This window comes from Electrophorus electricus, unplaced genomic scaffold (assembly GCF_041902795.1).
Source record: "Electrophorus electricus isolate QZ-2024a unplaced genomic scaffold, ASM4190279v1 Scaffold32, whole genome shotgun sequence".
Taxonomy (NCBI): domain Eukaryota; kingdom Metazoa; phylum Chordata; class Actinopteri; order Gymnotiformes; family Gymnotidae; genus Electrophorus; species Electrophorus electricus.
The window spans coordinates 2,550,833-2,622,921 of record NW_027658605.1 but is presented as its reverse complement, the minus strand read 5'-3'; the positions used below and the strand labels follow the sequence as shown (position 1 = coordinate 2,622,921).

Genomic DNA, 72,089 nt, shown 5'->3' with positions numbered 1-72,089 from the left:
TAGGTGACAATGGCAGCCACAAAAATAATACAGCAGATAATGTCTGCACATCTCCTGAACAAAAACAAGAAATATTATTACACATTGCATGATTTAAATTATGTATTAAAGTTATTTAGCTAAGTGAAATAACTTTATAGTCTTAGTCTAGATCTATGGCCTTAGTATAGTTCTTGTATAGCGTTAATAACAGACATTCTGTGATCCATGATGTGTAGAGCTTTAAATGGTTTTTTAAAGTCAGCTGATGTGGAGGAGTAAATCGGAGAAGCACTGAGAGATTGCCGGACTCGCCTCTTGTTAACTGGTCGCCTGAAAATGGGCTCATACGGAGGAGGTTCCCCTGAGAAGATAGAATTGAAGAATATATATATTCTATAAATTCTAAGTATATACCATTACATTAGAATGAATTTAAACCTTTGAAAAACATATATTCAGTCACGCGTGTCTGAACCTTTGACCGGTACGCTATATTTTGTCTAACACATTTTATATACAGTTGTCATGGAACGCTCCCCTTCACACTAGCCATGTGGTACGGCCCGCCGCGTGCAGTGGGAGTTCATAGTCTTGTTTGTAACCACGCCTGTGTAATTAACGCGCAACTGCACATGGTTTAGTCTTGTAACGTCTGTGTGTTTAAACCGCTGTGGGAGTGTGCATCTTAGTCGGTCAATGCCCATGTTCGTGTTCACATAGTTCGTTATCTGTATTCGTGTTTTATGTTCACTGTTTATGTTGCATATGAGCGCCGGTGTCTTTATCGTGTGTTAATACACGTCTGTCCGTCCTGCTCCTTGTCCAGCGACACTAGGGCCGTTACAACACTTTTCTTTTTTTTTTATGACACCTTCTGCACACATACGCTTTCGATCTGATACACAGTTACAGATCGTACACTATATAAATGTTTTTAATATAAGGTAGACCTACCAAGTACGTAAGAACATTTATTATTTTAACATGAAATGTACAAGCTAGTTTTGTACATTTTTTTTCTTTTTTAACCATTGTATTTGACGTATGGGTTCTCATAAAATCTTTGGCATATGGCTATATCTGGAAAAAACAACAACAACAAAACTCACCGCAATAATCTGGCATGCTGACTACAGTACACTCCCTTGCACTTTCGATAAGCGCCATCACACAGAGTCCGCAATGTGTAATGTTTCAGTAAAAAATAATCTTGCATTCGATAATCTATTCTTATGACGCATCATTCCAGGTTATTGACACATTGTGACGTTGGAAGTCACAGCACGTTCTCGTTCTTAGCTCATCAACAAAGGCAGCTTGGTCACGAGCACCTGCTTTCCATGCTGTGGGATGCTCGCGCTCAATTTTCCATGTCCTGTATCGAATATTTAGGCCTATACGATTAAACTGTCCGTGGTTACTGTGCTTTTAACGTACAAAAAAAGCTACACAAATAATAAAATAATCTTTACATAATAATGTAACCTTAGGCTTATCGCCAAGATGTAACCTGTGAGGCTAAGTGACAACGTCTCCCGTCCCCTACCTAAACTACGTCTACACTGACTATGAGAATAGTAGTATAGTATAGTAGTTCAGGAGTATAGTAGTGATATGTGATAACAATTTGATTTGTTTATTTTAAAGACTTTCTAAAGTTGCATGTATATAACCAAACAGGCAATTTACATGAGTTTGCCATCCCAATACTTTAAATTTTTACAGTAAATATATTCAACATTATATTATGGGTACAAGGAAAAGTGATATGTAGTGAACCAAATAGATATTTAACAGGCTTTTGCCATCCTATTACTCCAAATTCCTACAGTAAAAATGACTGAAAGTCATTCATGAGTACAAGAGAAACTGTATTTCAAGAATTTAATGAAGTGATTTGATAACAATTTGATTTGTGCATTTCACTCAGCTTCATGTAGTGATATATAGTGAACTGAATAGACATTTCACAGGATATTGCCATCCTATTACTCTAAATTCCTACTGTAAAAATGACTGAAAGTCATACCACAGGTACATAAGATAGTGTATATCAAGAATTTAGTGGAGTGATCTGATAACAATTTGATTTGATTTATTTATAGAGCTTCAATTATTACATATATGGAACTGAATAGACATTCGACAGAATTTTGCTACTCCATTATTCCAAATTCCTGCAGTAAAAATGACTGAAAGTCATATCATGGGTACAGGAGGAAGTTTATTTCAAGTACGTAGTGGAGTGATTTTATAACAATTTGAATTGTGTATTTTATAGATCTTCGAGTAGTGATATATGTTGAACTGAACAGATGTTTAAGAGGATTTTGCCATCCTATTACTCAAGCTTCCTACAGTAAAACACTTGAAAGTCATACCATGGGTACATGAGAAAGTGGATTTCATGAATATTGTGGAGGGATCTGATAACAATTTGACTAGTTTGTTTTCTAGAGTTTCAAAAACTGATTATATAGTGGAACGAATACATGTTTATGAGGATTTTGCCATCCTTTTACTCCAAATTAAAGTAAAAACATTGGAACGTAATAGTATGGATACACAAGAAAGTGTATTTCAAGAATATATTGGAAGGATTTGATAACAATATGAATTGTGTATTTTATAGTGCTTCAACTATTGCATATATGGAACAGAATAGGCATGAACAGGATTTTGCCATCCTATTATTCCAAATTCCTACAGTAAAAATGAGTTATACCATGAGTACATGAGAAAGTGTTTTTCATGAATATAGTGGAGTGTTCTGATAACAATTTGGTTTGTTTATTTCATAGAGCTTCAAATATTGCATTGATGGAACCATATAGACATTTAGGAGGAATTTGCCATACTTGCCATACGTCCTTCGCCATATGCATTCTTGCATTTTTCTCTTTGCTGTATTCTGTTATAGTCATAAATTCTACATATATTTATTGAGAAAATCCTTTAAAGAGGCGCATGTCCATCATCACGTTTTATTTGTTTGGCTTTTTTTTTTGGTTTTACTATTGGAAACAAAATTACTTTTTTTGCATTTGATGTTGATATCATTATGGCAGGCTTTAGTGGAGGTACTGGTGTCTATATTAGATGATTAAATACACAGCACCAGCAGTTCTGAATCTTTGTGTTAAATAATCTATGCTGATTGTCACGATCAGTCCCTTCCATGTTCCGTGTTTTCCATGTCTTGTGTTTTGTTCCGTTCCACGGTTTCATTTTGTCCTCACACTGATTGCGTACACCTGTCCCTCGTTTCTAGTTCATGTATTTAAACCCTGCTGTGTGCCTTGGTCGTGGCTGCCTGTACACGGGCATCTCGTCGTTCCCGGAAGAAGCAGGCTCACGTTTATTTTGATAACGACGAGATCCCAGGTAAGCGTCTACCCGTCTTGACCAACGCTGCAGGGGGGAGCGGCCTGCAGCGCAAGACGTGAAACCACGGAAAGAGGGAGTCCAGGAGGGTGGCCAATCTTGACATTATTACACTCAGGAATTAAAAACTATATATTTTGTAGCATCCCATGAAATGTGATCTTTCACACATAATGAGAGAGGTTGGCAAAGAACTAAAACTCAATTAAATATATCAACTTCCCCTTAAGCCTCTCATATACTCCACATTTAGGAGCAAGCCTACTCCTACACAATAAGCAGTGCGGTATATGAAAAGAGTAGGCGTATCAAATAAACAGAGCAACATGGTTAAGGTCCAGCCAGATATGTAAATGTTTGCCAGAACATCCAGTGTGTGTCTGCCGTTCGGTCAAAACTGGATCAGTCCAGAGGCCGCCCCGTCAGATCTCTTTTGAACAAAACAGTGGTCGAAATGCTGTTGAGAACAGTTTTACAGTTACAACAACAGAAAAAAGACTCAAATATATGCTGGATGGTTTATTCATTAAGGGAGAAAGCTGTCTCTCTTGTGGAGGATTTGCCACAGAGACCTGGGCATGTGGTATGGTCTCTGCACGGTGCCGTCATTACGCTCCAGACCCTCCACTAGAGGAGACAGAAACATCACAGTGGAAATAAAAACAATATAGTCCTGATGATTGGCATATGTGTAGTAGCTTGAGAGTGAAATGTGTGTGTGAGTGTGTGTGAAGGATTACTCCATATATCCCTTTATGTGCTCGACTGTTTCATTAACGGAAGCGAATCCAGGGAGAGAGAAGTCTGGAGGAACGTCCTGCCAGTCAAAGCTAGGCAGACATCTCCCTAGTTCTGGGTGGAGGGAGAGACAGAAAATAATATGACTAACAATTAAACCTGCTGACTTATCACTGCAGGTATAAGTACTTTCCTGGTGGTTTGGTTATGTTTTGGTACATAGCATAGTCAAACTGTTACAAAACAGAATGGACAAATTAACAGGTAGTTGTGTAATCCTGCTGTCTTTACCTGGTTTACTTGGCGTGTAGAAATATGGACAAAGCTCTTGATTGAGGATGTCTTGGACACTCTGTAGTGGAAATGCATGTGAAAATCTCATTAACATGCAGAATGCTATGTATGCACAAATGCTATGTATGCGTGAGTGGCTAAGCCAATGCATGAATTACATGTACAAAGAGTTGCATATTGCAAAGACTTTTGATACGACAAATTCTGTTCTGTCAAGAGTGAGGTGAGGGTTTATTTCTCAGAGATGAAGCTGGTTACATTGCTTATTTGCAGTGTGAGGTTTTACCAATGTGGTTTGGGCGAGGTCAAGTCTAGGGTCACAATACTGCTGCTGAAAGAAGTCTTTAGGCAGGGCATTTGGGGCATACGCCTCTGGGGGCAACTTCCAGAACTCTGAAGGGCATTTTTTAACACAGACCTGCAAACCAACGCACAAACACACAGAGTGAAGGAGATCTTATTTGAGTAGCTAAACACAGTGTTGCTTTTTATATTTCTATCTACACTATTTACACATTGTTCATTGCATGATAGAGCAAAAGGCTCCCAAACCAAGCAGCAAAAGGAGACCCAAGCCCCCAGACTTACAAACTGGCATTCACATACTACATGCTAAACTGTTTTGTAATAAATGAGTCTCATGTGCATATTTCTAAAAGGCTACTGACATACGTGTTTGGTTTCTGTACAATGTCAACAGGACATTTGTGTGGAAATCTCACTTGAGTGGTTGGACACTGGAGACCCTCTAGAATGGCGTCCATTTCTGTCGTTGCTCTGGCACACTTCAGAAGGTCAAAGTAGAGGACGTTTGGTTTGTCACTGAAACACGAGAGGATGCAGGAAACAAATGCAGCTTGACACATGAATATTAGCCAATTAAATAAACAATTTTTATTCAATTTTTTGAGTATGTGTATCAGGATTCAGTGCTGGAGAGTCACACCACTACCCAGCTAAGTGTTCTTTCTTCGAGGGTGAATTGGACTGGGGTAACCAATAAACTCTGCAGTGTTGTGACACTCCTAGACCTGAGTTTGGACCCCTTGGTTTAGAGACAATCATTAAACACAAGTGATTTGATTGGTTCCACTTGTTGCTGTGCAGTGCCAATCATGAAAATCTTAAAGCTAAAGTCTAACCCATCTTGTCTTGTTGATGTTTCATGTTTCCACATGATTTGCACCTGCACAGCTCCATTGTAACCCTAGTCCGACTCACTAAAGTCCATTCGAAAGAATACTGACGGTGTTCCTTACATACTGGGTGTGCTGTTTTGGTATTCCTGTGAAGATATAAATACTTATCCAGTATGTGAGGGACTTACACATTGACTCCAGCTCCACAAAACATCCCAGTGGAGTTCTGGGGCAACACGACATGACGAGAGTCTCCAAGCAGCCACGCTGTGTTAGAACCTCCGTTAGAAGGATATCTCACAAGCCATACATGGGTAAAAGACCTTCCGCTTGAGCCCACAATAATAATGATTTTTTTTCCCCCATGAAAGTGTAGTTGGAAATGTTTCTTACCCAGGGAGCGAATAAGAATATAGGTGACAATGGCAGCCACAAAAATAATACAGCAGATAATGTCTGCACATCTCCTGAACAAAAACAAGAAATATTATTACACATTGCATGATTTAAATTATGTATTAAAGTTATTTAGCTAAGTGAAATAACTTTATAGTCTTAGTCTAGATCTATGGCCTTAGTATAGTTCTTGTATAGCGTTAATAACAGACATTCTGTGATCCATGATGTGTAGAGCTTTAAATGTTTTTTTAAAGTCAGCTGATGTGGAGGAGTAAATCGGAGAAGCACTGAGAGATTGCCGGACTCGCCTCTTGTTAACTGGTCGCCTGAAAATGGGCTCATACGGAGGAGGTTCCCCTGAGAAGATAGAATTGAAGAATATATATATTCTATAAATTCTAAGTATATACCATTACATTAGAATGAATTTAAACCTTTGAAAAACATATATTCAGTCACGCGTGTCTGAACCTTTGACCGGTACGCTATATTTTGTCTAACACATTTTATATACAGTTGTCATGGAACGCTCCCCTTCACACTAGCCATGTGGTACGGCCCGCCGCGTGCAGTGGGAGTTCATAGTCTTGTTTGTAACCACGCCTGTGTAATTAACGCGCAACTGCACATGGTTTAGTCTTGTAACGTCTGTGTGTTTAAACCGCTGTGGGAGTGTGCATCTTAGTCGGTCAATGCCCATGTTCGTGTTCACATAGTTCGTTATCTGTATTCGTGTTTTATGTTCACTGTTTATGTTGCATATGAGCGCCGGTGTCTTTATCGTGTGTTAATACACGTCTGTCCGTCCTGCTCCTTGTCCAGCGACACTAGGGCCGTTACAACACTTTTCTTTTTTTTTATGACACCTTCTGCACACATATGCTTTCGATCTGATACACAGTTACAGATCGTACACTATATAAATGTTTTTAATATAAGGTAGACCTACCAAGTACGTAAGAACATTTATTATTTTAACATGAAATGTACAAGCTAGTTTTGTACATTTTTTTTCTTTTTTAACCATTGTATTTGACGTATGGGTTCTCATAAAATCTTTGGCATATGGCTATATCTGGAAAAAACAACAACAACAAAACTCACCGCAATAATCTGGCATGCTGACTACAGTACACTCCCTTGCACTTTCGATAAGCGCCATCACACAGAGTCCGCAATGTGTAATGTTTCAGTAAAAAATAATCTTGCATTCGATAATCTATTCTTATGACGCATCATTCCAGGTTATTGACACATTGTGACGTTGGAAGTCACAGCACGTTCTGGTTCTTAGCTCATCAACAAAGGCAGCTTGGTCACGAGCACCTGCTTTCCATGCTATGGGATGCTCGCGCTCAATTTTCCATGTCCTGTATCGAATATTTAGGCCTATACGATTAAACTGTCCGTGGTTACTGTGCTTTTAACGTACAAAAAAAGCTACACAAATAATAAAATAATCTTTACATAATAATGTAACCTTAGGCTTATCGCCAAGATGTAACCTGTGAGGCTAAGTGACAACGTCTCCCGTCCCCTACCTAAACTACGTCTACACTGACTATGAGAATAGTAGTATAGTATAGTAGTTCAAGAGTATAGTAGTGATATGTGATAACAATTTGATTTGTTTATTTTAAAGACTTTCTAAAGTTGCATGTATATAACCAAACAGGCAATTTACATGAGTTTGCCATCCCAATACTTTAAATTTTTACAGTAAATATATTCAACATTATATTATGGGTACAAGGAAAAGTGATATGTAGTGAACCAAATAGATATTTAACAGGCTTTTGCCATCCTATTACTCCAAATTCCTACAGTAAAAATGACTGAAAGTCATTCATGAGTACAAGAGAAACTGTATTTCAAGAATTTAATGAAGTGATTTGATAACAATTTGATTTGTGCATTTCACTCAGCTTCATGTAGTGATATATAGTGAACTGAATAGACATTTCACAGGATATTGCCATCCTATTACTCTAAATTCCTACTGTAAAAATGACTGAAAGTCATACCACAGGTACATAAGATAGTGTATATCAAGAATTTAGTGGAGTGATCTGATAACAATTTGATTTGATTTATTTATAGAGCTTCAATTATTACATATATGGAACTGAATAGACATTCGACAGAATTTTGCTACTCCATTATTCCAAATTCCTGCAGTAAAAATGACTGAAAGTCATATCATGGGTACAGGAGGAAGTTTATTTCAAGTACGTAGTGGAGTGATTTTATAACAATTTGAATTGTGTATTTTATAGATCTTCGAGTAGTGATATATGTTGAACTGAACAGATGTTTAAGAGGATTTTGCCATCCTATTACTCAAGCTTCCTACAGTAAAACACTTGAAAGTCATACCATGGGTACATGAGAAAGTGGATTTCATGAATATTGTGGAGGGATCTGATAACAATTTGACTAGTTTGTTTTCTAGAGTTTCAAAAACTGATTATATAGTGGAACGAATACATGTTTATGAGGATTTTGCCATCCTTTTACTCCAAATTAAAGTAAAAACATTGGAACGTAATAGTATGGATACACAAGAAAGTGTATTTCAAGAATATATTGGAAGGATTTGATAACAATATGAATTGTGTATTTTATAGTGCTTCAACTATTGCATATATGGAACAGAATAGGCATGAACAGGATTTTGCCATCCTATTATTCCAAATTCCTACAGTAAAAATGAGTTATACCATGAGTACATGAGAAAGTGTTTTTCATGAATATAGTGGAGTGTTCTGATAACAATTTGGTTTGTTTATTTCATAGAGCTTCAAATATTGCATTGATGGAACCATATAGACATTTAGGAGGAATTTGCCATACTTGCCATACGTCCTTCGCCATATGCATTCTTGCATTTTTCTCTTTGCTGTTTTCTGTTATAGTCATAAATTCTACATATATTTATTGAGAAAATCCTTTAAAGAGGCGCATGTCCATCATCACGTTTTATTTGTTTGGCTTTTTTTTTTGGTTTTACTATTGGAAACAAAATTACTTTTTTTGCATTTGATGTTGATATCATTATGGCAGGCTTTAGTGGAGGTACTGGTGTCTATATTAGATGATTAAATACACAGCACCAGCAGTTCTGAATCTTTGTGTTAAATAATCTATGCTGATTGTCACGATCAGTCCCTTCCATGTTCCGTGTTTTCCATGTCTTGTGTTTTGTTCCGTTCCACGGTTTCATTTTGTCCTCACACTGATTGCGTACACCTGTCCCTCGTTTCTAGTTCATGTATTTAAACCCTGCTGTGTGCCTTGGTCGTGGCTGCCTGTACACGGGCATCTCGTCGTTCCCGGAAGAAGCAGGCTCACGTTTATTTTGATAACGACGAGATCCCAGGTAAGCGTCTACCCGTCTTGACCAACGCTGCAGGGGGGAGCGGCCTGCAGCGCAAGACGTGAAACCACGGAAAGAGGGAGTCCAGGAGGGTGGCCAATCTTGACATTATTACACTCAGGAATTAAAAACTATATATTTTGTAGCATCCCATGAAATGTGATCTTTCACACATAATGAGAGAGGTTGGCAAAGAACTAAAACTCAATTAAATATATCAACTTCCCCTTAAGCCTCTCATATACTCCACATTTAGGAGCAAGCCTACTCCTACACAATAAGCAGTGCGGTATATGAAAAGAGTAGGCGTATCAAATAAACAGAGCAACATGGTTAAGGTCCAGCCAGATATGTAAATGTTTGCCAGAACATCCAGTGTGTGTCTGCCGTTCGGTCAAAACTGGATCAGTCCAGAGGCCGCCCCGTCAGATCTCTTTTGAACAAAACAGTGGTCGAAATGCTGTTGAGAACAGTTTTACAGTTACAACAACAGAAAAAAGACTCAAATATATGCTGGATGGTTTATTCATTAAGGGAGAAAGCTGTCTCTCTTGTGGAGGATTTGCCACAGAGACCTGGGCATGTGGTATGGTCTCTGCACGGTGCCGTCATTACGCTCCAGACCCTCCACTAGAGGAGACAGAAACATCACAGTGGAAATAAAAACAATATAGTCCTGATGATTGGCATATGTGTAGTAGCTTGAGAGTGAAATGTGTGTGTGAGTGTGTGTGAAGGATTACTCCATATATCCCTTTATGTGCTCGACTGTTTCATTAACGGAAGCGAATCCAGGGAGAGAGAAGTCTGGAGGAACGTCCTGCCAGTCAAAGCTAGGCAGACATCTCCCTAGTTCTGGGTGGAGGGAGAGACAGAAAATAATATGACTAACAATTAAACCTGCTGACTTATCACTGCAGGTATAAGTACTTTCCTGGTGGTTTGGTTATGTTTTGGTACATAGCATAGTCAAACTGTTACAAAACAGAATGGACAAATTAACAGGTAGTTGTGTAATCCTGCTGTCTTTACCTGGTTTACTTGGCGTGTAGAAATATGGACAAAGCTCTTGATTGAGGATGTCTTGGACACTCTGTAGTGGAAATGCATGTGAAAATCTCATTAACATGCAGAATGCTATGTATGCACAAATGCTATGTATGCGTGAGTGGCTAAGCCAATGCATGAATTACATGTACAAAGAGTTGCATATTGCAAAGACTTTTGATACGACAAATTCTGTTCTGTCAAGAGTGAGGTGAGGGTTTATTTCTCAGAGATGAAGCTGGTTACATTGCTTATTTGCAGTGTGAGGTTTTACCAATGTGGTTTGGGCGAGGTCAAGTCTAGGGTCACAATACTGCTGCTGAAAGAAGTCTTTAGGCAGGGCATTTGGGGCATACGCCTCTGGGGGCAACTTCCAGAACTCTGAAGGGCATTTTTTAACACAGACCTGCAAACCAACGCACAAACACACAGAGTGAAGGAGATCTTATTTGAGTAGCTAAACACAGTGTTGCTTTTTATATTTCTATCTACACTATTTACACATTGTTCATTGCATGATAGAGCAAAAGGCTCCCAAACCAAGCAGCAAAAGGAGACCCAAGCCCCCAGACTTACAAACTGGCATTCACATACTACATGCTAAACTGTTTTGTAATAAATGAGTCTCATGTGCATATTTCTAAAAGGCTACTGACATACGTGTTTGGTTTCTGTACAATGTCAACAGGACATTTGTGTGGAAATCTCACTTGAGTGGTTGGACACTGGAGACCCTCTAGAATGGCGTCCATTTCTGTCGTTGCTCTGGCACACTTCAGAAGGTCAAAGTAGAGGACGTTTGGTTTGTCACTGAAACACGAGAGGATGCAGGAAACAAATGCAGCTTGACACATGAATATTAGCCAATTAAATAAACAATTTTTATTCAATTTTTTGAGTATGTGTATCAGGATTCAGTGCTGGAGAGTCACACCACTACCCAGCTAAGTGTTCTTTCTTCGAGGGTGAATTGGACTGGGGTAACCAATAAACTCTGCAGTGTTGTGACACTCCTAGACCTGAGTTTGGACCCCTTGGTTTAGAGACAATCATTAAACACAAGTGATTTGATTGGTTCCACTTGTTGCTGTGCAGTGCCAATCATGAAAATCTTAAAGCTAAAGTCTAACCCATCTTGTCTTGTTGATGTTTCATGTTTCCACATGATTTGCACCTGCACAGCTCCATTGTAACCCTAGTCCGACTCACTAAAGTCCATTCGAAAGAATACTGACGGTGTTCCTTACATACTGGGTGTGCTGTTTTGGTATTCCTGTGAAGATATAAATACTTATCCAGTATGTGAGGGACTTACACATTGACTCCAGCTCCACAAAACATCCCAGTGGAGTTCTGGGGCAACACGACATGACGAGAGTCTCCAAGCAGCCACGCTGTGTTAGAACCTCCGTTAGAAGGATATCTCACAAGCCATACATGGGTAAAAGACCTTCCGCTTGAGCCCACAATAATAATGATTTTTTTTCCCCCATGAAAGTGTAGTTGGAAATGTTTCTTACCCAGGGAGCGAATAAGAATATAGGTGACAATGGCAGCCACAAAAATAATACAGCAGATAATGTCTGCACATCTCCTGAACAAAAACAAGAAATATTATTACACATTGCATGATTTAAATTATGTATTAAAGTTATTTAGCTAAGTGAAATAACTTTATAGTCTTAGTCTAGATCTATGGCCTTAGTATAGTTCTTGTATAGCGTTAATAACAGACATTCTGTGATCCATGATGTGTAGAGCTTTAAATGGTTTTTTAAAGTCAGCTGATGTGGAGGAGTAAATCGGAGAAGCACTGAGAGATTGCCGGACTCGCCTCTTGTTAACTGGTCGCCTGAAAATGGGCTCATACGGAGGAGGTTCCCCTGAGAAGATAGAATTGAAGAATATATATATTCTATAAATTCTAAGTATATACCATTACATTAGAATGAATTTAAACCTTTGAAAAACATATATTCAGTCACGCGTGTCTGAACCTTTGACCGGTACGCTATATTTTGTCTAACACATTTTATATACAGTTGTCATGGAACGCTCCCCTTCACACTAGCCATGTGGTACGGCCCGCCGCGTGCAGTGGGAGTTCATAGTCTTGTTTGTAACCACGCCTGTGTAATTAACGCGCAACTGCACATGGTTTAGTCTTGTAACGTCTGTGTGTTTAAACCGCTGTGGGAGTGTGCATCTTAGTCGGTCAATGCCCATGTTCGTGTTCACATAGTTCGTTATCTGTATTCGTGTTTTATGTTCACTGTTTATGTTGCATATGAGCGCCGGTGTCTTTATCGTGTGTTAATACACGTCTGTCCGTCCTGCTCCTTGTCCAGCGACACTAGGGCCGTTACAACACTTTTCTTTTTTTTTTATGACACCTTCTGCACACATACGCTTTCGATCTGATACACAGTTACAGATCGTACACTATATAAATGTTTTTAATATAAGGTAGACCTACCAAGTACGTAAGAACATTTATTATTTTAACATGAAATGTACAAGCTAGTTTTGTACATTTTTTTTCTTTTTTAACCATTGTATTTGACGTATGGGTTCTCATAAAATCTTTGGCATATGGCTATATCTGGAAAAAACAACAACAACAAAACTCACCGCAATAATCTGGCATGCTGACTACAGTACACTCCCTTGCACTTTCGATAAGCGCCATCACACAGAGTCCGCAATGTGTAATGTTTCAGTAAAAAATAATCTTGCATTCGATAATCTATTCTTATGACGCATCATTCCAGGTTATTGACACATTGTGACGTTGGAAGTCACAGCACGTTCTCGTTCTTAGCTCATCAACAAAGGCAGCTTGGTCACGAGCACCTGCTTTCCATGCTGTGGGATGCTCGCGCTCAATTTTCCATGTCCTGTATCGAATATTTAGGCCTATACGATTAAACTGTCCGTGGTTACTGTGCTTTTAACGTACAAAAAAAGCTACACAAATAATAAAATAATCTTTACATAATAATGTAACCTTAGGCTTATCGCCAAGATGTAACCTGTGAGGCTAAGTGACAACGTCTCCCGTCCCCTACCTAAACTACGTCTACACTGACTATGAGAATAGTAGTATAGTATAGTAGTTCAGGAGTATAGTAGTGATATGTGATAACAATTTGATTTGTTTATTTTAAAGACTTTCTAAAGTTGCATGTATATAACCAAACAGGCAATTTACATGAGTTTGCCATCCCAATACTTTAAATTTTTACAGTAAATATATTCAACATTATATTATGGGTACAAGGAAAAGTGATATGTAGTGAACCAAATAGATATTTAACAGGCTTTTGCCATCCTATTACTCCAAATTCCTACAGTAAAAATGACTGAAAGTCATTCATGAGTACAAGAGAAACTGTATTTCAAGAATTTAATGAAGTGATTTGATAATAATTTGATTTGTGCATTTCACTCAGCTTCATGTAGTGATATATAGTGAACTGAATAGACATTTCACAGGATATTGCCATCCTATTACTCTAAATTCCTACTGTAAAAATGACTGAAAGTCATACCACAGGTACATAAGATAGTGTATATCAAGAATTTAGTGGAGTGATCTGATAACAATTTGATTTGATTTATTTATAGAGCTTCAATTATTACATATATGGAACTGAATAGACATTCGACAGAATTTTGCTACTCCATTATTCCAAATTCCTGCAGTAAAAATGACTGAAAGTCATATCATGGGTACAGGAGGAAGTTTATTTCAAGTACGTAGTGGAGTGATTTTATAACAATTTGAATTGTGTATTTTATAGATCTTCGAGTAGTGATATATGTTGAACTGAACAGATGTTTAAGAGGATTTTGCCATCCTATTACTCAAGCTTCCTACAGTAAAACACTTGAAAGTCATACCATGGGTACATGAGAAAGTGGATTTCATGAATATTGTGGAGGGATCTGATAACAATTTGACTAGTTTGTTTTCTAGAGTTTCAAAAACTGATTATATAGTGGAACGAATACATGTTTATGAGGATTTTGCCATCCTTTTACTCCAAATTAAAGTAAAAACATTGGAACGTAATAGTATGGATACACAAGAAAGTGTATTTCAAGAATATATTGGAAGGATTTGATAACAATATGAATTGTGTATTTTATAGTGCTTCAACTATTGCATATATGGAACAGAATAGGCATGAACAGGATTTTGCCATCCTATTATTCCAAATTCCTACAGTAAAAATGAGTTATACCATGAGTACATGAGAAAGTGTTTTTCATGAATATAGTGGAGTGTTCTGATAACAATTTGGTTTGTTTATTTCATAGAGCTTCAAATATTGCATTGATGGAACCATATAGACATTTAGGAGGAATTTGCCATACTTGCCATACGTCCTTCGCCATATGCATTCTTGCATTTTTCTCTTTGCTGTTTTCTGTTATAGTCATAAATTCTACATATATTTATTGAGAAAATCCTTTAAAGAGGCGCATGTCCATCATCACGTTTTATTTGTTTGGCTTTTTTTTTTGGTTTTACTATTGGAAACAAAATTACTTTTTTTGCATTTGATGTTGATATCATTATGGCAGGCTTTAGTGGAGGTACTGGTGTCTATATTAGATGATTAAATACACAGCACCAGCAGTTCTGAATCTTTGTGTTAAATAATCTATGCTGATTGTCACGATCAGTCCCTTCCATGTTCCGTGTTTTCCATGTCTTGTGTTTTGTTCCGTTCCACGGTTTCATTTTGTCCTCACACTGATTGCGTACACCTGTCCCTCGTTTCTAGTTCATGTATTTAAACCCTGCTGTGTGCCTTGGTCGTGGCTGCCTGTACACGGGCATCTCGTCGTTCCCGGAAGAAGCAGGCTCACGTTTATTTTGATAACGACGAGATCCCAGGTAAGCGTCTACCCGTCTTGACCAACGCTGCAGGGGGGAGCGGCCTGCAGCGCAAGACGTGAAACCACGGAAAGAGGGAGTCCAGGAGGGTGGCCAATCTTGACATTATTACACTCAGGAATTAAAAACTATATATTTTGTAGCATCCCATGAAATGTGATCTTTCACACATAATGAGAGAGGTTGGCAAAGAACTAAAACTCAATTAAATATATCAACTTCCCCTTAAGCCTCTCATATACTCCACATTTAGGAGCAAGCCTACTCCTACACAATAAGCAGTGCGGTATATGAAAAGAGTAGGCGTATCAAATAAACAGAGCAACATGGTTAAGGTCCAGCCAGATATGTAAATGTTTGCCAGAACATCCAGTGTGTGTCTGCCGTTCGGTCAAAACTGGATCAGTCCAGAGGCCGCCCCGTCAGATCTCTTTTGAACAAAACAGTGGTCGAAATGCTGTTGAGAACAGTTTTACAGTTACAACAACAGAAAAAAGACTCAAATATATGCTGGATGGTTTATTCATTAAGGGAGAAAGCTGTCTCTCTTGTGGAGGATTTGCCACAGAGACCTGGGCATGTGGTATGGTCTCTGCACGGTGCCGTCATTACGCTCCAGACCCTCCACTAGAGGAGACAGAAACATCACAGTGGAAATAAAAACAATATAGTCCTGATGATTGGCATATGTGTAGTAGCTTGAGAGTGAAATGTGTGTGTGAGTGTGTGTGAAGGATTACTCCATATATCCCTTTATGTGCTCGACTGTTTCATTAACGGAAGCGAATCCAGGGAGAGAGAAGTCTGGAGGAACGTCCTGCCAGTCAAAGCTAGGCAGACATCTCCCTAGTTCTGGGTGGAGGGAGAGACAGAAAATAATATGACTAACAATTAAACCTGCTGACTTATCACTGCAGGTATAAGTACTTTCCTGGTGGTTTGGTTATGTTTTGGTACATAGCATAGTCAAACTGTTACAAAACAGAATGGACAAATTAACAGGTAGTTGTGTAATCCTGCTGTCTTTACCTGGTTTACTTGGCGTGTAGAAATATGGACAAAGCTCTTGATTGAGGATGTCTTGGACACTCTGTAGTGGAAATGCATGTGAAAATCTCATTAACATGCAGAATGCTATGTATGCACAAATGCTATGTATGCGTGAGTGGCTAAGCCAATGCATGAATTACATGTACAAAGAGTTGCATATTGCAAAGACTTTTGATACGACAAATTCTGTTCTGTCAAGAGTGAGGTGAGGGTTTATTTCTCAGAGATGAAGCTGGTTACATTGCTTATTTGCAGTGTGAGGTTTTACCAATGTGGTTTGGGCGAGGTCAAGTCTAGGGTCACAATACTGCTGCTGAAAGAAGTCTTTAGGCAGGGCATTTGGGGCATACGCCTCTGGGGGCAACTTCCAGAACTCTGAAGGGCATTTTTTAACACAGACCTGCAAACCAACGCACAAACACACAGAGTGAAGGAGATCTTATTTGAGTAGCTAAACACAGTGTTGCTTTTTATATTTCTATCTACACTATTTACACATTGTTCATTGCATGATAGAGCAAAAGGCTCCCAAACCAAGCAGCAAAAGGAGACCCAAGCCCCCAGACTTACAAACTGGCATTCACATACTACATGCTAAACTGTTTTGTAATAAATGAGTCTCATGTGCATATTTCTAAAAGGCTACTGACATACGTGTTTGGTTTCTGTACAATGTCAACAGGACATTTGTGTGGAAATCTCACTTGAGTGGTTGGACACTGGAGACCCTCTAGAATGGCGTCCATTTCTGTCGTTGCTCTGGCACACTTCAGAAGGTCAAAGTAGAGGACGTTTGGTTTGTCACTGAAACACGAGAGGATGCAGGAAACAAATGCAGCTTGACACATGAATATTAGCCAATTAAATAAACAATTTTTATTCAATTTTTTGAGTATGTGTATCAGGATTCAGTGCTGGAGAGTCACACCACTACCCAGCTAAGTGTTCTTTCTTCGAGGGTGAATTGGACTGGGGTAACCAATAAACTCTGCAGTGTTGTGACACTCCTAGACCTGAGTTTGGACCCCTTGGTTTAGAGACAATCATTAAACACAAGTGATTTGATTGGTTCCACTTGTTGCTGTGCAGTGCCAATCATGAAAATCTTAAAGCTAAAGTCTAACCCATCTTGTCTTGTTGATGTTTCATGTTTCCACATGATTTGCACCTGCACAGCTCCATTGTAACCCTAGTCCGACTCACTAAAGTCCATTCGAAAGAATACTGACGGTGTTCCTTACATACTGGGTGTGCTGTTTTGGTATTCCTGTGAAGATATAAATACTTATCCAGTATGTGAGGGACTTACACATTGACTCCAGCTCCACAAAACATCCCAGTGGAGTTCTGGGGCAACACGACATGACGAGAGTCTCCAAGCAGCCACGCTGTGTTAGAACCTCCGTTAGAAGGATATCTCACAAGCCATACATGGGTAAAAGACCTTCCGCTTGAGCCCACAATAATAATGATTTTTTTTCCCCCATGAAAGTGTAGTTGGAAATGTTTCTTACCCAGGGAGCGAATAAGAATATAGGTGACAATGGCAGCCACAAAAATAATACAGCAGATAATGTCTGCACATCTCCTGAACAAAAACAAGAAATATTATTACACATTGCATGATTTAAATTATGTATTAAAGTTATTTAGCTAAGTGAAATAACTTTATAGTCTTAGTCTAGATCTATGGCCTTAGTATAGTTCTTGTATAGCGTTAATAACAGACATTCTGTGATCCATGATGTGTAGAGCTTTAAATGGTTTTTTAAAGTCAGCTGATGTGGAGGAGTAAATCGGAGAAGCACTGAGAGATTGCCGGACTCGCCTCTTGTTAACTGGTCGCCTGAAAATGGGCTCATACGGAGGAGGTTCCCCTGAGAAGATAGAATTGAAGAATATATATATTCTATAAATTCTAAGTATATACCATTACATTAGAATGAATTTAAACCTTTGAAAAACATATATTCAGTCACGCGTGTCTGAACCTTTGACCGGTACGCTATATTTTGTCTAACACATTTTATATACAGTTGTCATGGAACGCTCCCCTTCACACTAGCCATGTGGTACGGCCCGCCGCGTGCAGTGGGAGTTCATAGTCTTGTTTGTAACCACGCCTGTGTAATTAACGCGCAACTGCACATGGTTTAGTCTTGTAACGTCTGTGTGTTTAAACCGCTGTGGGAGTGTGCATCTTAGTCGGTCAATGCCCATGTTCGTGTTCACATAGTTCGTTATCTGTATTCGTGTTTTATGTTCACTGTTTATGTTGCATATGAGCGCCGGTGTCTTTATCGTGTGTTAATACACGTCTGTCCGTCCTGCTCCTTGTCCAGCGACACTAGGGCCGTTACAACACTTTTCTTTTTTTTTTATGACACCTTCTGCACACATACGCTTTCGATCTGATACACAGTTACAGATCGTACACTATATAAATGTTTTTAATATAAGGTAGACCTACCAAGTACGTAAGAACATTTATTATTTTAACATGAAATGTACAAGCTAGTTTTGTACATTTTTTTTCTTTTTTAACCATTGTATTTGACGTATGGGTTCTCATAAAATCTTTGGCATATGGCTATATCTGGAAAAAACAACAACAACAAAACTCACCGCAATAATCTGGCATGCTGACTACAGTACACTCCCTTGCACTTTCGATAAGCGCCATCACACAGAGTCCGCAATGTGTAATGTTTCAGTAAAAAATAATCTTGCATTCGATAATCTATTCTTATGACGCATCATTCCAGGTTATTGACACATTGTGACGTTGGAAGTCACAGCACGTTCTGGTTCTTAGCTCATCAACAAAGGCAGCTTGGTCACGAGCACCTGCTTTCCATGCTATGGGATGCTCGCGCTCAATTTTCCATGTCCTGTATCGAATATTTAGGCCTATACGATTAAACTGTCCGTGGTTACTGTGCTTTTAACGTACAAAAAAAGCTACACAAATAATAAAATAATCTTTACATAATAATGTAACCTTAGGCTTATCGCCAAGATGTAACCTGTGAGGCTAAGTGACAACGTCTCCCGTCCCCTACCTAAACTACGTCTACACTGACTATGAGAATAGTAGTATAGTATAGTAGTTCAAGAGTATAGTAGTGATATGTGATAACAATTTGATTTGTTTATTTTAAAGACTTTCTAAAGTTGCATGTATATAACCAAACAGGCAATTTACATGAGTTTGCCATCCCAATACTTTAAATTTTTACAGTAAATATATTCAACATTATATTATGGGTACAAGGAAAAGTGATATGTAGTGAACCAAATAGATATTTAACAGGCTTTTGCCATCCTATTACTCCAAATTCCTACAGTAAAAATGACTGAAAGTCATTCATGAGTACAAGAGAAACTGTATTTCAAGAATTTAATGAAGTGATTTGATAACAATTTGATTTGTGCATTTCACTCAGCTTCATGTAGTGATATATAGTGAACTGAATAGACATTTCACAGGATATTGCCATCCTATTACTCTAAATTCCTACTGTAAAAATGACTGAAAGTCATACCACAGGTACATAAGATAGTGTATATCAAGAATTTAGTGGAGTGATCTGATAACAATTTGATTTGATTTATTTATAGAGCTTCAATTATTACATATATGGAACTGAATAGACATTCGACAGAATTTTGCTACTCCATTATTCCAAATTCCTGCAGTAAAAATGACTGAAAGTCATATCATGGGTACAGGAGGAAGTTTATTTCAAGTACGTAGTGGAGTGATTTTATAACAATTTGAATTGTGTATTTTATAGATCTTCGAGTAGTGATATATGTTGAACTGAACAGATGTTTAAGAGGATTTTGCCATCCTATTACTCAAGCTTCCTACAGTAAAACACTTGAAAGTCATACCATGGGTACATGAGAAAGTGGATTTCATGAATATTGTGGAGGGATCTGATAACAATTTGACTAGTTTGTTTTCTAGAGTTTCAAAAACTGATTATATAGTGGAACGAATACATGTTTATGAGGATTTTGCCATCCTTTTACTCCAAATTAAAGTAAAAACATTGGAACGTAATAGTATGGATACACAAGAAAGTGTATTTCAAGAATATATTGGAAGGATTTGATAACAATATGAATTGTGTATTTTATAGTGCTTCAACTATTGCATATATGGAACAGAATAGGCATGAACAGGATTTTGCCATCCTATTATTCCAAATTCCTACAGTAAAAATGAGTTATACCATGAGTACATGAGAAAGTGTTTTTCATGAATATAGTGGAGTGTTCTGATAACAATTTGGTTTGTTTATTTCATAGAGCTTCAAATATTGCATTGATGGAACCATATAGACATTTAGGAGGAATTTGCCATACTTGCCATACGTCCTTCGCCATATGCATTCTTGCATTTTTCTCTTTGCTGTTTTCTGTTATAGTCATAAATTCTACATATATTTGAGAAAATCCTTTAAAGAGGCGCATGTCCATCATCACGTTTTATTTGTTTGGCTTTTTTTTTTGGTTTTACTATTGGAAACAAAATTACTTTTTTTGCATTTGATGTTGATATCATTATGGCAGGCTTTAGTGGAGGTACTGGTGTCTATATTAGATGATTAAATACACAGCACCAGCAGTTCTGAATCTTTGTGTTAAATAATCTATGCTGATTGTCACGATCAGTCCCTTCCATGTTCCGTGTTTTCCATGTCTTGTGTTTTGTTCCGTTCCACGGTTTCATTTTGTCCTCACTGATTGCGTACACCTGTCCCTCGTTTCTAGTTCATGTATTTAAACCCTGCTGTGTGCCTTGGTCGTGGCCGCCTGTACACGGGCATCTCGTCGTTCCCGGAAGAAGCAGGCTCACGTTTATTTTGATAACGACGAGATCCCAGGTAAGCGTCTACCCGTCTTGACCAACGCTGCAGGGGGGAGCGGCCTGCAGCGCAAGACGTGAAACCACGGAAAGAGGGAGTCCAGGAGGGTGGCCAATCTTGACATTATTACACTCAGGAATTAAAAAATATATATTGTAGCATCCCATGAAATGTGATCTTTCACACATAATGAGAGAGGTTGGCAAAGAACTAAAACTCAATTAAATATATCAACTTCCCCTTAAGCCTCTCATATACTCCACATTTAGGAGCAAGCCTACTCCTACACAATAAGCAGTGCGGTATATGAAAAGAGTAGGCGTATCAAATAAACAGAGCAACATGGTTAAGGTCCAGCCAGATATGTAAATGTTTGCCAGAACATCCAGTGTGTGTCTGCCGTTCGGTCAAAACTGGATCAGTCCAGAGGCCGCCCCGTCAGATCTCTTTTGAACAAAACAGTGGTCGAAATGCTGTTGAGAACAGTTTTACAGTTACAACAACAGAAAAAAGACTCAAATATATGCTGGATGGTTTATTCATTAAGGGAGAAAGCTGTCTCTCTTGTGGAGGATTTGCCACAGAGACCTGGGCATGTGGTATGGTCTCTGCACGGTGCCGTCATTACGCTCCAGACCCTCCACTAGAGGAGACAGAAACATCACAGTGGAAATAAAAACAATATAGTCCTGATGATTGGCATATGTGTAGTAGCTTGAGAGTGAAATGTGTGTGTGAGTGTGTGTGAAGGATTACTCCATATATCCCTTTATGTGCTCGACTGTTTCATTAACGGAAGCGAATCCAGGGAGAGAGAAGTCTGGAGGAACGTCCTGCCAGTCAAAGCTAGGCAGACATCTCCCTAGTTCTGGGTGGAGGGAGAGACAGAAAATAATATGACTAACAATTAAACCTGCTGACTTATCACTGCAGGTATAAGTACTTTCCTGGTGGTTTGGTTATGTTTTGGTACATAGCATAGTCAAACTGTTACAAAACAGAATGGACAAATTAACAGGTAGTTGTGTAATCCTGCTGTCTTTACCTGGTTTACTTGGCGTGTAGAAATATGGACAAAGCTCTTGATTGAGGATGTCTTGGACACTCTGTAGTGGAAATGCATGTGAAAATCTCATTAACATGCAGAATGCTATGTATGCACAAATGCTATGTATGCGTGAGTGGCTAAGCCAATGCATGAATTACATGTACAAAGAGTTGCATATTGCAAAGACTTTTGATACGACAAATTCTGTTCTGTCAAGAGTGAGGTGAGGGTTTATTTCTCAGAGATGAAGCTGGTTACATTGCTTATTTGCAGTGTGAGGTTTTACCAATGTGGTTTGGGCGAGGTCAAGTCTAGGGTCACAATACTGCTGCTGAAAGAAGTCTTTAGGCAGGGCATTTGGGGCATACGCCTCTGGGGGCAACTTCCAGAACTCTGAAGGGCATTTTTTAACACAGACCTGCAAACCAACGCACAAACACACAGAGTGAAGGAGATCTTATTTGAGTAGCTAAACACAGTGTTGCTTTTTATATTTCTATCTACACTATTTACACATTGTTCATTGCATGATAGAGCAAAAGGCTCCCAAACCAAGCAGCAAAAGGAGACCCAAGCCCCCAGACTTACAAACTGGCATTCACATACTACATGCTAAACTGTTTTGTAATAAATGAGTCTCATGTGCATATTTCTAAAAGGCTACTGACATACGTGTTTGGTTTCTGTACAATGTCAACAGGACATTTGTGTGGAAATCTCACTTGAGTGGTTGGACACTGGAGACCCTCTAGAATGGCGTCCATTTCTGTCGTTGCTCTGGCACACTTCAGAAGGTCAAAGTAGAGGACGTTTGGTTTGTCACTGAAACACGAGAGGATGCAGGAAACAAATGCAGCTTGACACATGAATATTAGCCAATTAAATAAACAATTTTTATTCAATTTTTTGAGTATGTGTATCAGGATTCAGTGCTGGAGAGTCACACCACTACCCAGCTAAGTGTTCTTTCTTCGAGGGTGAATTGAACTGGGGTAACCAATAAACTCTGCAGTGTTGTGACACTCCTAGACCTGAGTTTGGACCCCTTGGTTTAGAGACAATCATTAAACACAAGTGATTTGATTGGTTCCACTTGTTGCTGTGCAGTGCCAATCATGAAAATCTTAAAGCTAAAGTCTAACCCATCTTGTCTTGTTGATGTTTCATGTTTCCACATGATTTGCACCTGCACAGCTCCATTGTAACCCTAGTCCGACTCACTAAAGTCCATTCGAAAGAATACTGACGGTGTTCCTTACATACTGGGTGTGCTGTTTTGGTATTCCTGTGAAGATATAAATACTTATCCAATATGTGAGGGACTTACACATTGACTCCAGCTCCACAAAACATCCCAGTGGAGTTCTGGGGCAACACGACATGACGAGAGTCTCCAAGCAGCCACGCTGTGTTAGAACCTCCGTTAGAAGGATATCTCACAAGCCATACATGGGTAAAAGACCTTCCGCTTGAGCCCACAATAATAATGATTTTTTTTCCCCCATGAAAGTGTAGTTGGAAATGTTTCTTACCCAGGGAGCGAATAAGAATATAGGTGACAATGGCAGCCACAAAAATAATACAGCAGATAATGTCTGCACATCTCCTGAACAAAAACAAGAAATATTATTACACATTGCATGATTTAAATTATGTATTAAAGTTATTTAGCTAAGTGAAATAACTTTATAGTCTTAGTCTAGATCTATGGCCTTAGTATAGTTCTTGTATAGCGTTAATAACAGACATTCTGTGATCCATGATGTGTAGAGCTTTAAATGGTTTTTTAAAGTCAGCTGATGTGGAGGAGTAAATCGGAGAAGCACTGAGAGATTGCCGGACTCGCCTCTTGTTAACTGGTCGCCTGAAAATGGGCTCATACGGAGGAGGTTCCCCTGAGAAGATAGAAATGAAGAATATATATATTCTATAAATTCTAAGTATATACCATTACATTAGAATGAATTTAAACCTATGAAAAACATATATTCAGTCACGCGTGTCTGAACCTTTGACCGGTACGCTATATTTTGTCTAACACATTTTATATACAGTTGTCATGGAACGCTCCCCTTCACACTAGCCATGTGGTACGGCCCGCCGCGTGCAGTGGGAGTTCATAGTCTTGTTTGTAACCACGCCTGAGTAATTAACGCGCAACTGCACATGGTTTAGTCTTGTAACGTCTGTGTGTTTAAACCGCTGTGGGAGTGTGCATCTTAGTCGGTCAATGCCCATGTTCGTGTTCACATAGTTCGTTATCTGTATTCGTGTTTTATGTTCACTGTTTATGTTGCATATGAGCGCCGGTGTCTTTATCGTGTGTTAATACACGTCTGTCCGTCCTGCTCCTTGTCCAGCGACACTAGGGCCGTTACAACACTTTTCTTTTTTTTTTATGACACCTTCTGCACACATACGCTTTCGATCTGATACACAGTTACAGATCGTACACTATATAAATGTTTTTAATATAAGGTAGACCTACCAAGTACGTAAGAACATTTATTATTTTAACATGAAATGTACAAGCTAGTTTTGTACATTTTTTTTCTTTTTTAACCATTGTATTTGACGTATGGGTTCTCATAAAATCTTTGGCATATGGCTATATCTGGAAAAAACAACAACAACAAAACTCACCGCAATAATCTGGCATGCTGACTACAGTACACTCCCTTGCACTTTCGATAAGCGCCATCACACAGAGTCCGCAATGTGTAATGTTTCAGTAAAAAATAATCTTGCATTCGATAATCTATTCTTATGACGCATCATTCCAGGTTATTGACACATTGTGACGTTGGAAGTCACAGCACGTTCTCGTTCTTAGCTCTTCAACAAAGGCAGCTTGGTCACGAGCACCTGCTTTCCATGCTATGGGATGCTCGCGCTCAATTTTCCATGTCCTGTATCGAATATTTAGGCCTATACGATTAAACTGTCCGTGGTTACTGTGCTTTTAACGTACAAAAAAAGCTACACAAATAATAAAATAATCTTTACATAATAATGTAACCTTAGGCTTATCGCCAAGATGTAACCTGTGAGGCTAAGTGACAACGTCTCCCGTCCCCTACCTAAACTACGTCTACACTGACTATGAGAATAGTAGTATAGTATAGTAGTTCAAGAGTATAGTAGTGATATGTGATAACAATTTGATTTGTTTATTTTAAAGACTTTCTAAAGTTGCATGTATATAACCAAACAGGCAATTTACATGAGTTTGCCATCCCAATACTTTAAATTTTTACAGTAAATATATTCAACATTATATTATGGGTACAAGGAAAAGTGATATGTAGTGAACCAAATAGATATTTAACAGGCTTTTGCCATCCTATTACTCCAAATTCCTACAGTAAAAATGACTGAAAGTCATTCATGAGTACAAGAGAAACTGTATTTCAAGAATTTAATGAAGTGATTTGATAACAATTTGATTTGTGCATTTCACTCAGCTTCATGTAGTGATATATAGTGAACTGAATAGACATTTCACAGGATATTGCCATCCTATTACTCTAAATTCCTACTGTAAAAATGACTGAAAGTCATACCACAGGTACATAAGATAGTGTATATCAAGAATTTAGTGGAGTGATCTGATAACAATTTGATTTGATTTATTTATAGAGCTTCAATTATTACATATATGGAACTGAATAGACATTCGACAGAATTTTGCTACTCCATTATTCCAAATTCCTGCAGTAAAAATGACTGAAAGTCATATCATGGGTACAGGAGGAAGTTTATTTCAAGTACGTAGTGGAGTGATTTTATAACAATTTGAATTGTGTATTTTATAGATCTTCGAGTAGTGATATATGTTGAACTGAACAGATGTTTAAGAGGATTTTGCCATCCTATTACTCAAGCTTCCTACAGTAAAACACTTGAAAGTCATACCATGGGTACATGAGAAAGTGGATTTCATGAATATTGTGGAGGGATCTGATAACAATTTGACTAGTTTGTTTTCTAGAGTTTCAAAAACTGATTATATAGTGGAACGAATACATGTTTATGAGGATTTTGCCATCCTTTTACTCCAAATTAAAGTAAAAACATTGGAACGTAATAGTATGGATACACAAGAAAGTGTATTTCAAGAATATATTGGAAGGATTTGATAACAATATGAATTGTGTATTTTATAGTGCTTCAACTATTGCATATATGGAACAGAATAGGCATGAACAGGATTTTGCCATCCTATTATTCCAAATTCCTACAGTAAAAATGAGTTATACCATGAGTACATGAGAAAGTGTTTTTCATGAATATAGTGGAGTGTTCTGATAACAATTTGGTTTGTTTATTTCATAGAGCTTCAAATATTGCATTGATGGAACCATATAGACATTTAGGAGGAATTTGCCATACTTGCCATACGTCCTTCGCCATATGCATTCTTGCATTTTTCTCTTTGCTGTATTCTGTTATAGTCATAAATTCTACATATATTTATTGAGAAAATCCTTTAAAGAGGCGCATGTCCATCATCACGTTTTATTTGTTTGGCTTTTTTTTTTTGGTTTTACTATTGGAAACAAAATTACTTTTTTTGCATTTGATGTTGATATCATTATGGCAGGCTTTAGTGGAGGTACTGGTGTCTATATTAGATGATTAAATACACAGCACCAGCAGTTCTGAATCTTTGTGTTAAATAATCTATGCTGATTGTCACGATCAGTCCCTTCCATGTTCCGTGTTTTCCATGTCTTGTGTTTAGTTCCGTTCCACGGTTTCATTTTGTCCTCACACTGATTGCGTACACCTGTCCCTCGTTTCTAGGTCATGTATTTAAACCCTGCTGTGTGCCTTGGTCGTGGCTGCCTGTACACGGGCATCTCATCGTTCCCGGAAGAAGCAGGCTCACGTTTATTTTGATAATGACGAGATCCCAGGTAAGCGTCTACCCGTCTTGACCAACGCTGCAGGGGGGAGCGGCCTGCAGCGCAAGACGTGAAACCACGGAAACAGGGAGTCCAGGAGGGTGGCCAATCGTGACATTATTACACTCATGAATTAAAAAAATATATTGTAGCATCCCATGAAATGTGATCTTTCACACATAATGAGAGCAGTTGGCAAAGAACTAAAACTCAATTAAATATATCAACTTCCCCTTAAGCCTCTCATATACTCCACATTTAGGAACAAGCCTACTCCTACACAATAAGCAGTGCGGTATATGGAAAGAGAGGCGTATCAAATAAACAGAGCAACATGGTTAAGGTCCAGCCAGATATGTAAATGTTTGCCAGAACATCCAGTGTGTGTCTGCCGTTCGGTCAAAACTGGATCAGTCCAGAGGCTGCCCCGTCAGATGTCTTTTGAACAAAACAGTGGTCGAAATGCTGTTGAGAACAGTTTTACAGTTACAACAACAGAAAAAAGACTCAAATATATGCTGGATGGTTTATTCATTAAGGGAGAAAGCTGTCTCTCTTGTGGAGGATTTGCCACAGAGACCTGGGCATGTGGTATGGTCTCTGCACGGTGCCGTCGTTACGCTCCAGACCCTCCACTAGAGGAGACAGAAACATCACAGTGGAAATAAAAACAATATAGTCCTGATGATTGGCATATGTGTAGTAGCTTGAGAGTGAAATGTGTGTGTGAGTGTGTGTGAAGGATTACTCAATATATCCCTTTATGTGCTCGACTGTTTCATAAACGGAAGCGAATCCAGGGAGAGAGAAGTCTGGAGGAACGTCCTGCCAGTCAAAGCTAGGCAGACATCTCCCTAGTTCTGGGTGGAGGGAGAGACAGAAAATAATATGACTAACAATTAAACCTGCTGACTTATCACTGCAGGTGTAAGTACTTTCCTGGTGGTTTGGTTATGTTTTGGTACATAGCATAGTCAAACTGTTACAAAACAGAATGGACAAATAGACAGGTAGTTGTGTAATCCTGCTGTCTGTACCTGGTTTACTTGGGGTGTAGAAATATGGACAAAGCTCTTGATTGAGGATGTCTTGGACACTCTGTAGTGGAAATGCATGTGAAAATGTCATTAACATGCAGAATGCTATGTATGCACAAATGCTATGTATGCGTGAGTGGCTAAGCCAATGCATGAATTACATGTACAAAGAGTTGCATATTGCAAAGACTTTTGATACGACAAATTCTGTTCTGTCAAGAGTGAGGTGAGGGTTTATTTCTCAGAGATGAAGCTGGTTACATTGCTTATTTGCAGTGTGAGGTTTTACCAATGTGGTTTGGGCGAGGTCAAGTCTAGGGTCACAATACTGCTGCTGATAGAAGTCTTTAGGCAGGGCATTTGGGGCATACGCCTCTGGGGGCAACTTCCAGAACTCTGAAGGGCATTTTTTAACACAGACCTGCAAACCAACGCACAAACACACAGAGTGAAGGAGATCTTATTTGAGTAGCTAAACACAGTGTTGCTTTTTATATTTCTATCTACACTATTTACACATTGTTCATTGCATGATACAGCAAAAGGCTCCCAAACCAAGCAGCGAAAAGAGACCCAAGCCCCCAGAATTACAAACTGGCATTCACATACTACATGCTAAACTGTTTTGTAATAAATGAGTCTCATGTGCATATTTCTAAAAGGCTACTGACATACGTGTTTGGTTTCTGTACAATGTCAACAGGACATTTGTGTGGAAATCTCACTTGAGTGGTTGGACACTGGAGACCCTCTAGAGTGGCGTCCATTTCTGTCGTTGCTCTGGCACACTTCAGAAGGTCAAAGTAGAGGACGTTTGGTTTGTCACTGAAACACGAGAGGATGCAGGAAACAAATGCAGCTTGACACATGAATATTAACCAATTAAATAAACAATTTTTATTCAATTTTTTGAGTATGTGTATCAGGATTCAGTGCTGGAGAGTCACACCACTACCCAGCTAAGTGTTCTTTCTTCGAGGGTGAATTTGACTGGGGTAACCAATAAACTCTGCAGTGTTGTGACACTCCTAGACCTGAGTTTGGACCCCTTGGTTTAGAGACAATCATTAAACACAAGTGATTTGATTGGTTCCACTTGTTGCTGTGCAGTGCCAATCATGAAAATCTTAAAGCTAAAGTCTAACCCATCTTGTCTTGTTGATGTTTTATGTTTCCACATAATTTGCACCTGCACAGCTCCATTGTAACCCTAGTCCGACTCACTAAAGTCCATTCGAAAGAATACTGACGGTGTTCCTTACATACTGGGTGTGCTGTTTTGGTATTCCTGTGAAGATATAAATACTAATCCAGTATGTGAGGGACTTACACATTGACTCCAGCTCCACAAAACATCCCAGTGGAGTTCTGGGGCAACACGACATGACGAGAGTCTCCAAGCAGCCACGCTGTGTTAGAACCTCCGTTAGAAGGATATCTCACAAGCCATACATGGGTAAAAGACCTTCCGCTTGAGCCCACAATTATAATGATTTTTTTTCCCCATGAAAGTGTAGTTGGAAATGTTTCTTACCCAGGGAGCGAATAAGAATATAGGTGACAATGGCAGCCACAAAAATAATACAGCAGATAATGTCTGCACATCTCCTGAACAAAAACAAGAAATATTATTACACATTGCATGATTTAAATTATGTATTAAAGTTATTTAGCTAAGTGAAATGACTTTATAGTCTTAGTCTAGATCTATGGCTTTAGTATAGTTCTTGTATAGCGTTAATAACAGACATTCTGTGATCCATGATGTGTAGAGCTTTAAATGTTTTTTTAAAGTCAGCTGATGTGGAGGAGTAAATCGGAGGTATGGTCTCTGCACGGTGCCGTCGTTACGCTCCAGATCCTCCACTAGAGGAGACAGAAACATCATAGTGGAAATAAAACCAATATAGTCCTCATGATTGGCATATGTGTAGTAGCTTGAGAGTGAAATGTGAGCTAATAATGTTTTTTATAATTCTATTCTCCCTGAAGTAAAGGGACGAGACCATACAAGCTTTCGACTGTGTGTGCCCAATGTCATTATGAACTGCTGGAATGAAGAGAGAGAGAGAGAGAGAGAGAGAGAGTGTGTGTGTGTGTGTGTGTGTGTGTGTGTGTGTGTGTGTGTGTGTGTGTGTGTGTGTGTGTGTAGCTTACAGAAGCATAGGAAAAGGGTGTCCACACACATGCTGTACACTAAATAAGCCCTGCGCGATGAAATAAGCTCCCACAATCACCGTCTAAAAAAACAGCAGTAGTAGATATACATGCTGGGCCTTCAGTATTATGAGAGGAACTGCTGTCCAGAATAAATGTGTAAATCATGGTTATTTACAAACAAAGTGACTTTACAATCACTGTCAATAAGCATTTTGGAATCTAAAAAAGAAAGAACCATTTCTTCAGTGTACTGAATATGCTGATGTTTTGTTCTCACACAGAAGCAAGTGTCACCACTTGAGCTTTTCTGAGGTTACAATACGTACAATAACGGGCAACCAGTAATAATGCAGCAGCTGAAGCTGGAAATTGTCAGATGGCAGCCTGATTCTCCCAGAGAAGAAGAAGAAAGCCAGCAGACCTTACAGGGAATGTAGAAAAACCCTCAGAGTTACCTATTAAAGTGTGTTGCCATGTGCTATCATGGTCAGAATGTGATGAAGTGTAGTATGGGTAATATACACATGACTTCACTCTATATTTCTCACCTACAAATCCGACCACTAGCACCTTGCAGGAAAACAGCAGCGTGTCTGTAACACGGTCCAACACCACCACCCTGTGGACAGAGGGACATGGTCAAGGACAACGTGCTAAATATGAGCTAGAACAACCAGACACAAAAATGACTGATCAAAATAGCTAATGTCAACAAATATGTATACAAATTAAAGTCATATTCATATGAATATGTAATGATAAATTCCAACATTTAATATTTTTGCCTTAAAAAATGGAAATGGAAGTAATTTGTTCCACAACAGTAAGATTACATCATTTATATACACACAAACCCAGATTGTGTTTTAGACTAAAATGTAATTCATGATAAGTAGAATCTTTACATTGCAACTCTCTTCTTTACCTTTAAACACATTGAAACAGCGTTTCAAAGCATTGTAATCGCGCTAAACACTGTTTCAGGGCAAGAGATTGTGTTTTAGACTAAAATGTAATGCATTATAAATGGAATCTTTACATTGCTACTCTGTTCTTTACCTTTTAAACATTGAAACAGCATTTTAATCGCCCTAAACACTGTTTTACGGCAAGAGATTGTGTTTTAGACTAAAATGTAATGCATTATAAATGGAATCTTTACATTGCTACTCTGTTCTTTACCTTTTAAACATTGAAACAGCATTTTAATCGCCCTAAACACTGTTTTACGGCAAGAGATTGTGTTTTAGACTAAAATGTAAAGCATTATAAATGGTATCTTTACATTGCTACTCTGTTCTTTACCTTTTAAACATATTGAAACAGCATTGTAATCGCCCTAAACACTGTTTCAGGGCAAGAGATTGTGTTAAAGACTAAAATGTAATGCATTATAAATGGTATCTTTACATTGCTACTCTGTTCTTTACCTTTTAAACACATTGAAACAGCATTGTAATCGCCCAACAACACTGTTTCAGGGTAAGAGATTTTGTTTTAGACTAAAATGTAATGCATTATAAATGGTATCTTTACATTGCTACTTTGTTCTTTACCTTTTAAACACATTGAAACAGCATTGCAATCGCCCTAAACACTGTTTCAAGGCAAGAGTTTGTGTTTTAGACTAAAATGTAATGCATTATAAATGGAATCTTTACATTGCTACTCTGTTCTTTACCTTTTAAACATATTGAAACAGCATTGTAATCGCCCTAAACACTGTTTCAGGGCAAGAGATTGTGTCAAAGACTAAAATGTAATGCATTATAAATGGTATCTTTACATTGCTACTCTGTTCTTTACCTTTTAAATACATTGAAACATTTTTCATCAGCTTACACTAATGGTCTTTGTAATGATGAGCATTAATGATTAGAGGGGGTATCTCCCTCAATTATAGAGCGGATGAACTCTTGTTATGCAATTGATTAATTGACAGAGGTGCTGCAAGTTCAGGAGCCTCTCAGTTGGAAAGGTGTAGGAAATACTGCAGTCAGCAAGGTATCAGCAAGCACTTAGAGTGCCAGAGAGTCTAAGAATAGAAGCTGTTTTTTTCTTGGCCTTCTGTTTTTCAGTGTGGCAGCATCGCTGAAAGGTCAAGATGTTGTTTTAGCACACAGAACCACCTTTGAGTAACGCAAGACAAAGAACTTGTCTTTTCTGAGAAGCGTGTAAAGAGAAAGCAATCACTTGCTAAAGCCTGCCCAAAAAACAATGGCATCGATCAGGGCTCTGCTCTGCTTCAGACAGAAATATTCAAAATTAAAACTAAAACAGCAGTAGATGTTTTAAAAAAAATCAAAGCTCTGTGATTTAGCTAATTTAGCTAATTGATGGTTATTATGGCACATCACATTCAGCCTCAAAGAACAAACAATCTCTCTTGTTCATTTGGTTAGTAGTCCTGTTTTCATCTTTCCATAATGGTATATTCTCTTGCCCTTCAGATTCCTTCAGTGGGATCTCCCACTCCAAGAAGGTTAAATTTGAGAATCCTGCGCGGGGCGGGAGCCCTGGCCCTCGGATTCGGGCGGGGACACCCTGGCCCTCGGATCCGGGGTTCAATTCAATCGATGGCTTACCTGCCATGGTCTTTTCCCCCTCTGGAGCCTCGGACGAGGCTTCGTCGTCGTCTTCCTCCTCTTCCAGCTGGCAGGGCGGAGACGAGGCATTGACCTCGCGGCGTGCTGACGGCTATCAGAAGCGGGGCAGCCTCAAGAGGAAGAGAGAGGAGGCACACAGCAGCAACAGTGTACAGATCCTGGAGGAGCTCTCCTCCCCTGGGTTGTCCAAGCGTGTGGCCAGGGGCAGCGATTGCGAGTACCAACTGGTGCAGAACGAGATCCTCCGCTCCGTCTCCAACAGCTACGAGGTTTTGGAGTCCCTGGGCCGTGGAACCTTTGGCCAGGTCGCCAAGTGCTGGAAGCGGGGCACCAGTGAAGTAGTCGCAATCAAGATCCTGAAAAGTCATCCGTCCTATGCTCGACAGGGCCAGAACGAGGTGGGAAAGTTGTGCCTGCTTTAAATGAGCTATTGATATGGCCTAGAATCAGCTGTAGCCCTGATTCTGTTATTGTTTGTTTCAGTTTTTACAACATATGTTCTGTTGGTGTCAGATGTGCTAACGCACACTGTGGAATTTGTATACAGCCAGGGTAGCACAGAAATACTTGTTTGGCACACTAGTTCTAATTTTCACTAGTTCAGTAGGAACTAGTTCGGATAACACACGGACAGCTTGAAGCTTACTCTAAAAAGAAGATTTAGCTTCAGTTGTGTAAGCCATACCTGTTTGGATGTGCATTAAAAATGTTATTGTTATGAAAGAGCATTAATCTGCATTGTTTGAGTACCAAAAGCAAGTTCATGGGTTCATTTCCAAGGGACCACTTCCATAATTGCATCTCCCAAATCCTGTAGAAGTAAATGGTTGAAGGGAAGTACACAAAGTGCTTGATGCTATTGAAAATAAGTAGGCTATTTGTCAGCAGTATCAAACTTTGAAGCTGTGACCACGTAGCTTCGGCTTAACGCGTATTCCGTCTTCCCTCCTTTGCTCCTCCTCAGGTGAGCATCCTGAGCCGGCTGAGCAGGGAGAACGCCGACGAGTTCAACTTCGTGCGCGCGTACGAGTGCTTCCAGCACAAGAAGCACATATGCCTGGTGTTCGAGATGCTGGGGCAGAGCCTCTACGACTTCCTCAAGCGCAGCAAGTTCAGCCCACTGCTGCTGAAATGCATCCGGCCCGTGCTGCAGCAGGTCGCCAAAGCGCTCATGAAACTGAAGAGCCTGGGCTTGATCCACACCGACCTCAAGCCCGACAACATCATGCTGGTGGACCCCATCAGGCAGCCGTACCGCGTCAAGGTCATCGACTTCGGCTCAGCTAGCCACTTCTCCAAGGCCCCCAGCTACCTGCAGTCCAGATACTACCGGTGAGGGACACGTGCTGAGGCGTGTTAGAAATAAGTGTGCACTTGTTGCACTCGAGTGTGCTTTAGAGTAGAGCTGCATGTTGTGGACAGTTGTAATAACCCTGCTACACATTAAAAGCCTATGATGAGCATTACAGTTAACTGGAGCACGATTGATTTATAAGTGGTTTATTTTTATTGGGTCATGTGAGTGCTGTTATTTAGCAAAAACACCTAATGAACCGTCTTCGGTGTCTGAGATTAGTTAGGATGCGCTGAACTGCAGGCTTTGGTAATATCAGTATTTAGCGAGTCTGTACAAAACCGCTATTACATTGTAGCTACACTGTTAATTAACAGTGTAATATACTGAGTAACGGGTGTTTAACTGCATTGGTACTCTGTATTTACTTAATGCAAAACAGAACATTATTGTAGTGTTGGTGCATTGTAGTGTTGGTTCCATGTTACACTAGAATAGTGGGTGTGTAATGTCTAGGAACACAAACACCCCCCCACGGAATTATCAGCCGAGGCTGATTTCATGATGGCGATCTCTGTGTTTTTGGTCCAGATCGCCTGAGCTCATCCTGGGTCTCCCATTCTGTGAGGCCATCGATATGTGGTCCCTGGGCTGTGTCATTGCTGAGCTGTTCCTGGGCTGGCCCCTGTATCCCGGAGCCTCCGAATATGATCAGGTAAGCACATGGTCCTTTGAGCTGTGCCTTAACGCCCGTACAGCATCAGTGGTGCAGACCTGTAGTGGTTTTGTGGCTGTAGTGATATGTGTGTGTGTGTGTGTGTGTGTGTGTGTGTGTGTGTGTGTGTTTGTGTGTGTGTAGTTTGACCTTTTAGCTGCTTTGTCGGCCCGCTCATTTTTAGGATTAATATAAATGAGTTTCTATGGCCTGTTTTTTTAGACATGCACTTTGAAAATGAAAGGATTAACTCAAAATAAAGTCATAATCCTTTTGCCGTATGGTGTCTCTGCAGATCCGTTACATCTCCGAGACGCAGGGCCTACCAGCAGAGTGCATGTTGAGCGCAGCGACCAAGACGCACTACTATTTCTACTGCTACCCCCTGTGGAGACTCAAGGTTTGCCTGTCTTCAAATGCCAAATGCCATGTGTTTTTTATAAGGGACGTAACTTAATGACTTCATGTAACTTAATGGTGGAGCTGAATGGTTTGTTTTTTCTTTCCTTTCTCCAGACACCTTCGGAGCATGAGGCGGAGCGTGGCATCAAGTCCAAAGAGACTCGGAAGTACATTTTAAACTGCCTTGACGACATGATGCAGGTTATTTGGGCTTTTGTGCGCGTAACTATACGCATTTCTTTTAGTGTTGCGATGTGAAATTGAAGAACGTGACAAAGGGCTCCCGCAGCTCACATTATAGAGCAGGTAGAACAAGGTGCTAGCTGAAAGGTCGAGCGTTTCTGCTGTCATAATGAGTAGCGCATGTAAGTCGCTCTGGAGAACGGCATCTGCGAAGGGCAGAGCAGTGCGTAGAAATTTGCTGCAGAACTTCGTTCGTATTGGGTGCATTGCCGCCCTCTGCTGGTGAATAATATGACTCACCCATGGGTCTCTCTCGCAGGTCAATATGACCAGTCTGAAAGGCACCGACGTCTTGGCGGAGAAGGCCGACCGGCGGGAGTTCATCGACCTACTAAAGAAGATGCTCACGCTAGACGCTCACAAAAGGATCACGCCAGTGAAGACCGTGAACCACCTGTTTCTGACCATGACCCACCTCCTCCACTTCCCTCAGAGTGCACAGTGAGTTGCTCCAGGCCTTCCAATCTACATGTCAGTGTTTCAAAAACATTTTAAGGAACACCGTGTTAATTTAGAAATCCAAATAGCATCAGAGTTTCTCTGCTAGTACTGTAACCCCCCCCCCCCCACCTGTGTGTGTGTGTGTGTGTGTGTGTGTGTGTGTGTGTGTGTGTGTGTGTGTGTGTGTGTGTGTGTGTGTGTGTGTGTCTCTCGCTGCAGTGTGAAATCTTGCTTGCAGAACATGGAGATCTGCAAGCGGCAGTGCACAGGCTTCGACAGCAGCAAGACCCTGTTTGATGGTAAATCTGATGCCCACTTTGGTGCTTCTTTTAAATGTTACATTAGGGTTGGCTTTTTGTTTGTTTGTTATTCTTCAAGTAGATTTAAAACATCACCAAACTGGCCTCCGATTCCACCTATAAAAGAAGACAAAAATGGTTTCAAATGCAAGTGTTCTACCAAATCATGTTACTGCTCAAATGTGATCCACAAATGGTGAATCAGGTTGTTGCCTAGTATTCGAGTAGCCGATAAAGAGGCCCCTCTACCGTAGTTCAAAACGAAATTCCGTTGAATCCAAACTTCATTGTGTAATTGTTGATCATTGTAGCTGAGGTTTTTGTGTCTCTCGTTCTATAAGACCAACACTATGCTTTCTTCTATGGTTCTTGTATGTGTATTTGTGGAAAATTCAATTCTACTTGTGTTTTTGCAGTACACAGTACTTAAGCAGACCGAGAACTCTTCTTGGTTTTTCAAGGGTTGCGACTTGTGCAATATTCAGCACATTTAAATAAATGTTTCTTTCTTTTCCTAGACGTTTTCCAAACACTTGATTCTTTATGACATTATGAAAATTTCTTTCTTTCCTCGAGTACAAACTCGAGTCCATCATTCATTGGCTGATATGTTACTATCATACATGTATACATGCAGACTCAAGCAAGGAGTTTGTAATGGTGGTACAACTGTGTTCAGGTCATTTGATACTTTTTATTGATAAAGATGTTCTTTTCCAGACTCAGTAGGGTTTTGTTGTTTTGTTTTGTTTTTTGTACCTCTATGAACATTATTGAATAATATGCCTTATAAGGGAATCTCTAATTAAGAGAATCATGTGTTTACATTTGGAATAAATTACATTCTGATAATACCCTAGCACCTGAGTCATACACGTTTTCTTTAATGAAAGGGGTTCAAACCTCTCCTGTACACCAAAGCATCCCAAGCCAAGTCTTGGAGGATTTGTCTGTCAGTCATTAAAATATCAGTTCACAGAAAGATGGATGAAACATGTTTTACTTTGATGAACTTTTTACCTTGGAGTACTTTGTTTAGTGTGAGAAGCTGTAAATGTGTCCAGTCCTTAAAGCATTATTCTGATTTTTCTTGTCCCCTCCATCATTTTCATGCTCTCCTTGTAAGGGCTGTGAAGATGCTCAGCAGAAAATGAGCTGCTCAGCTGCAGAAGAGCACTTCAGCCTACATTTCAAGCCAATTCAAATTTGAACTCCTACACTGTCTTCTCACATCCATTTCTTTTTGAATGTCAGTTAGGACATCAAGATGAATTAAGCACACTAAGCCCAATACTAAGAGACTGGTAGAGTGGATGAGCCACACAGCAGGACACAGCACTATTTTTGCTTCAGCCAGTGCTAACTTGATGCAGTCTTGCTGCTTGGGGATTTTGCAGGCTTTGACTTCTTGGGTGTGTGATGAGGATTTTGCTTAAATTAAACTCCTCATAAACACGTATGACCAACCTGTGCCTATGCTCTACCAGGACCTCATCGCGTACTTCTCTTTCAGTAACTCGGAGCCTGTGTTTTTTTGTTTTGCTATTTCTGACATGATTGGGCAACATTTTCCTTTTAATGTATATGTGGAATCCACAAAAAATATACCCACTTAAGTGTGCTTCAGCATAAATAAGCAGACACTGCAGTTTGGATTATTTCTAGGGAAACAGGAAAATATAGTATCTTTAATTCGCTGCATAACAGTTTACATTAATTATTAATCATTCGTATGTGTTGACAGTTGCAATAAACAGATTAAGAAAACATGCCGTGAAAATGCTGCCGTGTCCGTATTATAACAGAAATAATGCAGCTTCACTGAGCAGATCATCCATAAAACTTGCTCTATATGGATTTTATGAATAGTATGTTAATTTTGTTTAAAAAGACGATGAGGCCTAACGGGAAAGGCTAAAGTGTCAAGTCGGACTTGAATTCAACGACTCAGGTAACATTGGGCTCTCTAGCTAGGTTAGCTAACAGACAAGCTGTCTATTTGAGATGGTTAACTTAGCTAGTTCACACATTACTTATGCACATCTCTTGCGGCAACAGATTCTAATTTTCATGGCGATGGAGCACGTTAGTTAACTTGCAGATTAACTGCCAACTATTTGCTGTAGCTGCAATTAACGTTATTATCTAGCATTGGCTCGCTAACCGTCGGATTGCTCTAAAAGAGCTGTGACAGCTGCATGTCAGTCCTCGGTCGCTGAACTGTCTTCATGTCTAAGCACGGATACCTGTCGATAATGGGATCATTTGGGGGAGAATGAAGTGTGAACTAGCTAGGATAATTAGCTACTATGGCTAGGTACCTGTCCGCCAACGATGTGGCAAATTTAAAATACTGCAGTTCTTTCGTATAAAGGGAAGCTTAAAATTGTGTGACATGTGACCTTTTATCTTGGCTGCTGGCTAGCTATTGTAATTAAGTTGAATTTCAGCTTGGACACCTTTATAGTAATTGATGGTTATTATGACACATCACATTCAGCCTCAAAGAACAATCTCTCTCATTCGTTTGGTTAGTGGTCAGTTTTCATCTTTTGCTAAAGTTATATTCTCTTCCCCTTCAGTTTCTTCCAGTGGGATCTCCCTCTCCAAGAAGGTCAAATTTGAGAATCACGCGTCCGGCGGGAGCCCTGGCCCTCGGGTTCGGGCGGGGTCACCCTGGCCCTCGGATTCAGGGTTCAACTTGTTCTATGGTTCACCTAGCCTGGTCTTTTCCACCTCTGTAGGCTGTGACTTGGGTAATATTCAACACATTTTTAAAAATGTTTGACAGTTGCAATCAACAGATTAAGAACACATTTTGCAGGTTAATTACTATAGTGGTTGTGTTTTTTAAAATCTACTTCTATTTTAGCTTTAATTTTGAATAAAGCCCATAACTAGATCTGCATGGCTTGCGGCTATTGTAATCAAGCTGAAATTGAGCAGAGCTAAATTATTTAAATAAAGCGCTTTCAGGGTGATGTGGAAGCAAAACAACATGGAAGATTGTGATTTACATCCGCTTGATTTTCTTGAGCCTTCTTTCTGCAAGATTAAGGGTGGGAAAATCAACAGAGAGTAAGTGATGAATTTAACTAGCTGGCATTAGATAAATCACAGAATTGTGGTTGTGTTTTTTAAAATCTACTTCTGTTTTAGTTTTAATTTTGAATAAAGCCCATAACTAGATCTGCATGGCTTGGGGCTGTTGTAATCAAGTTGAATTTCAGCTTGGACACCAGTATAGTAATTGAAGGTTATTATGGCACATCCCATTCAGCCTCGAAAAACAAACAGTCTCATTTATTTGATTCGTGTTCCTTTTTTCATCTTTCCCGAAAGGTATGGCATCGCAGCTCCAGGCATCCTCTTCCGCTTCAGTTACCTCTAGTGGGCTCGTCTGCTTCAAGAGGGTGAAATTCGAGCGTCATGCGTCTGGCAGGAGCCCTGGCCCTCGGGTTCGGGCGGGGTCGCCCTGGCCCTCGGATTCAGGGTTCAACTTGTTCTATGGTTCACCTGGCCTGGTCTTTTCCACCTCTGTAGGCTGTGAGTGGGTAATATTCAACACATTTTTAAAAAATGTTTGACAGTTGCAATCAACAGATTAAGAACACATTTTGCAGGTTAATTACTATAGCTAGCTACCTATCCACTAACGATGTGGCAAATATAAAATATTGCAGATTTTCCATATAAAGGGCAGGTTAAAATTTGTGACCTTGTATTTGATCTTGTCTACTGGCTAGCTAATAACACGTGCACTTGGACTTTCCACTTTTAGATGCTACACCTGCCTGTTATTATTACCTTACTGCCAAGTCATGAAGAATCCATAGAGTAGTAAATTGATATTCTGTGGGAATCTTCTCATACCTGTCGATACAGCACAGCTAGATTATTTAAATAAAGCGCTTTCAGGGTGATGTGGAGGCAAAACAACATGGATGATTGTGATTTACATCCGCTTGATTTTCTTGAGCCTTCTTTCTGCAAGATTAAGGGTGGGAAAATCAACAGAGAATAAGTTATGAAGTTAACTAGCTGGCATTAGATAAATCACAGAATTGTGGTTGTGTTTTTTAAAATCTACTTCTGTTTTAGTTTTAATTTTGAATAAAGCCCATAACTAGATCTGCATGGCTTGCGGCTGTTGTAATCAAGTTGAATTTCAGCTTGGACACCAATATAGTAATTGAAGGTTATTATGGCACATCCCATTCAGCCTCGAAGAACAAACAGTCTCATTTATTTGATTCGTGTTCCTTTTTTCATCTTTCCCTAAAGGTATGGCATCGCAGCTCCAGGCATCCTCTTCCGCTTTCAATTAACTCTAGTTAATTGCTTCAAGAAGATCAAATTCGAGCGTCATGCGTCTGGCGGGAGCCCTGGCCCTCGGATTCGGGTGGGGACACCCTGGCCCTCGGATTCGGGGTCCAATTCAACCTATGGCTCACCTGGCCTGGTCTTTTCCACCTCTGGAGGCTCTGAGATGTGCAACATTCAATACATTTAAATAAATGTTTCATTCACATTATGGAAATTTCTTATTTCCTGTAGTATCTTCAACGGTTCAGTTTTGCCAGCATGCTCTATGTACCTCTTTGAACATAATTGAATAATATGCCTTGCAAGGGACTATTTTAATTAAAAGAATTAAGATAATCATGTGTCATACACGTTTTCTTTAATAAACGGTTGGTGGTGCTGTGCCAGTTTCACTAATTACTTAAATCACTCAGGCCATAGTTTAGTTAATGCTGTGTCCGTATTTGTTCTGTTAGTACAAGGTTGAAGCTGCTGTAAATGATTTTGAAGTTATCAACTTCTGCTGTACCACTGAAGGAGTCCACCCCCTCCCTTTAGAGCATCTGTTTTTTTAATGGATATAAATCTGGAAAATTACAGACTTGACAGATTAAAAAGCTAACAACAAAAAAAATAATCAGAGATGACTTTTATAAGCCGTCACCTTAAAAAGGCACATTTAAAGAGTGGATCCAGTGCTCCAGCTTGCATGGAGTAGGCTGGAACATGTTCCTAATTAGGAACCACAACATGGCTGCTTAGGAAATCTGAATGCCAGACAGACAAAAACAAGGGCTTCAAACCTTTCCTGTAACACCAAAGCAACGCAAGCCAAGTCTTAGAGGATTTGTCTGTCAGTCATCAGCTATGGCTGTGTCACCTGACTGAGAAACACCTGGGTTACCTCTGACCCATGGGGTGGTAAATGGTCTACCAAAAACGACCTCAAATAGTGACAATTTGGTGGTGGCACTGGGCATCATTCTGATCTCACACAACACTGCTGGCAGTAGATTGAGGTAATAAAAGCAATATGGGCATCCGGTGATATGGAAGAGGATCGCCTTTTAAATAAAATGCAAGTAGCTCAGGTTGAACATAATGGTACCAAGAACCGGTTGGTGTAAGTATTGAATATTAATATGCATACATTGAATAATGTATGGTTTGGAGAACAATAGTGGAACCTGAACAAGTATTATTAAAAAATTAAATTGTGTATTGAGTGTTTTAAAGTGTGTATTGAGTTAACAGTCTTGAACTTAGGAAGACCTAGGAAGGACAAGATCTATCCATTTATTTCCTGTTTTCCATCATGGCCTTTGTTTCAATGTATAATTCATTTTGTCAACAATGCCAGATGACTGAGGATGGTAAGGGATGTGAAACTTCCAGTCAATAGTTAGGTAGGTGCATAGTTTCTGAGTTACCATAGAAATGAAACAGGGTCCCTGATCTGAATCTATTACCCGAGGCGCACCGTACCTCGGTATTATCTCCTTGGCTAGGATTTTAACCACAGCGCGGGCATCTTCCTTAGAACAAGGAAACGCCTCAGTCCACTTGGAAAACCTGTCTAGAATCACTAGCAAATACTTCAACTGACCACAAGGTGGCAGGTGCGTTTTGTCTAGCTGTAGATACTGAGAGGGATCTGCTCTAGTAGAAAGTGCCATTATTGTTGGTGATTTCAATATTCACTTTGATAGTGCCCAACACCCTCTGAACTTGGCCTTTAGTTCTATATTAGAATCAATTGGTTTCAATGTACAAAGAGAACCCACACACTCTGGTGGACATACTTACCCTGCTCTCATATTGACTGACTAAATTAGTACTTATTGTAGGGTATTGTTTATTACAATGATGTTGATTAACAAACTCTATCACTTATTGTTTATTGCACTTATCATTGTTTAAGATAGACCTTATGTGTTTTGTACTTCTAGGTATCAGCATTGATCCCAGTATTCTACAGTATTCTAGTTCACTGGTATGTTGGACTCTAACCTACTGTACTGTACTAGGATATATTCTATGAGTAAATGACAAAGCACTTTTGTAAGTCGCTCTGGATAACAGCGTACTGCTAAATGCTGTAAATGTAAATGTAAACATACGCTTGACTTAGTACTGCCATACGGTGTAGACATGGAGAAGGTAGTTATACTACCCCAGTCAGGTGCCATCTCAGGCCATTCCCTAATTTCATTTAAACTATGCATGAGCCACACTATAGTAACCTCGCCTCGCTATCATACCAGACACACGATCACATCGTCCACTGCACCTGGATTTATTGGGAATCTCCCAGACTAATAATTTGCGCCTAGGATTCCCTCAAACCCAACGGAACTTGATCAAATTACTGAATGCTTAGAATCAGTATTCTGCTGTGCACCTAATGATGTTGCTCCATTTAAGAATAAAAAAATTAGCTACAAAAATGTAGTACCTTGGTATAATGATCTCATTCGCAATTTAAAACAAAACACTCAAAGAATAGAACATAAATGGCACCGCACTAAGCCCGTAGTCTTCCAGCTTGCATGGAAGGAGAGCCTACTCACCTATAGAAAAACACTTATTACTGCTCGAACATCTTATCTCTTGAGCCCAATAGAAAATAACAAAAATAATCCTAGATTTCTTTTTAGTATCTGTACAGTCAGGTATTTTATTAACTACTTCCCATCTTGGGGGTCCATGGGTTTTGAGAGTTATGATAAACTGGGATGTTATGATGCTGTCACTTCACCTCTCTTTTGTCACTCGAGTGTGTTGACTGAGAGCGGCGGAGTGCTGATGTTCCAGGGTGCCCTCGTGCCTGTGTTTCCTTCTGGCTCTTTCCTTTTAGCTGTGCTGCCATAGCTAGTTCTGCCGGAGCCCATCTTTGCACATTATAGTTCCCTAATTTACACACCCTTGTACCTGGACATGCCTAATAATCTAGTCTCTCTTTCTGCCGAGGTACACCTACTCCTGATGTCATGATGTTACTGAGCCTCAACCCGTCTCAGCTGCCATGGCTCTTCCCACCACCCCCTGATGTGCCCTGCTGTAGGCCACCACAGCTCCACCCTAGCCAACTGCTTCTCCCTTGCCCTTAATGGATGCTCTCTTGTGGGATGGGCTTTGGACACATGCAAACCATCGCGTCAAGACTAGGGCCTCTAGCAAATTGGACTGGACATTAACTGCTTATTTTTTCATTTTTTTATTTATTTCTCTCTTAAAATTGATATTATTGTGGTGAGCGTTGCCAGGCAAAGGAGGATGGGCTTCCCCTTTGGGTCTTGGTTGCTCTCAAGGTTTCTTCCTCATGCTCTAGGGAGTTCTTCCTCGCCATTGTCGCCCTTGGCTTGCTCACTGGGGGCTTGGACTTGGACATTTGTAAAACTGCTTTGTGACAACATCTGCAGTAAAAAGCGATATATAAATACATAAGGATAGTGATATTAAATGCAACCGCAGAAAAATGAACCAATAACATCATTCTTGCACAAAGAATTGTCCATCCCACTACCAATGTTACAATGTATTCACCAAATCTACTTTTACATATTGTTATTTGCATTCGGCACTATTATATACAAACCATACATTAATCAATATGTTCCAACACATTCCAAGAGAAGGCTTCTCTTGACCTTATCCTAAAGAAGATTGTTTTTCTATATGGTCTTGAGCCTGGTGGAGAGGTCATATATCTTACCCTGAGGTCCACCAAAGCCTACCTAGGATCCTTTGCTTAAGCCTGCAGATGCCTCTGCCCTGTACGCAAATCAATCTGAAAGGACACAGAATCTTTATACTCCCTTATGTTTTATGTTATTAATATGTCTAATGCATTGTTCGGTCTCTTTTGCCTGTAAACACTCCTTATTACCTCAAGGGCATGCCACTGTGTGAGTCCTCAGCCCGCCCGAACCAACACCACTGCTACGACCACCTCCGTCGTCGGGCCACGGCCGTCGATCTTCTTTTCTGATTCATCAAGAAGCCTTTTGTAGGGCTGAAAGAAGATCGATATGTATTACATGTTTTAAAATTCAAATTCTTATATGTTGTGTCTTGTTTTGTACATTGTTGTATGTCAGTAGATAATGTTGTTTTTAGTTTATAGATTTGTAAAAAAATTAAAATAAAAATCTCAATACTATCTTAATAGGTTTCCAACAGTCCCATGGTAGGCAGTAGTTCACCTGGGTGCTGGGAATATTGACATGCCTATCGATATCTTGTTGCCATTTTTTTTTTGCCTTGGCTCCTGCCACAGTTCCAGCAGTCTGTGATGTCATCCTACGATAGGTCAGGAAGCGGCTCCGTTCTTCACCACCGGCCCGCAGCCTACTCGCTCGGCCGGAGGAAAGTCAACTGGTACCCTTACCTGTGAGAGGAAGAGGAACAGCGACAGACAGGAGGGATTCCTGCATTGAACATCAGATGGATTATTGAAGTTGATTATTGTAGTTTCTGGGCAGAGAAACTCTATTAAATGTATCTGAAATACAATGTGTGAGTGTTGGGTTTAACAAGATGGCTGTCGTATTTTGAATTCAATGGGAGGTGTAACTGTATTTAAAAATGGTTCTTTGGCACTTACTGGCAGTATGTGTTCAGAACACATCTCACATCCAACATCAAGCTCTTATTTAACTCCTATAGATTTTTAACTTCTGACTTTGAATCTTTGTTTCATTTAAAGGGATACTGTGGGCTAAATGGAGCTAAATCTACAACTACAGTAGTGAACTGTATTACTACAGAGAAATCGTTTTGGGATTCTGTGTGTTTAAAATAGGAAAAAAAATATATGAAACTTTAAAAGGGCTGGCAATTAATGATTCATGTTTCAACAGAAATATAAAACACATTTTAGGACTTGCAGATGCTTTATTTTCGTTAAAACTATTTGTAGATTATGTTGTGAACTATGCCCTAATTTGTTGTTTGTTGTTTGGGACCAGTCTGTGATGATCTGTAACCAACACAGCAGCATAACCAAATTTGAACTTCTGCTGTATTGCAAAACAATATCAAATGTAAAAATATGATAATTATGGCCACATTACATCTCTATCACTTATTGTTTATTGCACTTATCATTGTTTAAGACAGACCTTATGTGTTTTGTACTTCTAGGTATCAGCATTGATCCCTGTATTCTACAGTATTCTAGTTCACTGGTATGTTGGACTCTAACCTACTGTACTGTACTAGGATATATTCTATGAGTAAAGGACAAAGCACTTTTGTAAGACGCTCTGGATAAGAGCATCTGCTAAATGCTGTAAATGTAAATGTAAATGTAATCAAAAACCAGCCATTTTTGCACATTTTCAGCAAATTGATGTTTCAGGCTTTATTGATGATTTGAGCGTTGCCTTGTAAAGAACGATAACATCCTCGTGAAACGTGACGAGATGGGGGAAACATCTTCACTACCTATCATAAGACAAAAAAGTTATTGATTTTTAAAAAATGGATATAACTGTGATATTCTGTCTAACAACTAAATTGTCATATGTGTTTCTAGCAATATGTTCTTACCTGTAGTTGCAGCAGCAGCTACAGTGTTAGGGTGCTCCTTGCTTTTCTTTTTGAGTTTCTAACAAAAACAAAACAATGATTTAGTAGAAAAATATCAGAGCATAAGTAAATTTATAACTAAAAGTACAGATACAAACCAGTAATAATGCAACAGAATATAATTTAGAACAAATTATGTCATTTATGCAAAGTGATATATACACATTCAGTGTGAAATGAAATTCAAATATGCACTACTTTAAAAATTAATAATGTAACAAAATCTAAATAAGAAATAAGTCAAATGTTTTACCTTTAAGTCCTTTGAGACCTTACTGAAGGGGAATAGGAAATGCAATCTCCCCTTCTGGGCTTTCATGGTTTTGCTCTGATTGTCCAGAACAGGCTCAGTACATGGTGACCTAGCAGACATCTCAGACTGTAGTGATGGAGAGCTATGTATATCGATGCTGAACAGGGAAGACCAGTCATTGTGTACACTGGGGGACTCTTGAGCCTTCTTCACAGAGGGTGGGACAACCAACTCCATAACTTGGCTTGCCATGACGTCGGAGGAGGTGTTCATACTATCTGTGCATAGCTCTGATGATGCCTGTGATGATTTCAAGTCATCCTGCTCTAGGTAGATTGGCATGACCATACCACAGAGCTCACAAGATGAGACCCCTTCAAGGTCAGGATTTATTAAATGACGGGACAAAAAATGTGTCCTTCCTTTTATGTGGGGATTGATGTCTTGCGACAGTTCAGCAAATTCCTCCATCTCATCATCAAAGCGCTGAAGCATATCCGAAACCGGAGAGCCAGCTATAGGAATGGTACTTATAGGTCTAGATGTACCATCGTCATGGACATCTGAGGATAACGATGTCAAACTCTCAGTATCTCCTATCAGAAGCTCACTCATTGCTTCTGAATTTGTATCTTCCATAGTCGAGTGGAATTTCATCACAATTTGGTCTCTCTCATGGTCATCCAGGCAACTGCGATGTGTATCAATAACTGCAGTCCTAACATCTCTGCTTAGAGAGTCTATATGAGCTGTCCCCTCCTTCACGTGGACTGAAGCTGAATGATTTATCTCACAAGATCTGGTACGGAAAGCATTCAGCAAATCTGCAGTTTCCTTCTTGGAATTTGAAAGCAACACTGATCTTAGATCAACATCTAACATTTCTTCCAGAGATGAAAGAAGACCCATCACAGTTACTTCACTGACAATGTCGGCAATGAATGAACCCATATGAGAGATCATGACCTTTGTCTCCTGTGAAAGAAAGAAGAGATAACATAGAAAGGCGAACATTGAAAATTGCTCCAAAATGGTTTTGGTTGTTTGGTTTAGAATTAATATGAATCCCATTTAAAATATGTTGATGTGTAAGCAATGTAGTATGACTTACTGGACTAGGGATTGCTTTCCGGATAGATGTCCACTGCCTAAAAGAATGTGAATAAAAGCATTCTTTAGAACTATAATTAATATTTATTCTAAAAATATCATACATTCAAAAGTATACCAAAAATTAAAATGATAAATTGAAAAAGCAGAAGAAGAAGAAGAAGAAGAAGAAGAAGAAGAAGAAGAAAAAGAAGAAGAAAAGTTTTAAAAATGGCATACTCATGAGTCAGATCCATCACAAAATGGGTCAAGATTGGTGCAATATCGAGCTTCTCCAAGTCTGGGATGATTTTTTTGGCTCTATCAAGGAGCATTTTGCTGTCATTCCTCACAGGTTTATTCTCGTCTTGTCTTATGCTTTTTGACTTGCTCTTGTTTTGAGAACCATAGAAGAGGTTGAATAAAAAGAAATTAAATATCAGGATAACATAACAACTGTGCTGACATCTCACTTATTAGCAACAATTCGATTTTCTGATGAATAACAAATTTGGCCATTTTAAACTCACCTTTTTAAATACTGAAGAAGCCCATGCCACTTTTGGAGGTGAAGGAATTTTACTATGGAAACAACAAAAATATATAAGGAAATGTTGTTCGTTTGTCATTCTTCAAACATCAACAGCCTGAACTAAAATCCATGATCAAATTATTTTGAGAGAGCTTGTGTCTAAGTTTATAGATTGTTATTCTTATTCTCTATTTAATGGATGAATCACTCATAGAGCTCAGGTCCATATTGTATTTTGTTAATTGCACAATACAATCAAAATTATTTTATTCTACTTTAGCACATTATAAGGAAAATAAGACTAATTCCTTTAACATTACTTCCTAATCTTTTAAAATAACAAGGCTGATGAAACATGTTTCATCTGTTTCATGTTTCATCGTTCCGATACTTTGGAATAGTCCAGAAAGTATTTAGAGTGCAAGCTCTATTGGTGTTTAATACAGATTAAAGAGTGGCTTGTTTAGCTTGGTCTAATTGTTCAGCTTGTTTAGCCAGTTTAATTTAAATTCTGTTTCAATTAATTTCATTTTCTACATTTATATTTTGTGACTATTAACTGTTTTATTTGATCAATGTTTTATTACTGAATACTGTTCGTTCATTGCAGTGTAAAGCACCTTGAGATTTTGGGTTCTATAAGGAATATGCTGTATAAATAAGAATCATTTAAAATTAATATTGTTATTCTAAGATTTTTTAACATTGTAGTGCAAAGGCCTTACATCTTCCTGCCAAAAAGACGCTTCTGTTTCTCCATTTGTCCTGGTCCAAGTTTTCTTAGGACTCTCCTGGAATACTTTGTTCTGAAAAGGCGATATGAAGTCAAAAGCATAAATCATTTTTACAGTTTGGTGGACAGACAGCAATCTAACATGTAAGCAGGCAGGCTTGAGGATCAGAAGGCAGACAGTTATACATGTGAATGGCAGTCAGTTCAGAAAGACTGTCAGTATGCAGACCAACACTCATGGAGGACAGAAAACAGGCAAGAAAGCAATCAGAATGGCAGCACACCTTTACAGGCAAATTTCAACAGGCAAGCAGCTGGGTATGCATATCCCTAAACCATTAGTTCCAAAGGCTAAATCTTACTGCATTGAATACAAAAAGTTTATGAATGGTTTAAACTGATTTTATTAGTGGTTAATAATTAGGTCACAAACAACTTAAACATCATTAAGTAAACAGTCATGGGGGCAGCAGGAATGTGTTGACCTGTAGAATGCGTTGGTGGGTATATGGAAGTAACTTATTAGCTAACAAATATCTGACCCCACGTAATGGTGACTGTTGGAGAAGGCAAACTAAGATAAGTAACCAGTCAGGTTAGCAGTACATATGAAGGTGAGCTAACTAGCCCATATGGCAAGCAACAGGTCAGCTGCTCTTTTTACGCATTTAAACTGTTCATTTATAGCCATTAACAAGGTACTTTTAAACTCTAGACTTTGGAACTCTCAAATGGAACTCTCCATTTATGTTTGCTCATAACATAAAACCCGTTTTCGCTTCACTGATTCAAGCAATAAGTCCTTTTTTTTTTGATAATTCTATTGCATATATTTTTTTTTCCGTTTCAGACAACGGGACGAGTATGACAGCGACTGAAACGCACCCATTAACACTAACTTACGTGTTAACCAACAGTCACTTCCAAATATTCAACCTGTGGCTCGGCACCGCTAAAATGATTTTATAACCATGAGGGCATCTGACAGAATCAACACATAACCGACAACTGCTGTGAAAGTTAGAAAGCACCGAATACATACATTGTTTTTGCTCACACAGCGCACAAAGTGTTAATGGTCAAAATTATCAAATTAAATTGTTTATATTTAGCACATTCTCTCTAGTGAGTGAACAGAGGTAGACGCAGAGAGAGGGGCGCTACTGTGGATCGACTCTTCTCTGCTAAGTAGAGCTGTTCGTCTCAAACTGCCCGCACTTAGGAACGTTATACGCACCTGCAGCGTGGACGTACCACATCGAAATACGTCACCAATTGTGGGCAGACGAGAAAGGGCGGGTATGGTGATGAAATTTGGTTTAATCACTTATATTACTTGTCTTGTACCTTTAAAACAGCAAAATCTAAATAGTATAAAAAGCAGTCGCTTATGCTTGACATAAAGCCTTGTGTGAGAAAACAGGTGGAACGTCAATGCATTCCATAACTATATAAAACTACAGCAGACAGACCGTTCATCATAAAATTAGAAAAGCTCTAGCTATAGTAGCTAAGCGGACATTTAGACAGACAGACAGATACATACACATACAATTAGATGGAAAATAGCCTTCTGTAATTACAAAATTGACTTATTCAACCGTACCTTGTTCTGGAAAGTTGACCTACGATTAGGTTTAATTCACTCTATTGTCTTCCAACTTTATAACTGCTGAAATCTGTCAAGTGAAATGACATATAAATGCTTGCGCTCACCTTTATATACTTGTAGTGACGTCAAAGCTGTTGTGATGTCATATGCATTGTGACATTTCTAGAATGCTGCACTGACATTTTGGTTATTGGGAAAATAAGTCAATAGTTCAAAAAATATTTGAAATCCCTATTTTTAGCAGCAGCCGAGTAAGTAGCTGATAGATGGGTACTGGTAGATGGGTACATCTTTCTTCAAAAGAACCCTTATATGACTTTCAACTTTTTTTTCGTATAGAGACCCTTTTGTGTGTAACAAAAAATAATGTGATTTGTCAAACATCCAGTTTCAAACAATATTTGCCCCAAAAGAGGCCAAACCAAAGACATAAAGAATAATCATTATAAATTAATTATCTGCAAAGTTTACAAAGATTTGTACTGCAAAGAATGACATTTACTGTTTGTGAACAAGTCAGTAACAATATTATCCAGTAAAGTGGTGGTATATTTCAGAGAAAAGTTACATATTAAACTTATTTTCCTCAAAATCTTCATTTTGATTAACATTTGAGGTATGAAACCTAATATTTAAGCAGTTCCTGAAACATTGGTTGTACATGCACTTGCATAAAGTGATCAATCGGTCTGGCTACAAACCGGCACATTCTAGAGAAACGGCCCTCATAGCATGTGACGCAAAAACTTGCTGCTAAAGCTGCCAAACTGTCATGTGTTTTGATTCTTCTAGTCCTTTCAGCAGCCTTTGACATTCTTCTCTAATCTAACACGGTCTTGCAGATTTCTCCTTTGTAACATACGAAGGATTCGGCCCGTTCTCTCACAGGAAGCTACCCAGGTGCTTGTGCAGTCTCTTGTAATCTCAAGGCTAGACTAATGCAACTCGCTACTTGCTGGTCTTCCTCCGAGACGTCAGACCTCTACAATTTGTCCAAAACACATCAGCAAGACTGGTCTCGACTGGTCTCCCTTTATTGGCTTCCAATAGCTGCACACATCAGATTAAAACCTGAATGTTTGCCTACAAAGCCAAAAATGTCCCTCAATATTTGATGTCAATGGTAAAAGCCCGATCTGTACCTTGAGTACGTCAAACCTCAAGTATGGCTTGGCTTGAAACACCATGCTTGAAGTCTCATGGAAGACAAGTATCGAGCGTATTCTCTATCTTGGATCCTAGATGGTGGAACAAATGTCTGCTTACTGTCTGGACAGCAGAGTCCCTTATGGTCTTCAAACGCAGACTGAAGACCCATCTATTTGTGGAATATTTAAATGAGCACTGATCCTACACCTATGTTGAGTAACTGAACCTTTGGTACTTATTATAGAGTATTGTTTTCCGATCTTATCGATATCTGTTATAGAGTATTTTGCACTTCTAGGCATCAGCACTGATCCCTGTATTTCAACAGTATTCTAGTTCAATGGTATCTTGGACTCTAACTTACTGCACTGGCTAGGATGTATTCATTCCTTGAGTAAATGATAAAGCACTTTTGTAAGTCACTCTGGATAAAAACATCTGCTAAATATCGTGAATGGAAATGTAAATAAGCCTAGAAAAGAATGGAATTAATAACAACATCACATACAGAAAAATAAACTTGGTAAAAAAAAAGCAAGAAAACAGACAAAATCTTTCATAGGTACTGAAAACAAAAAGAAATTTTACACATCAATATGAAATTAACAATAAGTCTCTTAACATAAGTTACTTATACTGAAACTTGCTGATGTGGTTGGAAATATTTCCAAGAGGAACCTGTGGATACCCAATGTCCTCCTCATGATACATACCATAACCATAATTGAAGCATTCCGAGGGATTCGCCTTTGGAATCAGACTCTGTTTGGACTGCTGACACCTCTAAAGCGATCACACAAGTTAAAGACGGGATGCAGGGCTTTTGGGCAGCTGGACATCAACTTTTTCTCACAATTTTTCTTCATCTGAAGTTGAACTGAGTGAATTGAGTGAAGTAACCTCATGTACCACAGAAACTATTCAGCCTCCTCTCAACGGCTGCCAACGCTTTTCTCATCTTCATAGTTTCTACATCCTCCAGAGCATCTTTGAAATGGAATTTCATTGCTCCTGCAAACCTGGTGTACATGTAAATGGAGTACTGTATCTGCTTTTACCTCCTGTAATTATACTGTTTATAAACAGAGAAAGAAATGATGCTCATGAAAGAGAAAATGTAGACGTATGGCTTGATCCTCATGGCTGGTGGATTGTTTCTATGGTACCAGCACGGCAACCAGCACTCCAACCAGGACAGCAACAACAACGGCAACCAGCACGGCAACAGGAACAGCAAGAAGAATAGCAACCAGCATGGCAACCAGCACGGCAACCAGGACAGCAACAAGAACATTAGCATTATATGACTAATAGAATATCCTAAATTTCAGCAAAAGCTCAGTAAATATGTTTTGCTGAAAAACCCAATTAAAACTCAAAGGTTAATGCAGAAATGATTATATAATTTGGGAGCACTGGACTTACTGTGTGAAAGGAGGGACTTGCTCCCAAAGTCCTAAAGAGGAACATTGCTGGGATCATGCAGGCAGTCTGTGCTTTCGCAAGGCAATCAGCATGTGGAGTCTGGTGTTTTCTGCTGAGGTTAGATGTGATATGAGCTGCTCCTTGAGCACTGATCCACACTGCAGACGTCATGGACAAATACAGAGCGCTCTGGACGGGCCTGCTAAAGCTATGCGCACCATCGTCACTAGAGTGCACTTTACACACTTTCATCATTGCTAGAGTGAGCCTTACACACTTTCATTGCCGCAAGAGTGCGCTTTACTCACACACTTTCAGACTCTTATATGGATTTGGTCCAACCACATTCTTCCCTCCGGTTGGATTTCTGTGCCATATATTTGAACATCCTGCTCTTCCAGGCATGTCTACACACACCAGCAGACATGTCCGTTCAGAACCAGAGGCTTCACATGGGTCTAAATGAACAGTTTAATCATGAGTGCTTAAGGAGGTGCTGTGAAGCTCAGAGATATAAACCACTTGGTCTCCCTGTTGCTGGCTGTAGATGTTTTGCAGATCTGCAGCAGGCCCGCCTCACCAGTCGGAGCACAAAGCAGAAGGTTCAGCTCCTGGGAGCCCTGCTTGAGTGTGTTTCAGCCCGCTGCCCTGCATTTGAAGAAGACTATGATCAGGTTCAGTTAAACGGCCCCCTCAGCCATTCAGAACACCTCAGAACCCCACGCAGTACCCTGCAGGAACTGAACACAGGCACCTTTGTTTTTTCACTGCTGTTGAAGTCCAGGAGCAACGCCCCCTCTGATGTTCTCCTGTGCTGTCCTCCAAAGGATGCCCATGAGTTCCTGAGTTACTGCAGCTGAAAGAGGAGGAAGAGAGGCTTGGGGCCTCTTTCTTCTCTTACATCTGCCCTGTGGAAAACTTTTGAGTTTCATATCAAGTCTGTGCTCATATGCACCAGGTAATTATGTATCACTGTTCCATATCTCATTTGTGTTAATGGACTGGTCTTAACCAGTCTTAACGTGTTTGTTTAAAGTGTACATTTTCTCACCGAGAGCAGGCGCTTTCTCCGGACATCTGTTTAAAGTGTTCATGAAAGTTTCATAACATACATAACTTAAATGTGAACATTTAAAATGCTCACCAGTTCAGCTTCTATTCATCACATAACTTTCAAATCCCAGAGTGTGTGAGTTTGGGAAAACATAACTGACATGGACTGAGCATTCTACGTGCTCTGCTGGCTTTGCATTAGTGTACATGTTTACTGTTTTGATGCTCCACATTAGATAAGCTGTTATCTACTAGTAAAACATACACAAGCATATTAGCATGTGATAACTCACACACTGTATAAGGGATGCAGCAAGTTATTTCTGTGCAAATGTTTTAATATTTCTGTTCTCCATTTTGTGAAAGCTGTGGACAGCAGAGCTGCAGAGTGGATGTCTACAACTACCTCTCTGTTAATCTGAGCCCTACTATGACCGACAGTCTACACACTTACTTTAAGGTCTGTCACGTCACACACCCTCTTTGGATAACGCTTCATTACTGTGTTGTAAAGGAGAGAATACAGTTATGACATGCTGCCATTTTGATTTTATCACTCTCAATGAAAGGGTCTCTTTCTTTTTTCAGCCAACACTACTGGAGCGTTTTTGTGAGTGTGAAGTAGGCTGCAAGGCAACTGAAGAGGTGAAGTTTTTCACACTGCCACGGTGAGTCTCGGCTGACGTAGATGACCTTAAAGAATGAGTTTTAAACCAGTCCAACACACACACCCTCCTCCACTCACACACACTTCCAGTCCTTAAGTCACTTTTCCTCTTGGAACAGTATTCTCATCCTCCACATTAAGCGGTTTGACATGCTGGGCCAAAAGCTCTCAGACGTGATGGACGTCCCGTCCGAGCTGGATCTCTCTGCCCTTCCTGGGGTGGCTTCTCTCAGGCAGCAGTCGAGGTGAGCTCGTACCATCAACCCGTGCCCACATACTTCTCTGTCCACCCATTCCCCTTTAGCTACAAAATGCTGACTGAATGAAAAGAAAAGCAAAACGATAAACTGGGGGAAAACTCCAGTCCCCAGCCAGGTAGAGTTGTGCCATTTTCTTTCAGTGGAGTGATAATACAGCTGTGTATAAGTATCTGCCATAATGACTAAGTTCTTTTAACCCATCAGTAGTAAATGAGAGAGGAGAAGGACAGGGAGCTAGAGGACAGCACGTAAGCCCACCGGTGAGGAGAGAGAGAGACCAAAAAGAAGAGAGATACAGGCTGAGAGAGACACAGAGACAGAATGAGAGACAATGAAAGAGGCCTGTTAATACAGAGATGGGGTTTCAACGATCCATGATGCATTTTCAGTTAATCGTATGAAAAAAACAGATGTAGTTGTTGGTTGCAGGAATGTGCACCCACCGGCACCCACAGACTCCTGGCTGTGGTTTCTCATTTAGGTGACAGCCTTGACCATGGAGAGTAATCTGATATTATTCATACATGTGCAGTAGAAACCATTAAGTGACTAAGGAAAACCAGAAAGCTGGTTATGATTTTCGAGTCCTTTGAAATTATTTTTACTAGCATAATGTAGTCCACCCAGCCAATAATACATGTTATCCTTTACACATATGTATATGTATATATATATATATATATATATATATGTCATGTTATTTCACATATGTTTGAAAACCCGATGAATGTAAAAACGGGCATATATTATATATATATTCACATATGTAATAGATGTATGTGTTTTGAAACTAAGTAACGATGAAAAGGTTGATGTATATAAAACCTTTGATTGCATGCTTTCATTTTTAATTGAATGTAACATAAACATAACCTCTTTTGCTGAAAAGATGCTAATAAAACCATAATCCAATCTAGCACTCTTTTCATTGTGTTTCAATCATTTCGCCATGACTGAACGTCTGCTGAAAAATATTTACTACACTCCTTCAAACCCAGGATCCTATGGAGGGGTCAAGAGTCTGCAAAGGTCCGTGGTGGATGAAATCGGTAAACGGGTTGATGATAAGGAAATCAAAAACTGGTTAGCAGCTCAGGATGCATACATGCTACATAAACCAATCTCTGTGAAATTTAAAAGAAACAGAGTCATTGTAAAAAAACACAGATGAACAATGGCAGGCCGATTTGGTGGACAAGACCAACATAATGGGACCATGAAATTTATGCTAACGTGTATAGATATACTTTCCAAGTATGCTTGGGTATGCATGATGAAAAACAAGACAGGTGCTGAGGTTACCAAAGCCTTTGTTTCAATTCTAAAAGAAGGCAGAGTTCCTAAAAAACTTCAGACTGATGAAGGGAAAGAATTTTTTAATAAAAGTTTCAAAACATTAATGAAAAAAACAACGTCAATCAATTTGCTACTGGGACGGGACAAAAAGCATCAGTGTGTGAACGGTTCAACAGGATGTTGAAAACCAGAATGTGGAGATACTTCACAGCCATCAATACGAGAAAATACATCGATGTGGTACAAGACTTGGTTCATGCTTATAACAACAGCTTTCACAGAAGCATTCAAATGAAACCCGTTGAAGTGAACGAAGGAAATTCCTTCACAGTGTTTAAAACCTTGTATGGGTTGTTTCAACCGAAAAAGGTGGAAAAACTAAGATTGAAGTTTAGAGTCGGTGATACCATCAGAATGTCACGATTAAAAAGACATTTTGAGAAAGGGTACGAGCAGGATGAATCACTTTATGGATGAATATTTTACCGTTTCTGAATGTCTAAGGAGAGACCCTCCTGTATACAAATTACGGGATTTTGATGGGGAAAATATAGATGAGATCTTTTATGAAGAGGAGCTGCAAAAGACTTTAGTGGCCTTTAAAACTGAAAAAAATTGTAACTCGGGTTTATTTTGTTCATCAGCTCATCATACAGAGGTTGCCAACATGTATAACACCATACAATGTTATCAGGAACAAGGAACTCGTGATTGTGTGAACCTACGGAGATACATAAAATAGAATTATAAACCGTGAGCATAAAAAGATCATCATGATGGTATCTTCTTTACCAGAACAAATAGATGTCACATCATTTAATGATTCATTTAAGTAAATAGAATTACCTACTTCGAAGTTCAAGTTTTTCTGTATAGCTAGCCATGAGAATAAGAATAGCCATCGAGTTTCAGTCAATCAAAATGTTTCACGTACTCTAAAACACAATGGTCATATTTGATATTGATCAAAAATAATCAGAATAAAGATAATATCCTTTCCTAGCTCGCAAAAAGAATAGATACGTACATAATGTACATAATATGTAATTATCGTTTGTTAAGATGTATGTTTTATCTAGACCTAAAAATTAATTATGACGCTAAGCTCTACCGAGTTAAATCATATAACGCATGATAAAGTATTTCAACCATTAGCTAAATAAATAAATAGCTAGATACACGTCAGCCTTTTTAGTAACTTATACTAATATAAAGTATAGCATGAATTAGTTAAGCATTACTGAATTGCTTACCTGTTCAAAACGGATGAGCCATGTCCATGTTCGTTCAGAGGTCCTGACAAAAGTTTTTAGATGTATCGCTTACAATTACGACTGTGAACTAAAGGAGTGAAGTACCGTAAAACACGGCTTTAAGAAAGAAGTGTAGGTGGGAAAAAAGGAAATGGTTTTCAGATAAAAGCTGTAAATTACAATCCACCCCTCCCCAACACCACTCTCAGATGTGGAATGCACTGAAAAGTGTTAAGGGCCCAAAGTGTGATAACGGACAAGAACCTAGTGTGATAAAACTTGTAAAGTAACCACATCCTGCTTTTTCCGTGAACAACGAGATGCCCGTGTACCTGCAGTGCCAGGGGATTTACTGTCTCTGGTTCGGTGGCGCTGAGACGTAGCGAACTCGGACTGTGCAGAAACAACTGGAGTTTTGTCCAAGCCTACCGAACCAGGAATGGGTTTGCTATTCCTCGACTAGTTTTGGCCAAGGGCGAGCGAGGGACTGCGGGTTGCATGACTGCACATTCCTTGACCAATGCATTGTTAATGATCCATTTTATTTCTGTTTGTTCATTCATACCACATCAAAGTCAGTTCACGTAATTTTCAAAGCCAGTGTGCGTGCCCTAAAAGTATGCAAACTGTTCAAAACATATGCCTTAAATTAGAAAATTATATGTTACTGATCACTGAAATAACCAACTTTCTGGAGAAGCAGATCCAGTCTGGTTAGCAGTGGCTTGCACTGCTGTCTGTGCAAACAGTTATACTGTGTATGACTATGTATGTGACGAATAAACCAAACTTGAACTTGAACAGTGTGCACTTAAAAAAGGGATCCTCGCGATTCTTTTCCAGCTGTTTGTCTTGGTTTTATTTGATAATGTTTCTCTCATCAATTATGCAAAATATATGTATTGAATTCTGTTAAAATTATTATAATAAATGCATTTATCTATTATATTTACACATTTGTTCTGTGTCTGAACAGGCAGGGTATGGATACATATACTTTGACATTTCCCAGATCTATAAACAAATCTCACATACAAGACTGCACCTTTTGCAAAATTGTATACTTGTTTTTGTATCTGGAGTAAGCAGAATTAATGCCGTAGGTCACAGAAGACCTGTCTTTTTTGTATGTTTGCTTTAACAGAGACCTCTTGTGGTGACTTGTCACAACTACGGCAAGAGGCAGTCGCAGACGAGCTCTTGGACGCCAAAGATCAAAGATCACAATAGCTTGGACTTTCATGTTCTATTTGTGCTTTATTATGCGTACAGTAGTTGTGGCATGTTTTATTTTTCCTTTCATAGCATCTCATAACATAGTAAAGTGAACAGTGGGAAAGTGGAACAAAAGAAAGGCATTAACATTGGGTCCCATGACAGTGTTGCAGTAAAGAAAAGAAAATAGGACATAGCTCACATTTCTTTTCAAGTAGCTCTCTCTCTCTCTCTCTCTCTCTCTCTCTCTCTCTCTCTCTCTATCTATCTATCTATCTATCTATCTATCTATCTATCTATCTATCTATCTATCTATCTATCTATCTATCTATCTATCTATCTATCTATCTATCTATCTATCTATCTATCTATCTATCTCTCTCTCTCTCTTGCTGTCCCAGACAAATTGGGACACACGTCTGTGCTACTGGTTTAGGGTTAGGATTAGTTTTTTTTTTTTTTTTCAATTTTTTTTTAACAATACACATATTTTTATTCATTATATATTTTATATATTTTAATGTTGATTGTTTTGGTTCTGTATAAATTAAAAAAGTTTTTATGCTGCATTTGGCCTCAATTAATGTATTTTAAACATATTAGATGTGAGTCCTTGACCAGCATGTCAATAAAGCTACATCCAGTTGCTCTTATCACAGTGTGTTCAGTTCTTCTTAAAAGGGTAACATCGCAATTCTAAATTGTATTACAGTAAAGCAAAACATTAAAGATTATTTGGTTGTACTATTCTATTGATCCTATAGTCAGTGGCTATCAACAAGAAATGATAAAGCATAGTTTTATTGGGTGTGTGTCTGTAAAGAGAACTACAGCTCCCGGTGAGATTTTTGGTTCAAGATTAATCATCATGCAAATTATTGTGATTAACGCTTTGTCTGTTTAATTAAACTATTATACTATAAACCTAATATTTTAATAGGGCTGGCAACGTTCTAGATCTGATTATTACACGTGTGTGAAGTACAGGTGCTGTAGCTTTACAAAATAGAAAATGTCCACAGTAGCCTAATTATAATATATACATCCAAAATAAACACCAGAAGCCTGGACGAATACTAATGTACATAAGTGCATTAAATCTAGGTAGGACTGCTCGATAGGTAGGATAACAAAACACTTGTCCCACCATATAAAAGAAATGAGAGCGTGATAAGGACTCCAAGTCGCCACCAGATGGCGCCCGAGACCGCTTAAACGTATTCCAGTCGGAGCTGCCTTTTACATTAAACTGCCAGGGTACACACACTGGATGTTTAATCTTTCTAATGGGTAAGCTATATTTTTATAGTTAGGAAAGATTTTTTTTTAAACTATTAATCAGTTAAGGAATTCAAGCTGTTGCATTTTTCTGAGGTGAGGGAATATTGCATAACCCTGTACTGGCCAAATAATTAGATTTGATGTGCTATTTTGTGGATTAATACCATACCAGGTATGGTGGCAACTTCCATCGAAAACTACTTTATCATCACAAACTACATCTAAGGAACTACCAGAAACGTAAGTAACGTTAACATTTTGCTTTTTGCAACATGTTTATTCTTCGTCTTTAGCGATTGTTTTATCTGTGAGAAGTGTAGTTGAATTGCTAGTCTGACGGAGAAGACTCAAGCGCTAGAAGTGCTCTGGTTATAGGGGACTTTATTTTGCGACACGTGAAATTAGCAGGCCTTTAGGGAGACCAGCAGCAACAGTTAGCTGTATAGCAGGTGCCAGGGCGCCGGATGTTGCAGGTAGTGTTAAGGTTTTAGGCAAGCATGGGTTTTCTAAGATAGTTATTCACGTAGGAGCTAACGATATACGCCTTCGTCAGTCAGAGATTACTGAAAATAATATTGAAGAGGTGTGTCAATTAGCGAAGGCGATGTCCGATGCTGTAGTATGCGCTTAATAACATAATTAGTATTAAAGTAACTGATTCACAGAAAACTCCTTTTATCTAAAGCTGGGTTTACTAAATGTTAGATCATCAGCGTCTAAAATGCTCATGATAACTGAAATACTAACAGATCATAGATGTAATGTACTTTTCCTAACAGAAACCTGGATCAAGCCAAACGAGTACATAGCTTTAAATGCAGCGTGTCCTTCTGGCTACAGCTATGTACACCACCCTCGTCTAACTAGCCGTGGAGGTGACATTGCAGTTATTTCTATTGATACATTAAGCATAAACCAGAAAGCCTTTGAAATGATTTTTACTAGCATAAATCATGTAGCCAGTGATAAAAAGCCCACCCAGCCTCTTCCAGTAATTGGCATCTACAGGCCACCAGGACGCTACTCAGAATTTATTAAGGAATTTGCAGATTTCCCTTTACACTTTTGTTGGTGATTTCAACAATATTCACTTTGATAGTGGCCAAGACCCTCTGATGGGCCTTTAGTTCTATATTAGAATCAGTTCGTTTTACCCAATGTATAACAGAACCCATACACTCTGGTGGACATATGCCTGACTTAGTACTGAGGTATGGTGTAGATGTAGTTATACTACTCCATCTCAGACCATTCCTTAATTTCATTTGAACTATGTACGCACAATCACATCAGCCACTGCACCTGGTTTTATTGGCAATCTACCAGACATATCATTTGCGACTAGGATGCCCTCAGACCCTACAGAACTTGGTCAAATAACTGAATGCTTAGAATCAGTATTCTGCTGCACACAACTCCGAGGACTGGAAATCATTATACCAGTCATGGTAGTCGGACGCAGTCCCTTGTGACTCCTCCACTTCCGTCCCAGGACCACATTCCCGTATTGTGGGAGTCAGCAGGGTAGCCAAGAACACGGGGGAATTGCATGCACGAGCTGGGGAAGTGTGTCTACTCCCCTTCCTCCCCTTCTTCCTACCCTTCCCAGGCATCCTTCTTCGGTTGGTGTTTCTGTAACGTCTCGAGGTAAACAGGATGCGGGGAAGAGGCACGATTAACCAGACGTTTATTACACACACGAATGATACATAAAACAACCCACATGCTCTGTACACCTTAAACATCAACAAACACACTACGACACAGGAGATGTATATACATTAAAGACGATTACACATAATGCAGAACAGGTGGACAACACGAGAGGACATGGCAACACGGATGAACACACACAAACCAAGACGTTTGAGGAGGGGGTGGGGCCATAACATGACATTGGCAGTCTCCCAGACATATTATTTGTAACTAGGATGCCCTCAAACGCCACAGAACTTCATCAAATAACTGAATGCTTAGAATCAGTATTCTGCTGCACACTTAATGATGTTGCCCCACTTAAGAATAAAAAAATTAGGGACAAAAAATTGGTACCTTGGTATAATGACCACATTTGCAATTTAAATCAAAACACTTTCACATTTTAAATAAAAAATTGAACGTAAATGGCGCCACACAGCTTGTAGTCTTCCGGCTTGCATGGAAGGAGAACCTTCTCAAGTTTAGAAAAGCACTTATTACCGCTCGAACAGCTTATCTCTCAAACCTAATAGAAAAAGAAAAAAATAATCCTAGATTTCTTTTTAGTACAATTGCCCATCTAACTAAGAATAAGATTGACACCAATGCTCAGATTACATCACCACCATAGTAGTAAGGAGTTCATGAATTTCTACAATGAGAAAATAAAGCACATTAGAGATAACGTTAAGAGCATTAATATGACATCGGGCAACTACTTAGGTACAACCAAGAACAACCAAGCCAAAAATGACTTTTGAATCCTTTACACCTATCCAAGAGCCAGAAATTGCATATCTGATGTCATGCTCAAAGTCCTCCAGTGTTTACTAGATTCACTGCCCACACACTTTCTTAAAGAAATTCTACCTGAAGTAATTGAACCTTTACTAAATTTAATAAACTAATCCTTAAATATTGGCTACGTTACTAAATCATTCAAATTTGAAGTAATCAGACCACTTCTCAAAAAATCTAACCTCAACCCATGTCAGCTGTCAAACTACAGACCGATCTCAAACCTACCATTTATTTCCAAGATCCTAGAAAAAGCTGTAGTTCAGCAGCTAAGCGCATATCTGAATCAGAACCGAATGCATAAAGGATGTTGAGAAACTTTCTCTCACTTAATCCTGACAAAACAGAGGTGCTTCTATTAGACACAGAGACAGCTAGATCCTCTAATTACTCAATGAACCTCAGTGAAATCACAGTCACATCTTCCCTAACAGATAAAGATCTTGGAGGTATCATGGATCCTAGTCTCTCGTTCGAAGCTCATGTAAATAATATTTCTAGGAAGGCCTTTCTCCACCTTAGGAACATTTCTAAGATTAGAAACATGCTCTCCTCACATGATGCAGAAAAGATAGTCCATGCATTTATTACTTCAAGATTGGACTATTGTAATGCCCTACTATTAGGCTGTACTACTAAGTGGTTAAACAAGCTCCAGCTAGTTCAAAATGCAGCAGGCAGAGTGCTCACTAGAACGACAAAATCTGAATCCATCACGGCTATCTAAGATACTTTACATTGGCTCCCAATAAAATTTCATATTGATTATAAAATACTTCTAATTACCTACAAAGCATTGAATGGTCTTGCCCCACAGTTCCTTAGAGAACTCTTAGTTCATTATAAACCACCATGTCTGCTTAGATCGAAAGGTGCAGGTTCTTTACCTGTACCAAGACACTTTACTTGTTTTTTCATTTTAGAATTATATTTTTCTCGGTAATTGTTATTATTGTGGTGACTGTTGTCGGCCAGAGGAGGATGGGCCCACCGTTTAGTTTTAGTTCCTCTCAAGGTTTCTTCCTCATGCTCTAGTGGGGTTTTTTCTTGCCAATGTCAGCCTTGGCTTGCTCACTGGTGGCTTGGACTTGGACATTTGTAAAGGTGCTTTGTGACATCTGTTCTAAAAAGCGCTATATAAATAACTTTTGATTTTGATTTTTGATTTGATCCCCTGAGGAAAAGCCAGAGTAGCTCCCACTCTGAGGCAGATGCTTCCTCTGTGAGCCATTTCCCACCACTGGATGAGCCCCAGAGAGAGTGAAGGATCCGCGGCCCACAGGCTGCTGTCAGAGAAGAGCGGCCCCACTTCAGGCAGGTGGCAAAGAGCTATAATTACAGAGCATACCTAAAAATACACAAATGGCATGCTTTGGAAAAATAAATATAAAAATTAGTGAGGGTCACCCTGACAGCGAATACATTTGTTTCTGTGTTTTTAAAAGTTGATTTTATTAATGAAACCTGTTTAGCATTACCGATATCATAACACCAGGTATGTACACCGTGTTCTAACGCTGTTTTAGGGAGAAGAAGAAGGGGAGCTTGACTCTGGTGCAGTCTCTGGCCCAGAACCACACCGACATCCTGCTTCCCAAGCTCCACGATGTGTGCCTGACTGTGGTCCAGAGGGGCCCTCTCAGGGACAAAAGATTCTCTAATCAAATCATATAAACAATGGCCCAAAAAGGATCTTCGCATTTTGCTGTCCGAGCTGGAATTGCTCTGTTTTGTGACCAAAATGGTTCTAACCTGATGAAGAGTCAATTTGGAATGTTCTAGCGAGGAATATCTTGTCCTTAAACATGGTAGGTAGTACAAACTGATGCTTTTCCTTCTCTGACACACCAAGTAAATCTGCCACATATCGGATGAGTCCGATCGGCGTGTTTAAACAGGCACATCCCCATGGAGTGCCTGAACACCTGAGCCCCATGTCCACTGTCTCAGTTGAAGAATCTGAGCTCCATGGTGTCGCGTGCTTCCATGACAACACTGGCGCACATGTCCACCGACCTGTGGAGGGCCATGGACGCCAAGGCGGAGTTGGTTGCCTGCATGCTGCCGCACAAGGCGGGCGAAAGCAACCTCTTCATCAGGGAGGACAAGGACCTTGCGCTCGGTGCCATGGTGCAGAGCTGCTCGCCCACTCAGGTCATTCATGCTCTGCTGGCCGGGGAACTCAGGAAGGATCACCTCACCAACACCTCTATAAATTTGTTTTGAAAACGGTCATGCAGCCATTTGACCAAAATAAATTACACTGCCAAAAGAGACTTTTAGTAGAAGACAGAAACACATTTATAGTACAGCAGAGCCCTGCTACTACGAGGCAGTAATAGTGGAATCTAGACGCTATAATAGGTTCATAATAATTACACGCTATAATAGGTTTCCAATGTTGGGCAGTAGTTTAGCTGGGGCCTGGGAATATTGACATACCTATCGATATCTTGGTGCCCTTTTTTTTTTTTGGCTCCTCCTACAGGTCCAGCAGTCTGTGATGTCATCCCACGATAGATCAGGAAGCAGCTCCCTTCGTCACCAGCTCCCTGACCAGCCCTACCATTGGCCCGTGGCCTACTCGCTCGGCCAGAGGAAAGCCTGTATCCTTACCTGTGAGAGGAAGAGGAACACGGAGAGACATGAGGGATTCGGACATTGAACATCAGCTCGATTATTGAACTTGATTATTGTAGTTTCTGGGCTTATTGTTTGTTTTAATGCCTTCATTTTTTAAAAAAAATAGTGTTTTTTACAAACAGACTAACAAACTGTATTAAATGTATCTCAAATGCAATGTGTGATTAATGTGTTTAACAAGTTGATTGTTGTATTTTGAATTCCATGGGAGGTGTAACTATAAAAAATAGTTCTTTGGCACTTAGTGGCAGTATTTGTTCAAAACACATGTAACATCAAGCTCTTATGTAACCTTTATAGGATCTTCACCTCAGACTTTGAATTTTGGCTTAATTTAAAGGGATATTGTGGGGTAATTGGAGCTAATTCTATAACTATAGTAGTGAACTGTATTACTACAGAGAAATCTTTTTGGGATTGTGTGTGTTTAAAATAGAAAACAAAAATTGAAACAGGTAATTTATCAGGTTTCAGATTTCCTGTTCTGCTGGACTGAGGGCATGTTGCTATATTGACAAAATCCAAGTAACTGCAAAATCTTTAAATAGTACAATATATAAACACAGGCAGTGGTAGTTCAACGGTTAAGGTACTTGACTTGTTCTCGGAAGATTGCTGGTTCACTGCCACGTTGCCACTGTTGGGCCCCCGCGCAAAACCCTTAACCCTCAATTGCTCAAATCGTACTCAGTCATAATTGTCGCTTTGAATAAAAGTGTCAGCTAAATGACATAAATGTAATCAGCACAGTCAAAGATTGATTAACCACACTAAGTCCAATACTAAGAGACTGGTACAGTGGATGAGGCACAGAGCAGGATACAGCACTATTTTTTGCTTTCCATCAGCAAGTGCTACCTGGATGCAGTCTTGCTATTTGGGGATTTTGCAGGCTTTGACTCCTTGGGTGTGTGATGAGGATTTTGCTTCAGTTAAACTCCTCATGAACATGTCTGACAAACCTGCACGTATGCTCTACCAGGACCTCATTTAATACTTCTCTTTCAGTAACTTGGAGCCTGTGGTTTTTGTTTGCTATTTTTGACATAACTGGGCAACATTTTACATTTAATGTATATATGGAATCCACAGAATCTATACCATAATACTGTAAAGAAATAGTATACTTTATACATTGTAGCTAGTCCATGCTAGAAGCTCCCAAACAACTCCACATAAACTTCAGCTCAAATAAGCCTCTTCCTTTCCATGATGTCCAAAAGTATTGGCGTTCAAATCATTCTTATGGCTGCATGAGTTTCGCCAAACAGCGTCAAATAAATGGGAAGCTGATTGACAGCACGCGGACCTTTAAACGGTTAAAAGGAGAACTAAATAAGACAAGTGAAGGGTCTACGTTTTCATCTAAACCTCCTCCATTTGTTGAAACACCTGCCAATCACGCCACTTGCCCAGGAAACATATGAAGTAAATAATAGTCACCCACCCCACTTTTTATGTAATTGAATTTTCTTTGACAAAATCTGAAGTTATCTTATACTGGAAGCATGTTTTAAAATGCCATTTAAAATGACAGGCACGATTGTTGTGGAAATTTACCAGAAAAGCACAAAATATTTAGCGTGGGATTCTGGAGAACGGATGCATGTAGACGGCTGAAATCGGTAAGCAGGTACATGTATTAGTCCTAAGAAATGTTATGTTGATAAATGTAGTATTTAATATTCGATGCTATCAAGTGATTTATATGAGTCTGCCAGTTTGGGCCTGTAGGTGCAGCAGGCAGACAAGCAGACACTAGTTTTGATTATGTCTGGACAAAGAGTAAAATAAATGTGAGCTTTTATCTTGTCTACTGGCGAGGTTCAATAGTGCACTTGAAATTCCATTTTATGACGTTACACCTGTCCATGTCACCTTGTTGCCATGGAACGAAGAGTCCGTAGAGTAGCGAATTGATATTTGGTGGAAATCTTCTCACTCCGGTCGATATAGCATGCTAATAATTTCAATTCTTTAAATTAAGAACCACAGAACAACATGGATGATCATGAATTATATCCGTTCGGTTTTCTTGAGCCTTCTTTCCGTAAGGTTAAAGGTGGGAAAATAATCAACACTGAGGGTAAGTTATGAAGTTAACTAGCGGTTAGCGTTAGCTAGCTAGCGTTAGCTAAATCATAGATCGTGGTTTTGTTATTGCTGTTGTTTTTTAATCTGCTGTTTTAGTTTTAATTTTGAATATAGCCCCTAACTTGATCTGCATAGCATTCCTTTGGTTAGTGGCCCTGTTTTCATCTTTCCCTAAAGGTATATTCTCTTCCCCTTCAGATTCCTCCAGTGGGATCGCCAAGAAAGTAAAATTCGAGAGCAATTACTACCTGCGGAGTCCTGGTCCTCGGATTCGGCCGGGGACGCCCTGGCCCTCGGATCCAGGGTTCAGTTCAACCGATGGCTTACCTGCCCTTGTCTTTTCCCCCTCTGGAGCCTCAGACAAGGCTGCGTCGTCGTCCAGCCAGCGGGGAGAAGACGCCTGTCAGAAGCGGTGCAGCCTGAAGAGGAAGAGAGAAGGGGAACACAGCAGCGACAGCGTACAGATCCTGGAGGATCTCTACACCCCTTCGTTGTCCAAGCGCGTGGCCAGGAGCGGAACAACCACCTCTTCCACCCAGTCCATTGCGTACTCCGGTTGTACCGCAGATAGCAGCAAATCGATAAGTGATTGCGAATACCAGCTGGTGCAGAATGAAATCCTCTGCTCTGCCTCCAACAGCTACGAGGTTCTGCACTACCTTGGTTGTGGAAGTTTTGGCCAGGTGGCCAAATGCTCCAAGAAGGACACCAATGAAATGGTTGCCATCAAGATACTGAAAAACCATCCATTCTTTGTTCGACAGGGTCAGATCGAGGTGGGAAAGTTTTGCCTGCTTTTTTGGAGCTTTTGATATGGAATCAGCTGTAGCCCCGATTCTGTTTGTTGGTATCAGATGTGCTAACTCACACTGTGGAATCTGTATACAGCCAGGGTAGCACAAAAACACTTGTGTTTGGTATCAGCACACTAGTTCTAATTTTCAAAGCATCAGTAGGAACTAGTTCAGATAACACATGGACAGCTTGAAGCTTACTATAAAAAGAAGGCTTAGCTACAATTGCATAAGCCATACCTGTTTGGATGTGTATTAAAAAAAAAAGTGCAGAAAAATAAAATCTGTCTTTCCTCATTTGCTCCTCCTCAGGTGAGCATCCTGAGACGGCTGAGCAGGGAGAACGCAGACGAGTTCAACTTCGTGCGTGCGTATGAGTGCTTCCAGCACAAGAAGCACATGTGCCTGGTGTTCGAGATGCTGGGGCAGAGCCTCTACGACTTCCTGAAGGGCAGCATGTTCAGCCCGCTTCTGTTGAAGTGCGTCCGGCCCGTGCTGCAGCAGGTCGCCACGGCGCTCATGAAGCTGAAGAGCCTGGGCCTGATCCACACCGACCTCAAGCCCGAAAACATCATGCTGGTGGACCCCGTCAGGCAGCCGTACAGGGTCAAAGTCATCGACTTCGGCTCGGCTAGCCACGTCTCCGAGGCCGTGTGCTCCAGCTACCTGCAGACCAGATACTACCGGTGAGGGACACGTGCTGAGGCGTGTTAGAAATAAGTGTGCACTTGTTGCACTCGAGTGTGCTTTAGAGTAGAGCTGCACATTTTGGCAGTTGCGATGACCCTGCTACACATTAAAATCGTGATAAGCATTACAGTTAACTGGAGCACGACTGATTCATATTTGATTTATAAGTGGTTTAATTTTAGTGATTCATGTGAGTGCTGTTATTTAGCAAAATACCTGATGAACCCTCTTCAATGTCTGAGATTAGTTAGGATGCTCCGAGTTGCAGGCTTTGGTAATATTAGTATTGGTCGTGTCTGTACAAAACTGCTGTTGCATTGTAGCTATACCGTTAATTAACCGTGTTGTTTACTGAGTAACAGTGTTTAACTGCACTGATACTCTGTATTTACTTAATGGAAAACAGAACATCATTGTAGTGTCAGTGCATTTTTGCATATAGTTCCATGTTAGAATAGTGGGTGTGTAATGTAAAGTGGTGTGTAGGGGGGAAAAAAAACCTGGACTCATCAACAAAATACTATTTAAACCTTTTACATTTTCATGAATGAATTCAGCACCGTTTGTGTTAAAGCAATTGCCGCCGAATCACCACAAACTACGGAATCAGCCGAGACTGATTTCATGATGGCGATATCTGTGTTTTTGGTCTAGGTCACCTGAGATCATCCTGGGTCTCCCTTTCTGCGAGGCCGTGGATATGTGGTCGCTGGGCTGTGTCATCGCCGAGCTGTTTCTGGGCTCCCCCCTGTATCCGGGAGCCTCTGAATATGATCAGGTAAGCACACGGGCCTTTGAGCTGTGCCTAGTCTTTTTCACGCATCTTGGGCTTGGATTCACGGAGCTCTGTAGAATTTCGCTGATTTGGGGTCGGTTCTTTCACTTTCTTTTCACACTTTTCTCACTGTGTGATGAAGACGTAAATCTTGTTTGTGAAAAGAGTGGCGTAGTGTTGCTAATGGAAATGGCCGTTCTTCTAACTATGCAGTTTGTTAGGGAGTCCATAATGGCTAGCAAGGAAGAGAGTGAATGTATGGTTTGAGCTTTTAGCTACTGCTTTGGCTAGCTTATTTTTAGGAATAATATAAATAATAAGAGTTTCTATGGCCTGTTTTTCTTTTCTTTTTCTTTTTTTCATACATGCATTTTGAAAATGGAAGGATGAACACAAAATAAAGTCGTAATCCTCTTGCTGTGTGGTGTCTCTGCAGATCCGTTACATCTCCCAGACGCAGGGCCTACCAGCAGAGTACCTGCTGAGCGCAGGGACCAAGAGCAACTATTATTTCCACAGGAGCCCTGACTCCAGCAGCCCCCTGTGGAGACTCAAGGTTTGCCAGTCTTTAAATGCCAAATACCATGTGTTTGTTTCATAAGGGATGTAACTTAATGATGTCATGTAACTTTATGGTGGAGCTGAATGGTTGATTTTTTTCTTTCCTTTTTCTAGACGCCTTCAGAGCATGAGGCAGAGCATGGCATCAAGTCCAAAGAGACACGGAAGTACATTTTCACCTGTCTTGACGACATGATGCAGGTTATTTTGGCTTTTGTGAGAACGTGAGAAACAGCTTCCACGGCTCACGTTGTAGAGCAGGTTGAGCAAGGTGCTAGCTCAAAGGTCGAGCGTTCGTGCCGTTATAATGAGGAACGCACATGAATCGCTCTGGAGAACGGCGTCTATGAAAGGCAGAGCAATGCATAGTAACTTGCTGCAGAACTTGCTGCGTCTTAGGGGGATCGGTGCCCTCTGCTGGTGTTTAATATGACTCACCCCTGGGTCTCTCGCGCAGGTCAATACGACCAGTCTGGAAGGCGCAGACGTCTCGGCGGAGAAGGCAGACCGGCGGGAGTTCATCGACCTGCTGAACAAGATGCTCACGCTGGACGCTGACAAACGGATCACGCCGATGAAGGCCCTGAAGCACCCGTTTGTCACCATGAGCCACCTCCTCCAGTTCCCTCAAAGTGCCCAGTGAGTTGTTCCAGGCCTTCCAATCTACATGTCACAGTTTTTAAAAAAAATTAAGGAACACCATCTTAATTTACAAATCCAAATGGTAGTACTGTAACTTGCCCCCCGCCCGTGTCTCTCTCTCTCTCTCTCTCTCTCTCTCTCTCTCTCTCTCTCTCGCTGCAGTGTGAAATCTTGCTTCCAGAAAATGGAGATCTGCAATCGGCAGTGCACAGGGTGTGATGGCAGCAAGAGCCTGTTTGGCAGTGGGGGTGGGGCGGGGGGCGGGGCCAGCACAGCTGCCAACCTCAATGACACCTTCAGCAGCTGGCTCGCCCAGCACAGCCAGGTGGGACAACCGGCACAGCAGGGCGGGTTCAAGAGGTCAAAAGATCGCCAAGCAGAGAGCCGGGCTAGGTACTCCCTGCTTCTTATTGCACTTTTTAATGGTTGGCATTAGCGCTAAAACTCCACACTAATTCAGTGCAAGGGAACCCTAGAACAGGACTCGAGACCTACTGGTCTAGTGTGTGGGTCTGCATAGTGGGTACAACTGTTGTAACAAGTGCTGGATGGCTCTGTGCCATCACACTTTGGTGATAGGTTGTGTGTGTTCACTCGAGTGTGCAGTGTGTGTTGAGAGTGTTGACGTGCTCCTCTGACCCTGTGCCAGACCTGTGTCCTCCCCCGTGCATGGCATGGGCGACGCAACGGAGCCCATTATCATCTCTGACACGCCCAGCCCAGCTATGAGCGTCATCATCATCTCCAGCGACTCGGAGGACGAAGATGACACCAAAGTCCAGCCCACCAGGTGCCCTCGCCTCGTCTTTTTAAAGCCATTATGAAATCCTTCCTAACACTTTCCTTGCTGTCACTCATCTTGTTGTTTAACCCTTCCTTCCCTTCCTTGGCCCCAACTCCCAGCTGCGGCGGGCGAACGTCATGAGCTGCGTGACGGCGCAGCACTCCGACATGTCCACATACATCCCGCTCAGCCCCAAGTGTCTGCCCAAGTTCGTGTAGAGCGCCACCAACCTGCCCAAGTGTTTTTTTGTTTTTTTTTGTTTTTTACTTTGAATAAAAAACTTTGAATTGAAGTCGCTGACTGTGCCATGCCTTTCTGTGGGAGGCCCCATTTTTAACATTTTTTTTAACAATACCCATATTTTTATACTTTTATATTTTGATGTTGATGGTTTTGGTTCTGTGTGAAGTTAAAATATTTTTTTATGCTGCACTTGGCCTCAATTAATGTATTTTAAACATATTGGATGTGAGTCCTTGACCAGCATGTCAATAAAGCTTCATCCAGTTGCTCTTGTCATAATGTGTTCAGTTCTTCTTAAAAGGGTAACA

At 39.9% G+C, this 72,089-nt stretch overlaps 1 protein-coding gene across 1 annotated transcript; it reads left to right on the top strand.

Annotated features, from left to right (window-relative positions):
• Positions 1–35,239: 35,239 nt before the first annotated feature.
• LOC145655703 (uncharacterized) lies at positions 35,240–71,756 on the top strand. The gene is made up of 15 exons (XM_081709193.1): positions 35,240–35,359; positions 35,476–35,562; positions 35,864–36,045; positions 36,265–36,344; positions 38,927–39,069; positions 64,506–64,677; positions 67,596–68,068; positions 68,399–68,772; positions 69,431–69,554; positions 69,988–70,107; positions 70,227–70,313; positions 70,570–70,751; positions 70,917–71,147; positions 71,404–71,530; positions 71,658–71,756. The coding sequence occupies exons 1-15, from the start codon at positions 35,240–35,242 to the stop codon at positions 71,754–71,756; spliced, it is 2,601 nt and encodes an 866-aa protein (XP_081565319.1).
• Positions 71,757–72,089: the final 333 nt, after the last annotated feature.

Excerpts from the sequence above, each read along its gene's own strand:
- LOC145655703 (XM_081709193.1), top strand. The coding sequence starts at position 35,240 with ATGGTGTCTCTGCAGATCCGTTACATCTCCGAGACGCAGGGCCTACCA. Across the intron at positions 35,360-35,475 it reads ACCCCCTGTGGAGACTCAAG|ACACCTTCGGAGCATGAGGC; the intron begins GTTTGCCTGTCT and ends TCCTTTCTCCAG. Across the intron at positions 70,108-70,226 it reads GCCCCCTGTGGAGACTCAAG|ACGCCTTCAGAGCATGAGGC; the intron begins GTTTGCCAGTCT and ends TCCTTTTTCTAG.